General features: G+C 44.2%; 1 long non-coding RNA gene across 1 annotated transcript; it reads left to right on the top strand.

The window, feature by feature from the left end:
• The first annotated feature begins 38896 nt into the window (after positions 1–38896).
• LOC125695137 (uncharacterized) lies at positions 38897–48815 on the top strand. Its single transcript, XR_007377825.1, has 3 exons — positions 38897–38938; positions 47822–47935; positions 48662–48815. It is a non-coding gene; the product is annotated as an uncharacterized LOC125695137 (long non-coding RNA).
• The last annotated feature ends 23105 nt before the right edge of the window (positions 48816–71920 follow it).

Here is a 71920-nt window from a genome sequence, read left to right as displayed (position 1 = left end):
GTGCCCCATCCCTGGAGGTGCCCAACACAATGCGCAGCCTGATCTGCTGGAGGACAACCCTGTCCAAAGGCAGGGGATTGGAACTAGATGTTCTTTTAAGTCCCTTCCAACCTGAGGCATTCTGTGATTCTAACTGGGATGGTTTGCTGAAGGTGGCCATTACAGCTCTGATGCCCTAAGGTAGAAGGTGTGTGCTAAATACACAGGGAACATGGTGAGTGCTGTCCCAAGGCTCCCTGCGGGATGCTCCTTCTCATTGAGTGTGAGAATGGAAAAGAAAGCCCACCTCAAGCAGTGCATCAGTGTACTTGCTTGTATTTCAGATACTGCTATATGTGACATTGCTCCTTGTGAAGATGTCAGCACATCCACACTGTAAATTGGCACATTATATGCTTCATTAGGATACAGTATCAGGACAGGGAACTGTACTGACAACAATATGGTTCGAGCATCTGTACTAAAACTAGAAAACGGCTGATGGTGGGCATGCAACACTTATGTCTGCTGCTAATTCTAGTTAAGCAGTGGAAATAATGGTGTAAACTGAACTAATTTTATATTGGTAAAGGAATAACTGTTTGTGATGTGTACTGCCCATGGAAATGTGATTTCTCTATGGGCCAGTGCTGTGTGGAGGTTCCTTCCAGGTGTCAGCAAGGAGATGTTGGATGTGGAGGGGAGAGGCTAGAGTGGAGCTGGATTGGTGTCAGTCTTCTCTTCAAGCTTCAGGTTTCCATATTCAGTGCTTGTGAATTGTAAGCAGAGGTTTGCATGTTGGACATCAGAAAGTCAACTCTGCAATATCTATAAAATCTGAAGTGTTTCCTATGTTTGTGATATAGCTGGATCTGAAGCTACTATAGATGCTTGTGAGCTAGCTCTGCTGCCTGGGCAGCTCCCAGGAGCAGGGAGGATGAGCTCAGTTTCTCCTAGGGGTTTTGGGCCAAGTTTGAAGATCTCTCGGGTCTTCACAAGTGACATATTGGCAGCAGCAGGGATATCATCATGATCTCACCGAGCAGCTTTTGCTCACATGGGATCCCTGTCTCAGTGCAAATCCATGAGGGTTTTGCAAGGTTCGCTGCATGCTGGAAGAGAAAGCTGAATTTTCTATTTAAAGATGAACCATCAGCCTGCTTTCTGTCTTCCAAATATTCCCTGGGAAGAAATAAGGGAAGGGAGAAAAGCCTGTGTGGTCAGCTGGTGCAAAACTCTGCTAATGGCTTTGGCTGTCCATGCTGAGAGAATTGCTCGTGTGCTCGTTCCCTCATTTCAGGCCCTAGGCGTAAATGAAGTTGAGCTGTGCAGTTGCAGGATACTTGCAAATTTGCTTGGGGTTTTGGTAGTCTCACAGCTAATATCAAGGGGCCTGCAGCTTGGAGGGCTTAGCGCTGTCAGCAAAGGGAGAACATTGATATTTGCACCTCCTCCAGGGGAAGGAGACTGACAGTCTGTGATCTTTGGGCTGCAGGAAAGAGGAGTGAGCTCTGGAGAGCTGCAGAGACCCTCATGCAAAGATCAGAATGCCCACAAATAATTGTCACGTGTAGAAATTATTACTTCATATTGTTTTTGAATTGCAGAAAGCATTGCAAAACCCTGGGATCTTCATATGATTGATATTTTTTCTATCTGATGTTTTCCTACCATTGTTACATGTCCAAAAATGAAAAAAATCAGAGGTACAATTATTGTGATAACAGGTAACACTCAGCACCTGAAATTGATTTAGTAAAGCAAAAATAAATGAAAGGTGTAAATGAAATCTCCATAATGATGAGGGATTTGTACGACATCAAATGCTAAGATGCACTATTAGCCAATAAATAACCCTTGTCCTGGTTACCTTTGGGAGCCATATTTGCAGTTTGTTATAATTATTTCTTGTCTTGGGGCATTTACAAAGGAAAAAGCCCAGGAAGGTAACAGTAAATTTTTATAATTAACCTTCAAGATGAATCGAGGCTTTGTAGACACGAATCTTTTCATTTGTGCCAAGCTGTAACGTTTTGTTAGTACAATATCAACTAATCCATGAAAATATGGCCAATTATGGATGTTTTCAGAAAAATGAAACAAACAACGCTGACGATAATGCAGCAAGTAGCATATTTTGATACTCCAGGAATGTGACTGTGTTATTAATGAAGACAACTTCAGCTAGTTAAGAAAATGCCAGAACTATTTTTTGGGAGAGGAAATCTCATGTGAAATGGATATGAAAGCTTAGTTTATCGCTGTCCTACTCTTCTTGAAAAGCAGTGTTTGCTCTGGATCCTCTGTCTTCAGATTTTCTTAGAAGAGATCAATTGATAGCAGAAGCCCTAATCCCAATTCTGTTACTGACTTGCTGCATGATCTCCTACTGACCTATCTGTATTGATTTAACAGGTTGCCCAAGGAGGCTGTGGATGCCCCATCCCTGCAGGCATTCAAGGCCAGGCTGGATGTGGCTCTGGGCAGCCTGGGCTGCTGGTTGGTGACCTGCACACAGCAGGGGGTTGGAAGTGGATGAGCATATGATTTATCCTGTCTCTAGATTAAGTTGTGCTAAAGGTACAGTGGCAGACAGGAAGAATGTCAGGTCTCTACAGACGGTGTCGTGAGGCTGTCAGTGAGGAGGTGGGGAGAATATTTCATGCACCATCCTCCTGCATCCAAATGAGGACACATTTACCCACTGCAGGAGGTGAGGATGGATGCACTGACAGAGACCCCTGTTACTACACTCCTTGTAAGTACCACGCTCACCTTTGTAAATTGTTTAGAAATGGTTTTGTAGCCTTCATGTCAGCACAAGTTCCTGATGTAGTTGTTTCATAATCTACAATTGCTCCTAATATAGCACTGTGGGGAATATCATTGTCTTAATCAACTAGACTAGAACAAACCAGGCAAAAGCTTTGGATTTCTCCCCTACGAAGACAGGCTGAGGGAGCTGGGCTTGTTCAGCATGGAGAAAAGAAGGCTGCAGGGTGACCTCAGTGCAGCCTGCAGTACCTAAAGGGAGCCTGCAGACAGGAGGGGAGTCAGCTCTTGGAAAGGGGAGATGGCAGCAGGACAAGGGGAAATGGTTTGGAGCTGAGAGAGGGCAGATGGAGGTTGGATGTCAGGGGGAAGTTCTGTGCTGTGAGAGTGGTGAGGTGCTGGAACAGCTGCCCAGAGAGGCTGTGATGCCCCGTCCATCCCTGGAGGTGTTGAAGGCCAGGTTGGATGGGGCCCTGGGCAGCCTGGGCTGCTGTGAAATGGGGAGGTTGGTGGCCCTGCATGGCACAGGGGGGTTGGAGCTTCGTGATCCTTGAGGTCCCTTCCAACCCGGGCCATTCTGTGATTCTGAGATCAAAAGGGAGGCTTGAACGTTCATCAAAAAACATGTATTTTAATCACCTGAACTCCTTGCCTAAGCTAAGTGTAGGACTTTTCCTAGTGTACAGCCATGCTGTGATACGTTTGATTTGTTGATTCGGTTTTGATAACATTGTGGAAATCTCCTGCAGTGTTGGTTGTGTAAGTGATGGATACAATGAGTTGTTCAAAATGAAGAGTTAAGGGCTGAGATTCGTATTGATTAGGAAGATCAGAACGAAAAGATGTGTTAGGGTGTTCTTTTTTTCCTACACAAAAGGATTGCAGCAGAGTGTGATTATTTCAGCATACCCAGGCAGTTGTTATTGGTATTTTGCTGTTTTTCTCTTTTTGTTACAGTTCTCTGGCCAACGTGTTGGCATGGCAAAAGGAATCATCTTTTGAGCTGGCTCAGCAAAGGAATGTGAGTAACCTGGTGCAGCTGGGTTTGGCGCATCCCTGGTGCTTCATGTGGACCAGGAATTTATCCCAGCACATAGGAAATGGCTGACGTTGAGACTTGAGATGTTGGGATTTTTTAGCATTGCTTGCATGTGGCCTTGTGGGGACATCCTGCTTAACAATAGATTGTGACATACAGTTTTGTAAAACTCGAAGCCTATTTCTAACCTAAAGTAAAAGGCAACATAATGGAGCCAGCTGAGTCCAGGCTTATTGGAAATGACCTCCTGCTGTAGTTGTTGCTTCAAGTGTCAACATGAAGAGTGTTGTTTTGCCAAACTTTTTGTGTCATGCTGGGGAAAAAAACAAAAGGTTAGAAGGGGGGAAATGCCTGCAGGAACTCACAGGTTGTTATTTAGATTTTGGGGATCAGTCTTTGTGTAATAATTTCATTGACTGGGAAAAAGAGATTTCCCCATGTGAAGCCTTACATCAGACCATCTTGTCCATCCATCACGCCCATCCAACAGAGGTGTGTGAAGGAGCATTGACACTGTGCCCTTGTGCTGAGGAGGAAAGAGAAGCAGAGAGTGATTAAACCAAATATTCAGTGGTGGCTATGGAGCAGTTCACTTTTAGGGTGCTCAGAATGCACCAGGTTTCTCTTTTGGGATTGCTAGTTTGGATCAAGTATGTGTTTTGTGTGGCCAAAACTAAGGGTTAGCATCCTCCAAAACAAATCTCAGAATATGCTTTCTGCTGGCCTGATGCGGAGGCAGATTGATGGCCTTTGTCTCAGGCTTTCTGCACAGACTTTAACGTTAAACAGAAAGAAAAAAAAAGAAGTGGAAAAAACTTTTCAGCTCCGCTGCGTTTTCCTTTTGTGGGCAGTGTGCAGCGAGCGGCAGTTTTATAACAGATTGCCGGAGAGCTTCTGTGTCTGGAGGTAGGGAAAGAAATTGGTTGGAGAACAGAAACGCGGCGATGACAGCTGGTTAGGGCTTTTGAAAGAGGATCTCAGAATATGCCCAGTGTCCTTTGTAGGAGGCATGTGTCCATAAACACAAAGTGAGCGTCTGGCGTAGTCCCTGCAGGGATTCAGCTCAGCAAAACTCAGCCAAACAAGAGGAAAAAAAAAACAAAAAAACAAAACAAAAGGTATGGGAAGGAATTCAGAGAAAGTCCAGCAAAATCTGCAATGGAAAAAAGGTAGCGCTGCAGCAAATCCTGTGGTGAACACAACAATTAAATGTCATTTATGGCGATGGAAAAAATAGCGTTTCGTTTAGCAAAGAGCAGCTGTAGAACGCCCTGTAAAACTAAAGGCAGCTCTGCTGCTTGGGGTTGCTGTACAGTCATCTTCCTTGCTCTTCTCTGAGCTTTTTAATTAACCTTTTGTGCCCCGATCCCACACCCACCCTTCATAACTCCATGCTCGTGCAGAATTATGATACTAGCAGCACAAACGGGAAGGGAGAGATTTCTGTTTAGTTTTCGTCTCCTCAAGGTGAGCACCTCTGCTCGTTGTCCGTTGTTTGTCAAATTTTTTTTGTCAGTTATTATTATTTTTTATTTAAAGAACAAAGATAAGAGCTGATCCCTGTGAGTTTGTAAAGGGTAACTTACAGAGAGCTTTGCTAAAGTAATATGCGATCTAAGAAATAACAAATCTTTAATTTAAAAAGCAGGGTGACAGGCTGGTACAGCGAGGCTTCTTTGCTACCATCTATCTTCAGTTACTTTCTATGAGATGTGACCTCCCTGCAGTTTGTGCATTGAAACATCAGGGACTTTCTGGAGCATGCAGAGAAAGTGCAGAGCTCTGCCCAGGGATGGATGGAGGCTGGCCATTGGCCTGCAGTGTGCAGAGTTCTTACAGTGTACAAATGTGGGGTTTTTTGGTTTATTTTATTTTATTTTATTTTTTTTTGCTAATGTTTCCTCTGAGTTCAAGGTGACATCAATGTGTGACTCTCAGTAACAACAGATGAGCAAATCTTCTGGTCTTTTAACAGCTAGTTTTTGAATGATTCATCAGCTTGCCTTGTGGCTCAGGGCTTCTTTTATTTTATTTTATTTTATTTTATTTTATTTTATTTTTTCCTCATGTTTTCTCTTAATCAGATCCCTGATCCCTTAGAAATGTATCTCTTGGATGCTCATGTCTGCTGTGTTATCTGCCAGGCAGCTCTTTGCTGTGCTATCCTTGCATGACTCTTGGTCAGTGACATTCCTGCACTCACCTTGTATAGCTGCATCCTTGTTAAATTTACCTAAGGAGAGCCTTGGATTTGTAGCCACCTACCTGATTTACTCTAAGCAATGTTCAGTTTTGGTTTCAAATTGCTCTCCTATCCACCAATCAATCATGGCCTGGTTGCTGGTACTGTATATGTACATTATATGTAGGTGACTCCAAAAGAAATACCTCCTATTTATTTCCATGAAAACTACAGTGGACACAAAGAGAACAACAGCACTATTAAATAGACCGAATTCTCAACTACAAGCACTGTTTTTCAATATAATCATCACCGTTAGCAGTGTTTGCCAGTGATGAACAAGAGCTTGCATGATGCTGTCATAAAAATCTGCACCAGTGGAGGTGACCCACTGTTTCACAGCTGCTCTGATGGCATTGTTGCTAGGAAAACATTGCCCACACAGTCCACCTTTCACTGGCCCAAACAGATGGAAGTCAGAAGGTGCCAAATCTGGACTCTACATTGAGTGTGGTAGGACAGTCTGACCAAGATTGGCAAGGTGATCCATGATCTTCAAGCTGGTGTCGAGCCTGGCGTTGTTGTGTGGCAAGAGAAAAGTTGTCTTCTTCTCTGGCCTGACTCTGGACTTGGAGCTTTCAGCTTAGTCAGTGTCATGTCATGGCAGTAAGAGCTGATGGTTTGTCCAGGTTGCTGAAAATCCACATCGCTCCTTTCCTATCCCAAAAGACAATGCACGTGGCTTGCCCTGCTGAGGGCTGAATCTTGGACTTTCATTTGATGGGGAATTCATGTGCTGCCACTCCAGGGACTGTTTTGACTCCAGCTCATAGTGGTGGCACCACGTCTCATCACTGGTAGTAATGTGGTCTTTCACTTCACTCTCTTTTTGTGAAATTAAATTATAGAAGAGAGAAAAAGAGAGAGATCAAAGATCCTGTAATCACTCACAGACTTCATTTCACCTATAAGGAATTTTGAGCTTCGCTCTTGTGGATGGGATGCATGAGGCAAGGATTTATAACTTTGAGCACCCTGAATTGCAGCCAAGTTTTGCTTCTCTAAATACCTTTAGCATAAGGTGTTTGTTTCACTGTGCTAAAGCTTTTTCGTACTGCTTTGACACCTGTGCTATGAAGTGCAAGGTAAGCAGTTGATTACTTCTATTTAGACCGGCTCCTCACGCAGATTATGTTTGAGTATGTTTTGGTGCAGTGGATCAGAAAGCAGTATTTGCATTTGCTTTCATTAGTGGGAATGGTTTTTCATGCCCAGGGGGAGTGGGGCTGAGGCAGCCCCAGAGGCAGCGCGTGGATCTGGTGCCAGTGGGAGCTGGGCTGGGCAGGAGATTTGCTGGGGAAGGATTTTCTAATGCTGTTTTCAAATGCTTATTCTGTGAGAAGGCCGAAGGACATCATCAGGATTTTATACTTCAACAGCTTTACTTTAACTCTTCAGGAATGCTGGGCATTGTGTGATGTAAAAGTCAAAATGATAAAGGCAAAGTGAAAAGGAGATTGAAATGAAGCTTTTAAAACTTTGACCTACAAGAAATGTTCTGAACTCTCCAGAGGAGGAGACGTAAGGATGGTACCAAACTGCTTTCCGAGTGTTTTATTTCTTTGCAAAGCAGAGATTCTGAGTTTATATTCCAATTTAAGTGGAAATGTAAAGTTGGAATTTGAGATTTCCTCATAGCAGGAGACTGAATATCAGTAGCTTGGCATCATTTTATGAACCGGACCTACAGCCCAATTTGAGCAATCTATTCATATTGGTGTCCACCCCCTCACTTCACACCACTTCTACGAGCACAGAAACGTATTTAGAATAATCAGAGAAATAATGTCCCTGGGTGCTTTGATCACAGACAGACACAAACCTTTGCTACCCAACTCCAGCAGCCAGTCTCTGATTTCGATGTTGTAAATGAAAGGATATTGAGGTTAATTACACTGGAGGATAAAAATACATTGATGGTTGAGAACATTTCTTGCCATAGATATCAAAGCCTTGCAAACATTCAGATGCACGTTCAGAGGGGGATGGCAGTAAGAAGAGTCTGTTGCTTTTGAGCCACATTTGTGGGGGAGTTGAGATTAATTCTGCCTGCTTCTTAGAAAAGCAACGATTTTCATCCTGCTGCATGTATGGCTTTTCTTCCCTGTTTTCATGGGTTAGAAGCTGACCACGTACATTAATTAGTGAGCAGGACCAGGTGCTGAAGCAGAGGTTCACTGAAGCAAAGTGATCTTTGGAGATGATATGGAAAATGACATCGTTGTGATGAATGCTTCCCCTCTCCCCCATCCATGAGACGCATAGGGAAGGTATCCACAATCTTTGCACAGGTGATTTCACTTAACAATGTCTGCCATGGAGGTCTGCAGGTAAATCACTCGTGCTCAGGGATGCTTGGCTTTGATCAGACTTGCCTGTTGTCCAGAACAGATTCACTGCATGCCATGGGTTTGCAAAGACTGCTCTATCAGCAATGCTTGGGAGGTCTGTGGTGGCAAGCAGCAGCAGAGGCTTGCACAGGACAATGGTGGAGGCTTCTGAGTTGTGAATCTATTGATTACAGCTGCAGGAGAAGCAATTTTGGGTCAAGGCAGGGAGCAGCCTATCTTGGCTCACCCATCTTGGAAGATCCCGTACGTTCTTTTTCCCTCACTTCCCCCCAAGCCTTGCCCAATGCCATCCTTCTCATGGATATGATTTCTTTCAGTTTCCTCCTTCATTCATTCCTATTCCAGATTCTTTTCAGTGGAATTAGCGTTCTGTTTTTTTCTGCCCAGAAGCACTCCAACTTCACGTCCAGAAAATGAAAACAAGAACATCACCTTGTTAGGTACTTAAGAGGAGGAAATTGTACATTCTGACTTTCTAGTGTAAGAAGGAAAGCATCACAGTGTATCAATTTCTTCTCCTGAAGGGTGGTCAGGCACTGGGATGGGCTGCTCAGGAAGGTGGTGGAGTCACCATCCCTGGAGGTGTCCAAGAATCATTTAGATGTGGTACTGAGAGATGTGGTTTAGTGGGCAAGTATTGGTGGTAGGTGGACGGTTGGACTGGATGAGCTTGGAGATGTTTTCCAACCTTGGTGAATCGGTGATTTTGCACTGATTTTTTTTTCTGGCACTTTTCTGTTGGGCTTGTGAAGAAGGTTTTGCCTGCTTTGTGTGGGTTCTGTGCTTAATCATTTGTTTGGAACTAGAGAAAACCAAGTCCACCAGCCCAAATATTAGATGGCCAAAATTATAAGGAACACACATTTTTGTGCATAGGTTTCTCAATACCACATGGACACATTCAAGCCAAGAGAATGCTGAGAATGAAATCAGAGTTTTGGCTTGCATTTTTTCTTTTCTTTTTAAGGTGAGGTGTTGTTGGTTCAATTCTTTATGATTCACCATGAACTTATCCTCAGACATGTACACACGCTGATATAGACATAGGAAGATTTTAGTGCACGTGTGCCTCTACTTTCCTTTGTAACAAAGGGAGTTAAGAGCCAATGAAAGAAAGTAACAAATAGTAGGAAAAGGAAACTACAGAATAGGAATCTGAAATACTCTTCTTCTGTACCTAGGTCACTGACTTAATTTTCTCCTCCAACTGAATAGATTTTAATTTCTAGGAAGTCTCGCAGACGTCTTGAATCTTTGTCAAATGATCATTATGTTGATTTATTAGCTTCACAAAAAAAGAAAAAAAGAAAAAAAGATGGCTCCACCAGACACAGGAACCAATCATTTCTAATGGAAACCTTTAAACAATTCTTTTTGTTCAAAAGGGAAACTGTAATATACAGCGCTGAGCCTAATTTTCATTAATTCACGCCTGAGCAAAGAGATCTTTTTTTTTTATGGAGTAGGAGAATCAATTTATAATCTGCACAAAGATGAAATTATTCGGAGAGATGAGGAGCCGGAGCCAATGTTCTCTCACTTCAGCAGAAGTGAAATAACCTTGAACTCTCTCTTTGTTCTCTCCTACCGTTGCCTGCTCACACCACAGGGCAGTGCGTATTATTTATCTGTCACCTTTCATGGAATACATTTCTGTTGTTGTTGAGCATCTGTTCCAGCCTAATGGATGGCAGGCCTTGCTTGGAGAGTGGCGTACTGCAGTGACTTTATTTGATGTGGTGATATTGATATGAGTTCATATTGATGCATTGCCATACATTAATCATTAGGGAGCGTGCCTGCAGTGTGTTAGGTAGTGACTCCAACATGGTTAGACTGCAGAAAGGTCACTCTGCAGGCTTCTGTTTGGCAGGGCACGTGATATATATTTCCCACAAACACCCAGATTTGTTTTATAGCTATAAAATCTACCTGAAAACTTACAAAGTATATAAGATTAAGAATAACCGGTATGCGTGTTTTCCTATCCTCCCTGCTTTCCTTTCTTCCTGGAAAGATTTAAAACCCAAAGCACCTCCTGGCTATTAGTTCCTGCTGTTTCAGGTTTGAATCTTCCGTGTAAATATTTCATGTTTTGTCTTTGCAATATGTATTTTTCCAAAAAATCCTTCATTAAAATTTAAATTGCAGTCCTGAGTACAATTTACTTTGCATATTTGGCGTACGCTATACTCTATTTAGCATAGATGGTAGAGGCTATTTCTCTGCTTTTAGGATATTGGATGAGGGTGTATATGGAAAGCAATTATTCCTCATTCACCAACTGCTGCATTTTTATAAATCCTTTCCAGGCATCTGGCTTTTGACACTGCCACAGACAAGAACTTGGACATGACAGACAGAGGTTTTAATTCGTTGTCAGTTTGTTCCTCTGAAGTTAGGAAACCTCGGTGCAGGGTTAAAGCTGTTGAATTGTATGCCTCATTTTATTATTATTTTAATACAAGAAGCATTCTTTCTTTCAACAATTAACACTTTAAGCTCAGAGTGACAGTTGGTAGCATATTTTCACTTATTCTCCCAGACAGCATATAAAAAAGATAAAATCCTTTTCCAATTCTTTAACTAAAAATGCAGTCTGCTGCAAGTGACAGCTAAGGGCAGGTATTGCACAGCTCCTGGTGTCATAAAGACCTTGATACTTAGAGAGGCAGAAGGAGAAAGCGAGACAGCACTTTTCAAGCTGAAATAATCCTATTTTTGGAAAAATCCTTTTGTTTAATAGCCCATACACTTTCATTAAGTGTAATTTCATCAGTCAGTTTCTGCTGTCAATGAGATTATCCTGTACAGCTTTTGGAGTTCAATTGCTGCAGAGTGGAGAGCAAAGCATAAATGTTCCACACTGGTATTTTTGCAGAGAGGTGAATACAGCTGCATTTCCCACTGGACAGCTTTGTCTTCCCTTGAAACAACAAACCTGCTCCTGATGCAGGACCTGCAGCTGCCTGGACATCTTGCAGAAGACCTGAGGGGTCTTAAAAAGTGGCACCGAGCTTCAGGTCCTGGATTTTATTAATTGCTCTCAGCCACTTATAAGGAAAATAAAAGAAATTCAGACATGTAAGTCATAGGATGGCCTAGATTGGAAGGGACCTTAAAGCCCATCCAGTTCCAACCCCAGCTTATGGGCTGGTTGCCTCCTATCAGTTCATGCTGCCCAGGGCCCCATCCAGCCTGGCCTTGGGCACCTCCAGGAATAGGGCATAAATGCTTAAGCTTCACACTGTAATCCCCACCAACCCTCCTGTGTGCTGCATCCCTTAGGATCTGACCTAGAAACATGAAGTTGGGAGGAAGGACGTTGTCCTTGTGGCAGTGCATAGTCAGACTGGTCCATGGCTTGTTGATGTGGGATGTATGAGCCTCCTGTGTGGTTAAGAGGTAAGGATTCATCTTGGGCATCTAATGTAGATCAGCAAATGGCAGATGCGGAGGAAGCTTCAGTGAAGCAGATCTCAGAAGGGGCCATTTCCTCAGGATGAGGGGAGGTGGATCTGGAGGAGCACCACAGGTGGACCAAGGAGGTAAATCCTTAGTGGGACCTCTAGCTGTAGCTCTCTGTTCTTGGGTACATGCTGATCAAGAGAAAGCGTGAGACCCGAGTGGTGCCTTCTCTTTGCCTTTTTCACTATTTCATGTGCACTGTTGCCCCTCAGAAGCAGAGATCACAACTTGTGTGAGGAGAGAGGCAGCCTCCCTGCAGGAGGAACAAGTTGGTGTGACCAAACCGAGCATAGAGAGCAGAGGAATGGAGAGGAGGGTGATGTGAAATAATCTGATTGTGCTCTTGGTGAAGGCTGATGCTGGGCAATGAGTAGAATCTTCTGCAAGATTAGTTTTGCATAAGTGAAGACAAAAAGGCATAGACAAAGTTATGGTCCTTAAAGATGTATTCTAGAGGATATTGATTGAACATTTTGAGAAGAACTGGCCAGAAGCAGGAATACTCTGTACCTGCCCTATCTCATCCAGTCCTTCATAAATCTCTGTTTCATTACCCTGTTTTCAGGGCCAGGGCTTTGGGTTAGGTGACTCATGTCCTGGATCTGACCCAGAATGGCTGCTCTTGGCGTAGAGCATCCCGCTGGTGTGATGGTACAAACAGATGGGACTCTGTGAGCAGTGAGGTGTTTCAGAAAATGCTTATCATTTGTTACAGTGGCGACACTGAGGCATGTATGCCTGCAAGACGTTTTGGTTCAAAACCAGTTATTTTTTATTCTGGGTCCTGGGGCAGGAGGGGTTGGAGCTTGATGATCCTTGAGGTCCCTTCCAACTCAAACCATCCCGTGATTCCATGAATTTTGGACTGAGAGGCAAAGAATAGAGGAAAAAACTTACTGCAAACTTTGGTGTGAGCATAGCTCCCTTCCTACAAAGGAAGTCAACTGACATCAGGTCTCTGACCCACTGTGTGTGCCACCCCACCTTGGGGCAGGGTGCCATTGTGATTTTTTGCAGTGGTGGAGCATTGGGATCTCTGCAAGCCCTTGGGGTGTTGTTGTGTTTTGGGTTTAGATATGTGCATTGCTGCTTAATAACAACTCCTGTGGAGTCTGGACTTTTAAATCTTATAGAATCATAGAATAGCCTGAGTTGAGAGGGACTCCTAAGTGTCCTTGAGTCCAATACATTTATTGTTCTTCAGCATTGCTGCTTTGTGTGTTTTGGGTAGAGCGGAGGTGTGTGCAGTAGGAGAGTATGAATAAGGGTGTGCAATTGCCCTGTAATGAAAGGAAGCATAAAACAGGAGTGAAATCCTTTCTTGCTTATGCCTGCCTTGCTTTATCCTGATGCAGAACATCTGGAGAAGAAACAAACTTCTTGGTTTATTTTATGCAGCATCAAGCGTGTTCTTCTGCCCCAGTTCTTTGTGGTGGAAAGCATTCCTGCAATGAAAATGAAAAGTGCTGATGTTCTAAGAAAGCTAAGGGATATTTTAAACCAAACTACCCTAGAAAGAGTAGGTCTGAATTTCACAGATGCAGCAGCACCTGCCGTTCAGACTCCGTGGAGCTCTGAGAGCTCCATCTGAATGTGGGATGGTGTGGAGGAGCTCAAGGTGGGCCAGAACGCAGCTGAGGCTGCATTTCAGACACTGCCCTTGGAAAGGGGAATTTTTCTTAATGAGGAGGGAGTGATGCAGGAAGCTAAGGAGGAGAAAGCAGTTGCTGTATGTTGATGTTTCTTTGTAAATCCTTATTACTGGTGTGCAATCGCATAGGGATTTGAGTTGTGCTGTGAGTTTGGGAAGAAAACACCATTTTATTTATATTTTATTTTTTTAGCTAGAGTTTCTGTACATTTACTCACAAAAACAGATTCTGCTGTGTGGGTTCGGGTGGAAAGTATTGATTCTAGTGCAGAGCATGTAAATATGTTTTGTTCACAAATGAGCAGCAGTGCCAGAAATGACTGGTTAGTACCTGGAGGGCTGAGCCTTGGGCTCGTGGCTCTGTGAGGTCACAACATCTGGTTTTGGATCACCCAGCTTATTCCTGCTGCTTCCTTTTCTCCATAGTTGGTATCTTATGCTATATCCCTCATTGATATGTCACGACATTTTACGCTCTGCATGGCTGGGTTACTGGAAATGGATAGCAGTCATCTCACTGTTGCTTCTGAATAATTAAATGCTTTGCTCTGAGAATAACCCGGTTAAGCATTCAGATTTTTAAAGTCTGGATCGCAATAATAAGATGTAGAGAACCTTTATTTCAGCTCTTTGGACTGTCCTTCACTGCCTGTAGTTCCTGGGAGGAAAACTCAGCCTTTTCTCTTAATGGCAGGGCAGAATATGAAATTATTTTGCTTTTGAATTTTGTTCAGATTCACGTTTGTAAATCAACCCAGCACTATCAAAAACACTCCCTCGTCATTCATCTGTCTGGAGACACTGCTTGCATTTGTGGGGCTGTGCAAACAAGTCTGCAGCAGTTCTGCAGTGGGTATGAAAGCACAGCCCCAGCTCCTTGCTCTTCCCTGACTCTGCAGAAGGTGCTGCAGGAGGTTAACCTCCTCCCAGCTAATGGTTTATTAGAGATAGCACAGAAGAGAACACCATTTTCAGGCTTCACCAGTGCTGATAGCCAAGTGCTTCTTGAGCTGATAGAAGGAAGAGAAGCAGGAGGATGCTTTGGGCCTTTACTTGGGGAATTCTTCCTGTGTTGATACAGATGGGAGGCAGGTGGTAGAGGTGCACTTCAACACAGTTATTCCTTCCCCTGTGATAAGGAAAATGACAGGTGAGGAATCAGCTGGAGGTGTGACATGTTGCATAAATCACAAGATTTGTAGTAGATGTGATGCTAACAGAGGAGGAATGGCTAGAAAATAGCTTCCTACAGCCTAGGGACTGGTCCTGCTGATGCATGTCTCCCCATCTCCACTGACGCTGTGTGTTGGCCAAAGCTTCCCACAGGTGGACAGATGGATGCAGGTGTGGGATGAAGCAATCCACTGCTGTTGCTGAGCTGGCCGTGGGCATTTTTCAGCAAAGCCCAAACCTGAGCTCACCACTGGGAGCATCACACAGCTCCCCTCCAGCCTCCTGCTCATCTCGGTGGTGTGACCTTGTGAGCACGGTGACTCCATTACCGTCTTGCTCTGCTCTGGCAGGTTTCCCTCTCTCCAGCAGCTCCCATTTTAGCTCCCGCCTGTGTTTTCCTTTGAGTTCTTGTTAAGCAGCCAAAGCTTGCTGCACGCTACGCTGTTCTCCTGATCCTTCAGCCAAGAATTTGCCACTTAAACCTGCTATGTTTCTTCAGGCCTTGCGCTGCGTTGGGAACCTTTTCAACTTCACGGACCGGTTTGCCATGTGCTTGCATATCCCCTGCAAAAAAAAAGGTGCTTGATTTTCTGGGCCGTTGGAAATTGTTGCAGTTACTGCTGAAAAACAACAGAATTTAAGCTACTGTATCATTTTCTACAGGCTGATTTTCGCAAAGGAAATCTTTCATGCCAGGAGCAGAAAGGAGGGGTGACTCAAAGATGGAGTGTGACTTCTTGTGTTCCAGAGAGCGTGCTGGGTGCTGGGGCTGATGCTGGCTTCGTGTCACAGGGGTAGGCTCCATAAAGCACAACACAAACATTTGTGGAGGAAATGTTTCAGAGCGCCTTTCTGTCCTCTTGTTCTTTGTGAGCAGATATTTCATCTGCTCTCAGGAGGGAGGCAGAACCCCAGTGGAGAACCTAACAGAACGTAGCATGAATAATCCAGAGCTGTGCCCTCAGTCCTTGCTTGTTGGAGCACAGACGTGAGTTTGTGACTGCTCAGTTTATTTCACTCTGTGCTGCTGCCTCGTTCGGAGGTAGATCCAAAATGGCACCAATTAAGTAGAAATGATCCAAATGATGGAACGTCTCATGGTAATGGCTTCTTCTGGAGGTCATTCGACAGCTCTGTCACAGCTGTGGGAGGGCTGATGTGCAGCTGCCAGTTGCTCAGACATCACAGAGTCATGGAATGGCTCGGATTGCAAGGGACCTCAAGGATCACGAAGCTCCAACCCCCCTGTGCCATGCAGGGCCACCAACCTCCACATTTCATAGCAGCCCAGGCTGCCCAGGGCCCCATCCAACCTGGCCTTGAACACCTCCAGGGATGGACGGGGCATCACAGCCTCTCTGGGCAGCTGTTCCAGCACCTCACCACTCTCACAGCACACAGCTTCCCCCTGACATCCAACCTCCATCTGCCCTCCCTACCGTGGAGGACTTTAAAGGCATGCGACTTTACATGTCTTCATGTAAAAATACATGTGACTTCAATTCCTTTGATTTCAGCTCCGTGTCCTCAGGTCCTCACCCGAGATGCTGAAAACCATACTGATATTGTCATCTATATCTCAACAAACGTAACTTTTCCATGCTTACAGAGAAACAAATGGAGTTTTTTTCTCTTCATCTCCATGGTTCCAGCAATCATCACAGAGTACCTGGCCCCCAGAAGCTCTCCTTGGTGTTTGGAGCAATTAAATTCACAGAATGACCATAGCTTTGTTGCAGAGAGGAATCATTATGGTTCTCACAGCCTGGATTGCATTGGTGTGATTTTGCTAGTACTGCAACCCACTCTTTGCAGCCTAAAACACAGGGCACAGGCAACCCAACAGGAAAGGTAGGGAAACAGTGGAAGAAAAGCTTGTGCAGGAGCTTTCTGCATTTGGGATGTGTCACACGTAGTGGAGCCGTGTTAATCAAGATCTGGAGAACCTGGTTCCCCATCTGAACTGAGCATCCCTTTTGTATTAGTCCCCAAAGTTATTTTAACTCGCATTGACACAAATTAAACAGGAATCTTGCTGTCCATTGATTTTGTCAGCAATGTTTTTTTTTCCCCCTCCTGAAGTCATCACTAAAGACTTTACTTTTATTAAACTAAATGTGGCCAGTTAACTAAAGCCTTTGTTTTTATAGACTCAAGAGAACAAGATCTAACATAAATTAATCATGACTTAATTGACTGAACTAATTCAACTTCTCTCCAGTCCACTGCACAGCAATATTCCTGTCTTCCCAATGCTGTAACTGAAGGCTAAATGGTACATTGCTTTAACAGCATAAACTTTTTATATCTTTAACACAACATTTCTACTGTGGACAAAAGTTTTAATTTCCATGGAATAAAGCTCACAAAACATTTTCACAGTTAGGAACGTTGAAGTGTACACCCCTTTTGGTAACACATATTAGAGTTGACTTCAGCTTCCCATTATCCTTTTTTTTCCCCCCTCTGTGCATGGACTAAATTATTTATTTGGTATTACTATTTCAAAGGAAAACCAAGCATTAATTCAATTTACAACAGTATTCTCTCACCCCACAGAGCATAAAATGAAATGCAATGAATTGCTAATGCTGCTGATGTCAAGAAGGTGATGCATTTAGTGAAGCTGACTAAATCATTAATGCGAATAGCTCTTCCCAAAAAGGCACTGCTGTCAGGAAGCAGTGAACCCAACGCATGGGTTTTTGGCTTTGCAGCGAGTCTGGGGGCAAATCCATTAGTAGCTTCCCACGGGATGGAGGCAGGAATGAGTTTGGGGCTGCTTTGTGGGAGAGCTTGCAAAATTTGGGAATGAATTGGCAGTGATGGATGCTGCTGAGGTGGCCTTGCAAGGCCATAGGCAACCAGCTCCAAGGGTAAGAGCTGAGAACTCCTTCTCTGCTTGCTGAGATATTTGGGCAGACAAGACTTCCATTCAGGATACTCACAGCCAACACATGAAGCAGTGGATTTGGAAGAAATGTCCTTCGAATGCATTTGAATAATGAATTTGTGTGAAGAAGCTACAGGCTTCTTGTGGGCTTTCACTGCTGAACGAGGCAGAATTAATCAAATAGTCTGTTTCTCTTCAGCTCTGCGTGTTTTTTTAGCTCTGCATTTCCCAATGCTTCTTCTTTTTCCTGCAGCAGAGCTTAAAATATCCCATACAATGGTGCTGTGATTATCTCCCTTAGGAACCTCTTCCTTAATCTAATAAATCTCTGCCAGGAAGTGGGCTTTTCCCCTATCAGCCTAATGTTCTCACAGCTGTTTTGCTTAGTTTTCCCCTTAGTATGATTCACAAGAACTTCCCTTGGGGAAGCTCAGAGAGTTATCTTGTTATCCCACCCCAGCACAACTCTCAGCTGGCCAAACTGAGCAGGTTTTTCTTGGTTACGTTACTTCTTGAATTGAAAGCTGCATTTGATGTTGGTATCTGTATTTTTGCTCTCATTTCATGGCTCTTTGGCGGCTTCCCCACAGCCTGTAGTCAGCACATAATTAGTGTTTTGTAGTTTGGGAAAGGCCGGTGATAGAACCAGCTCTAGATCATAAGTCTAGGGGATCTGATGCTCAACTTTACCCATTCTTAGTGGTAATGCTTCTTAAAAAGCTGCTGTGGGACGTTTCTGTCTCTGGTGCGAGCCGATTTGGGGCAGACAAAGGAGTTGTGTGTTGGGTTTTCTGGTGGAAGAGAATGGAGAGCTGGAAACCAGAGCTCCAGCCCCAATGGGGACTGTCCTACTTGTGCCCTCCAATGGGCTGTTGGCCAGAGCTTTTCTTTAAGTAGGTATGGGGACATTTTTCCCTAGGGGAAGTTTCTGTCTAGAAAGTACCTCCTGGCTCACACCTGGAGTCTCAAGAGCCTGTATCTGCTTATCCACCATCTGAAGAAGTGTTGTCTCTCAGTGACAGTTCTGTTTTGCCGTTAGTGCCTGCTCTTCCATCTGTTTTATAGTCCTGCTTCTCTCTCTCAGTTTCTGTTCCATTAAGAGGTTTTAGCCTGAGTCAGCACTTAGGCAGGCCATAATGTTCCCCCAGCACCAGGAGGGCTGTGGTCAACCTCACAGCTTTGAAGGCGGCTCCAGACTTTGCTGCCCTTGCCCAATCACTGCCAGTGCTTCATCTTTGCTCTTAAGCATCTACCAACATCTGTCCTTGCCAAGATTAATGCAAAATAATCACATTTTAGCATTATGTCACTCTTCAACCCCTTCTTTTACCCTCCAGCCGTGGTATGAAGTAACCTGCATGCTTCTGAAAGGATGGAGGAGAGACTTCCACCTGTAACAAAAAACAGAATTACAAACTGAAGGCTTTTTTTTTTCCCTCCTATTCTGTCTTCCAAAAAGTTCCTCTGGATCTTTTCATACCCAGTTGAATTTGAAAGATTTGGCTTCAGAGTTCAGCAGAGATAGATCCACTTAGACCAGTGTCAAACTGACCCTTGGGAAGGGATTAGTCTTCTGTGTCTTCTTGGAGTAGAGTGTGGGATTAGGATAATGTAGAGGCTCTGTGGGGGAGAAACTCATCCCGCTCAACCCCACACGTGGCCACATTTGGCTCCTGTGAGCTCCTTCTTCACGTGCTTTGGTGCCAGCAGAAATGAGGTGGCATTTCCATTGGCCGCTTCCAACATTGCCCTGCCTCAGGGATGAGATGACTTTGGAAGCTGCCTTTCTTTATCCACTGACCAAGCTCTGGCTGTAGTGTATCTCTGGCACTCCACAGAGTTTTTTGAGATGATAGATAAAAGGATAAACCCTACCTTGCGTTTCACAGAGAAATGCGTGCAAGCTCCACTGATTTCAGCCAAGTGACAGCTATGTGCCTGTGCTGGGAGTGTGAAACAACAGCTTTTTACTTCTTGAAGCCCTTCTAGGCTCTGAGCTCCAGAAGGCAGTGGGGTCAAAGTGCACACATTCCATGGGCTCACAGACTCTGACATGAATGAACTTTGTTGATGCCACCCTCCCAACCAGCAAAGCAGTCCCTCCTCACCAGAAACTCTCCTCTGGGATGAGCTTCCTCTCCGCCTTCCTCACCGTGATGAAGGTTCTGCAGTGCTTCTTCCAGCTGTTCTGCAGACGCGCACACAAAGCTTTAATGGTTTAAGACCTAAAGAAATCAATGTACTGTACAGCCTCGTGTACTGTTTAAACTTAATGTGATGAAATGCCAACTACCAACAAATGCAAAAGGTCTGCAGTAAATACATGTGGTGCTCTCCGTAATGAAAGTGTCATCATAGGGTGTAATTCATTATAGGCTCATCACTTTGCTTTTGTATTTCAGGTCATTAATTGCCAATAGAGGTTACAGAGCAGAATGGATTAGGTGATAATATTACATTTCGTAGTCTGCCCTTTTAATTCCAAAATCTAAGGAATTTACATTTATAAAAGCAATACAGCATCCCGATATCTCAGGGCAGATGTAAACTATCAGCATTGTACTTCAGTGCAGCTGCATGTAATGAAAACCCGAAATTGAATTTTAACTTAATAAAGTAGATTGTTTTTTAATTGAACATTTTTTTTTTTTCGCCTTGACTGGGAACATTCCCACTCTTTAATTATGTTTCATTTAAGAGAAGAACAAATAAAATCAGTTTATTTTCTGCCAATGCAATGGGAACATGCAGTATTTCTCAGCAGTTTGGAAAGCAGCACCCCACACCTTGAGCAAACCTATTAAAATAATGTGCTTAAAGCAAGCAGTCCCTTTTAATTAAAAGAGCTGCTCTGTGTAAACAGCTTATATATCAAGGCATCATATATATTCTTGCTCTGTGCTGCTTTTTTTTTGTTATTTTGGTGAGGAAAAGGTATACAGAGCGTGCTGAGGTACAGGGAGAGAAAGCTTGTCTCTTTTGGGGATGGCTGCATCTGTGTTTATTGCTGGTGCATGGAGCAGCAGCAGGCAGCTGCCTTGGGGACGTGCTGTGACCCCCTGGCCCCTCTTCACATTCACAAAATAGGAAAAAAAAAAAAGTATTTCTTCAGTTCACCCAGGCTGACACCTTGTTTGGCTGATAATGGAAATACATTTCTTGTGAACGCCTCGTGCTTCCCAGCATGACTGCAGGAGTGGTCCTCACCTCCGCTTTGATGCTTCAGTTCTCAGGGTGGGAGCAGCTGGAGTTGTACTTAGCTGCCATTATCAGGGACCATAATGGCTTTTAGAAGGAACAAAACTTACACTGAGAGAGAAATATTTATGAGAGCATACCTATAGTACCCAAATCCTCTGAAGTTCATCAGAATTTCCTCTTTGGAGTGTGCTGAGCAAGACATTTGTAGTCGAGGCTTTCCATCTCAGTGCTGAAGTTTGGAACAGAAACATCAAAGATAGAATGTGAATGGTCTCACCTGCTTTAGGACATCTCTCTCATTTTGTTTTCCCTCTCTCTCATTTATTCTGCTCAGTTTTTTTGGCTTTAGGACAAAAGGAGGGGATTGAAAAATCTCCTGGCCCCAAAAAGGGAGAATATGAGGCGATGAGGATTGCAACACCTTTGCTTTCTCACTGTGTTCTATGATTTTTCCTTGCGTTTCCCCTACTGGAAAGCTGAAGAAAAAAAAAAAAAGAGGAGGAGACCCCTGCTTTACTGTTTTCCTCTTGCTTATAGACTTCACTGAATACAACACATTCCCCTTCCCAAATCCATGCTATGTGGGCTGTGAGCTTGGGATGGAGGTACCCTCCTATGGGGAGCTCTAGCAGTGACTTCAGACTGTGGGTATTCCCTGCAGCAGCTCAGTAGTGGAGATTGGCAGGGGTGAAAAGGATGAACAGGGCTTATTTTCCAATGGTATGTATCTGAAATCAGACTGAAAGCCCAGAGCTCTTTAATGGGAAAATTCTCTGATATATTAAAAAAAAGGGATACGTGGAGATTTGCAGAGTTGCAGTGCTGTAGCCAGGACAGAGCAAGAAGCTACCTTCCTTCCCCACTACTGCTTTTCCTTATTTTACTCCCCTGGAGCAAAAATATTGAATGAAGATTTCCAAAAACAGAAGTAGATGAAACAAAAACACCTCTTCCTAGCCTGTCTGTGCAATGCTCACATGGGCAGGATGCACTCAGCCACCCAGCCTCTGCCTTAACGAGCATATCTGTCGAAACAGAACTAAGAGCTGATGGCATGGGATTGTGTAGCTTCAGCCCAAAGGGGATTAAATGTTTCCTGATGTGTCTGAGCCAACAGGATGAAGTGGTGGGGTTTGAAGTGCTGCCCCCTCACTGCTTGCAGAGTGCTGCCTTCCACAGAGCAGGTAGGATGTGGATCAGATCAAACTGGTGTGTGCAGGGGATGTAGATAGCAAACAGTTTGCCAGGTTATTTTCATAGAATCACTGAATCCTAGAACAGCCTGGGTTGCAAAGGAGCACAGCGCTCATCCAGCTCCAACCCCCTGCTGTGTGCAGGTCACCAACCAGCAGCCCAGGCTGCCCAGAGCCACATCCAGCCTGGCCTTGAATGCCTGCAGGGATGGGGCATCCACAGCCTCCTTGGGCAACCTGTGCCAGTGCCTCACCACCCTCTGGCTGAAAAACTTCCTCCTGAAGGATGCGAAGGAGCATAATGAACTGGAAGGAGGATAATGTGCTGTTTTGAACCGGGGCCATGCACATCCCCTGCAAACTTGAGCTGCGTTTCCCCAGAGCTGTGTGGGCTGTATGCCTAAACAGAGCTGCTTTTAAAAAGCCTGTGGGCTCCCCCCGGCTGGGTTAAATGGAACACCTAATTTAGCAACGTGCTTCTTGTGTTTGGTATTTTCCTAAGGAGCTAAAACAACAAGCAGCAATCAAAGGCAATTTGTTTAAAATAAATCTGAAGAATACCAAAGCTCACATTTGTTTGAAATGAAAAACAAAACAAAACAAGCAAAAAAACAACCAAAACCAAATACCCCAAAGTTATTTCATTCAATAAATGGGAAACCAAATCATTTTCCTTTTTCCCAGATGATTGCTGTTTTTTCCTTTTGCCCTTTCCTCCCAGGCAGAAGTTTTAGAGAAGATAGTATTGTGTTTTCAAAGCATTCTGATGCATCTGAACCTGCAGTTTTAATCTGAAAAAAGCGATGGCTAAAAGAATTCTTGCTGTGTTTCCTCTGCACCACATCTTTCTCCCGCAGGGCAGCTCCAGCTCCATCCCTGGGCTCCTTGTTGCTTGTGGTGCTATGGCCCCAGGGGACAGAGCTGCTGCCCCAGCAGATCAAATCTGGGTTATTGCAAATGTTTGCAAAGAAGCAGCCATCCCTTCGTCCATCTCCTGCAGCCACCACCCAGCCCCTGCTGTTGGTTGCATGCACTGGTTGGAGAGCTGAGTGGGGTTGATGGTGCCACGATGGGGCTGGCACCCTGGAAACAGATCCATGGGAGAGGGAGATTTAGTCAAATGTGAGGAGTAAATTCTTCACCGTGAGGGCAGTGAGGCCCTGGCACTGCTTAGAGCTGTGGTGCCCCATCCCTGGAGGTGCCTGAAGCTGTGGATGGGCCTTGGGGAGCCTGAGCTGGGGGGCACCCAGCCCATGGTAGTTGTGGGGCTGTGGGGCATTGGGGTCCCTTCCAACCTAAGCCATTCTATGATCTATATTAAGAACTCTTATGGGGACCAGGATGTTTTACACTGTGGAGGCTGACAGAAGGAGAACTCAGCACTGGGATGTGGGGTGAACGAGAACTCACTGCTAGAAATGGGTATGGTGATGGAAAGAGGCAGGAAGAGACTTCAGACTGCCTGACCTGCCCTGTACATCTAACACATCTCCAGCAATGCACACTCCATAGTCCTTCTTGGCAGGCTATTTCAGTGGTCTGTTAGGACTGCCATTTACAAGTATTCTGACTAATGTATAATCTTAATTTCCCTTCCCATACTTCACTTAAAGCCCATTCACTTAACGAATCTCAGCTGAAATACGTTTCACTTAAAAAAAAAATATTTAAATAAAATGCTTCAACATGAAAAATGTTTCCTTGGCTAATTTGCAGTCAGAGCTCTCTGATGAATTTGACCCGAGTTCAGAATAGCTTCAGTTTCATCAAAACTCGACTCCACAGTCAATTTACTATTCACAGAAGAGAAACCCCAGATTTAAATTCATTGACTCCCTTCAGTCACAGGAATCTGCTGGCTTAATTCAGAATAAATTCAGGAGGAGAAAATACCATCAATACGGTGGAGCCCAAAGTAAACATAGAAGGAAAATAAGGATTATCCTGCTTTTATATAATATAATCAAGTTCAAATTTACCTAGGTGTAGAGTAATATAATTGGGGATTTGGGTGAATCCCATAGCCAATGGCACCTTTCAGAGATAACCAGTCTTTTTAGAAATGAGATTAAGTGGGAAGAAAGCCTAGTTATGTTAATTAGGGCTGAAAAAGGGAAGGCTAAGGAGTAATTGAATTTAAAAAATAGCCCTCTGCTTAGAGAACATGAACCTGAACAGCACTAAAATATGCCTGATCTTTGTCATTGTGCACCCAACATCCCTGAGTGTGGCTGCGGCTTGCACCCTGCCTTCATGGGGTGGGATGAAACCCATGGGGCTGGATGGGCAAAGGCAAAATGCTTGGTTTGCACTTGCAGACAGCGGTTTCACACCCTTATCTATCAGTAATGTCTCCCTGGAAGCCCTTGGGAAAGCTTTTAGCAGTGCACAAACCCGAAAGGAATCATGTTGTAAGGGTGATAGGTGTTGGAGGACTCTGAGCTGTGCTGAGCGTGCAGTCTCAGCAGGCTGGTGGTCCTGGAGGGCTCTATCCCTCCTCAGAACAATACACAAGCTCCTGTTTGCTCAGCCATCCCAGCCCAGCTGCCTGCTGGCTCCAGTGCCATCTGAGACCTGGAGAGGTCAGCAATGGCTCTTCTGTGATTGAGGGATTCTCTTACACTCCCAGCTTTGAAAAATTCTTTCTTTTTTTTCTCCCCTGCTGTTTTCTAGCTCATTTCTGCCTGGTGTGCCTCAAGCCCAGCAGCCCCCTACATCATTCATGTTCATTCCTTGGCTTTTGTGGCTCTTCTTTTGGTTTATCCACCACTGCTTGGACAGTGCCCTGTTTGTTTTCCCCACTTCATCTTTTTCATAGGCAGAATTCTGAGGATGATGTCTGTTTTGCTAAGTCCTACGTGGTTCCGTTTCAGAGAGAGATTTTGGCCAGAGGCTTTGTTGTTTGCAGGGCTCTGGGCAAGGAGTATTGTGGCTCAAGCCACAGCTATTCCCTTAGCCACAAGAAACAGGGACCTGACACCCAGATGGAGCAGCGTAAAGGGAGCAGCCTGCAGGATCTTATAATAGTTTAACTCAGTTGCACAAGCAGAAGAGAACTTTCTTGCTCTGTTTAAGTCCTGTTTTGCAGCTCAGCAGCTTGTAGGCAGAATTCAGTGCAGAGCACAGCCAACTTACTCTTTTTATAGCACATCTTCCCTGCTTTGAAGCTCCTCCTGGCCATGTTTGGCAGCAGGAAAGAACTGTGTGCTCAGAATCTCACCACCTGCCTGCATGATGCTGCCTCATCGTTCCCTTGCATTTCCTCACCCCACAGCCTCTTGCTCTGCAGTGCTTTCTGCATCCAAGTTGCTGCCCTTGGATCATAAACCCTAGACTGCGTAGGGCTCATCTGGTGGTGCAGCATCATGCAAAGTGGAACCAGCACCCTCAGTGCACATGAGGAGGTTTGGAACTTTTTGGGAACAGACACAAGCCTGTTCATAAACATGTGTGCATATGAGGACTAACACTTTTATTACGCTCACTTTTTTTAGCTGGTAACTGAAGCAACTCTACCCCTATGACAATTATTTTGTCTGGATTGGTGTCATTTGGGAGCAGGATGTGATCCTGTGCAAGTTGTGCATGTGTTGTAATAGAGTCATATCTCAGTTTTGGTTCTTGGAATGATGCTCAGGATTGCACAGTGGTGAGCTTACATCTGCAGTTTTATAAAATCAGGTCTCCTGGAAGGAAGGTCAAGGATGAGTGGCTTTGGGAACAGAGGAATCTTTCTGGATGGAAAAAAACCTTTGGATTGTTTGAGCAGAAGCACGAATTAACTCCCAGAGAAAATGTTTGCTGAGGCAGTGAATGTGGCTGTTCTCCCACTGGCAGCCACTTCAGCCGGAAGCACCCACAGTCCCCATGCATGCAGAGCAACCCTGGCAGTGGTAATGAGGTGCAGGATGAAGGACGTTCCTATGGGCCTAAAACTTAAAGGCAAGCGTGTGCTCATGCACTTGTGCTGTCAGTAACATTATGGACAGAGTGGCTCTCTTTGTTCCGAGCAGCCCCTGTGCGTGCTGTTTGGTTATAAGAACATTATTTCCTGGCTGCTCACCAGGGATTTCCTGCCCCGAATTTGCCTGGAATGGTCTGCTTCATTTGGAGGTGGCACACTCGGTGTCTGTGAAATTTCTTCCTGCTCTTGCATTATATCTCACACAACAGGCAGGGGTGATGCTGTTGTAATTCTATAGGTTTGTCATTCTGTAGATCATGGGAATGCAGAATCGTTCAGGTTGGAAAAGACCTCTAAAGTCCCCAAGCCCAACCCCAGCCAACCCCACCATGCCCACATCCATCAGTGCCACATCTCCACAACTCTTGGACGGTGACCCCACCACTCCTGGGCAGCTTTGCCACTGCATCACTGCTCTTTATGAGAAGAAACGTTTCTTAATATCCAACCTGACCCTTCCCTGGCACAACTTAAGGCCATCACCTCTCATCCTATCGCAGTTACCCAGGAGCAGAGGCAGACTGCCCCATTGCCCCACCTCCTGTCAGGGAGCTATAGAGAGCAGCAAGGGCTCCCCTGAGGGCTCTTCTCCACACTGACCCACCCCAGCTCCCTCAGCCACCCTCTATAAGATGTGTACTCCCTTTGCAGTGCCCTTAGATGCTATTTCAGAGCCTCTAAAATAGAGGAGCAGACACTGTTCTCTTGGTTAACCCCAAGCCAACCCTGCCCAGCTCTGGCTGTTCATTCCTTTAACTGGCTGTGGTTAGCTGTGCACAGCCCTGGGTCTCCCTTTGCTCATCTCTCATCAGCTGGCCCTGGTGTGTCGCCATGCTGCATCCCAGTCCCCACTACATCAGTGTGTTAATGATAAATATCTCCTTCTGCTTGGAGTAATTGCTTGTTACTCCTGCCTATACACAGCTGTGGTGGTACCATACAAAGATAAACAAAAGTAGAACAATTGAACCACAGATAGCTGGTCAATTAGAAGTGCTGTCTTAGCCAAACCAAGTAGGAGAAAGCTGCAGGCAGGTCAGGAGTTCAGGCCCAGCTGAGGCCCAGCTGAGGCCCTGCAAAACTTAGTGCCTGCAGCTGGCAGGAGCAGCCCTCTATTGCAGGGCTGCAAACCCACTGCCAAAGAAGACAGTGCTGAATGGGCAATGCAAATGCATCTGATTAAGAAAACTGATATGCAAAATAGATAAATTGGGAGGGGGATTAAAGAATCACCTTTTAGGGATGACTTCTGTAGATTTTCTTGCTTTTCTTCAGGGACAGAGGCTTATTTTGCTGACTCAGGTTGGAGGTGTGAGGCCAGGTAGCCAGTGTCCTTGTTAGCTTGCTGTAGACTGTAGTAGAGACTTCATACCCATTTTACTTGGTTTCCCTGAAGCCAATGTACAGATATCTCAGTGACAGGTTAAATAGATGTTGCAAAAGGATGAAAGGGTGGAGGAATGTGTTTTTGTGTGCATCTGAAGGTTCATAATAAGCAACAACCCTGAGCTGGTAATAAGTTGTGCCTAGGAAAAGCAGGATGCTTGTGGATGTAACATTGTGCAACAATTACAGAGTGAGGACTTGCTTCTCAACCTCTGCAATGGCCTCACCCCAAGGTAATTACAATTAAAAATATGCATATATATTGCTTTTTTATATTAGTATTGGGTAAGGTGTGAGAATAGCTGGTGAAAGCTCCCAAAAGTAAAGACCCAAGGAGCAGTGCCTTGGGGAAGCAAGTGATGGGTGATACTTGGGGTGGCTGTGCTGAGGGCTTTTTGCTGTCCCTGCAGCACAGAGCCCATTCTATCTGCAGGATCCAGCTGTGCCAAGTAGCTCCTCACTCCCCATCAGCCTGCTTGGCTCCTGGAGGTGCTGCTGGGTGTAAAGCTGGGGATGCCCAGGGTCCCTTGATGGAATTTATATGAGCATTGTTTTTTGGAAGTTCTCCTAATTTGCAGAGAATACTTTTCCCTAGGGGTAACACTGCACTCATCTCTCATCTAACACAGCGGGGATGAATGAGCATGGAAGAAGGGTTCCTTTGGGCCTTCTTGGCTGAAGATGTGCCATTTTGCAAAAACAATGGGAGAAAAATTCCCCTTGTTCTTACCCATGAGTCTGGATGGAGTCCCAGCAGAATTGGCTTTGAGCTCCTTCAGACCCCTTCCATCTGCAGTTCCCTGCTGCACTCCTCCTTTATTTTCTCCTCTTGTCTGGACAGCAGACAGGAGCTGTGGCACACTGTTAGATTTCTGTTGTTTGATGCATGGTACAAAGCCAAGGAAGAGCCTGGTGACAGAGCTCATTGGGCAAGGAAGATGGAAGAATGCCAGTTAGGAAAAGTATGAAGGCAGAACCAATCTCCTTTTGGGATGAGTCACTCTTTGGTAGGTAAAGGACAGGATTTGACCAATTAACAGATTCATAGAATGCCCTGTGTTGGAAGGGACCTCAAGGATCACGAAGCTCCAACCCCCCTGTGCCATGCAGGGCCACCAACCTCCCCATTTCACAGCAGCCCAGGCTGCCCAGGGCCCCATCCAACCTGGCCTTCAACACCTCCAGGGATGGACGGGGCATCACAGCCTCTCTGGGCAGCTGTTCCAGCACCTCACCACTCTCACAGCACAGAACTTCCCCCTGACATCCAACCTCCATCTGCCCTCCCTCAACTCCAAACCATTTCCCCTTGTCCTGCTGTCATCTCCCCTTTCCAAGAGCTGACTCCCCTCCTGTCTGCAGGCTCCCTTTAGGTACTGCAGGCTGCACTGATGTCACCCCACAGCCTTCCTTTCTCCATGCTGAACAAGGCCAGCTCCCTCAGCCTGTCTTTGTAGGGGAGGTGCTCCAGCCCACCCCGATCATCTGAAAGATTCTGAAAATAGTCCTCTTATATTTCCTTCTTAACACTGAGAAGGCCACTTAAGAAGTCAGTAAATCCTGAGAAAACGTTTCTTGATATTTATTCAATACACTTAACATTAAAAAAAACCAGCATGTCCCTGCAGTGCTTTGGAATCAGATGATCTATTTCATATACAACTTTCCAATGCTTTTAGAAGCAGCTTTCCCACTGGGCTCCTTTCCCAGCTCTATGAGTTCCTTTGCTTACCATCCCATGCTATGGGTTGGGTGTCCCACGCCTGATCAGAGCCTTGAAAACAGGCAGGAGGAGGCTGTGCTACAGCCCTACAATTGACTTTTTTCCAGCTCTCTGATGGGTGAAGAGCCCGTTTCTGTTCCCAGGAGGGGCTGCATTGGAGCAGAAACCTCAGTGCTGCACTTAGAGTTCAGGAAGCTGCTTCTGAAAAAATGGGACATCTGGCATCAATGAGGCTGTTAGTGCTGTTTGTGAGCTGAGCACACTGCTGCTCCCAAGGGCGGCGATGCATTGTAATTCTTTGCTGTTCATTAAACAGAATATTTTCCCAGTTTAATATCATAATAGTCGTAATTGCTCTGCTCATAAGGACCAAGGTTTACTAAATTGAAATCGCAAAACCCACTGAAGAGTATTTTATCACTCACACTGTAAAGGCTTCCCTATAGCACGTGTATTCTTATACTTTGCAAACAGCTTTAGAAGATTAACAGAAAGCATCATAAAAATACTCTTTAAATTAAAGATCGCATTGACTTCAGTGGTTCACCCTTCCCCCATACCACCATCCCACAAATAAAAACACAATGATGTTTACATGGTTTCCAAACCATAAAACACTCATTTTTCATTATTTCTCCAATCTCATAAAGCAGACTTCAGTTTCTCTGTAACCCAGTACGTCTTAAAATGAGGCCTGACATTTAGTGCTGATAGAAAATGCACAGAAAATGGTTTATATGCACATTAATGAGATTACTGTGAGAATATTAATTGGAAATAGAAGTGGGATTCATCAGAGGAATGTACTGATGGGCAGATTGCAGCTGAGGTGCATTTTTTCCATGACTTTATAAGCGTTACCTATGCAGGGCTCCACCTCCAAGATTACTCAATGTGACACCAATGTAAGAACCAGCCTTACCTTCTGCTGAGGTAATCCATTCCTCTGCCCAAATGATGGCACTGGGGAAATTTGCTTCTACCTGGAACTGACACTGATTAGTCAAGATGGATGAGAAGTTTTGTGTAATGCTGTTTTCCTGTGGTTGCAAAGTGATTCTTGGAGATCTGCACTCCATGTGGGAAGGTGCTGGGATGGAGCTGGTGCTGATGGCTTGCCTGTGAATCCTTGTATTACAGTGGGGATGACTTTCCCTGTGTTTTCCCTATTTATACCCACAGCTTCCAGTTCTTGGTGTGCATCCCACTGGAGACTCTCTTTGTGCTGCCCAAGCTGATAAAGTCTCACACTTTGGTCATGGTCAAGCAAGTGCAGCTTTGCTGTGCTTGAGTTTTGGCTCAGCTTTGTCCTGACGGACCTGTCACACTGGCACAGAACAGAGGTACAAATAATTACAACACAGAATAATTACAGCTGTGGCACACTTGACTGAACCAATGACTTCTCACATATTTCTCTCAGCGGACGACAGGAACAAGGTATAATGGATTATTTGTCACTACAGTGGAATTGTAAGATGCACACGGGAAATACTTTGCACGACGCTGTTCTCCATAGGAAGTGCTTTGTTGTTTTCTAACACAACTTTCTTCTGGTCTTCATTTGCCAAAATTAAAATAATTGATCTCTTTGGGAAGCACAAGCCCCCTAACAGTGATTGCTCCCAAATACAGCTCCCAAATACAGCATGCATTAACGTAACTGCGTTGCCACAGAGGTGACTGCGTACTGTTAGGTTGGAGGAGGGCAGGGAGTGGGATTAAGCACATCATCCAATCAACCCCGAAGGTGTAATTCAGTATAAATCATTTTTTAATCAACGGGAGGATATGTTAAAGTCATTTGCTTGTGGTGTCTGTTTATATAGAGAAAATGCAGTGATATTAAACAGAGTTTATGTCTCTGGATTTATGCTTAAATTGGTTTTTTTTATTGGCCCATAGCACAATAGGCAAATGAGATATTCTCAAATAAATGTTTGTCATCCAGGATGGCTACGTGCCTGTTGTTGATTCACCACCTCAAGTGATAGATTAAAAAGATCCCTGTGCTCAAGTCTTCATGTTTCTGTATTGGCCACGTTTTGCCTTTGTGTGATGCTGAGATTTCAGTGGAGTTTTTCAGTGCAGATGTGGGCAGGAAACTGCAGTGAGGGGCATGGGTTTAGCTGCACTGCATTGCTCTGCTGGTAAGAAATGCACCCTGGTTGGCACTGATGATGGCACTGTGGCAGCTTCCCATGTGCAGGAAAGGAAGAAGCTAATAACCTGGGATGTGACCCCACGTGAGCCAGTTCCTCTGCTCATTTCCATGCACAGATTATATAGAAAAAAGATAGCTGCAGCCTCTGGTTAAATCTTAAATCCCCTCAATATTAATAGCAGAGCAGGTAGCCGTGCCGGGGTCTGCAGCTGAATGCCCTGCCTGTGCTGCTGCTGTATTTGCTGAATTTAATGCCGTGCTTAGACCCCATTACTGTAATGGATGGCAAAGAAACAATTTAATCGTCTCGTGTGCTCTGAGGGTTAGTGGTTTTAATTGCATTTAAGCGGTTTCATGCATTAAAAGTTATGATTTTAATGTAAAGGAAGAAGTGGCAGGAAAAAGGGGAGTGTGGAATCACAGAATAGCCAGGTTTGGAAGGGACCTCAAGGATCACAAAGCTCCAACTCCCCACCACAGGGCCACCAACCTCCACATTTCATAGCAGCCCAGGCTGCCCAGGGCCCCATCCAACCTGGCCTTGAACATCTCCAGGGATGGATGGGGCTCTGGAAGGCTGGTGCGTGCTGCTAGCTGGCAGGAACAGCACTGGAGGTGGAAAGAGTAAATCTGGGCTGTCAGATTTTCACAGATTTTCACAGATTTTCCCTTACTGCCAGGACTTTGGCAGTGCTCTTTTTGGGCTCATGTCTGTGGTCTCATAGACTCAAACAGCAGTTGGGTTGGAAGGGACCCCAAGTCCCCCCAGCCCCACCCGTACTGTGGGCTGGGTGCCCCCAGCTGAGGCTGCCCAGGACCCATCCATGGCCTCGAGCACCTCCAGGGATGGGGCACCCACAGCTGTGAGCAGCTGTGAGGCCTCACAGGGCAGAACTGAGGGGCACAGTCCCCTCCCTGCCTGCTGCCATCCCTCTGTTGGTGCAGCCCAGGATGCTGTTGGTTCCAGCAGTGGTTTGTTGGACATGTGTGCTCTGCCAGTCTTGACTTCCCCATCTCCTGGTGAAACCCCCACAAATGGCACTTGGTGTCAGCAATATTTCCCTTTGACTGAGGACTGTAAGGGAGCTTGGAATCCCCTGCCTCAGCACTGTGGCTGGTGGAGCATACAGAACTGCCTCGTCAGTTAATTAGCCCTGATAACCCTTTGGCCTTTCTTACCATCCGTGTTCAAGGATCAAGAAGTGGCCTCACTCACTCTGCAGGTTTTGCACTCTCAAGTAATTTAAAGGATAAAAAGATGCCTTTGCTGTTAGAGCTGTTCCCAATCGCTCATCCTGGGAGCTGCACCTCCCAGAGACAGCTCACCTAACAAATGGATGCACCGCACTCGTACTGGACTCTTTGGAAAATTACTAAAGATTTTCAATTATACATGCTCCTTTCCCTACGTTTAAAATGATATGTGCACGCATTATGGACTTAAATTAATATTTGAGCTATTAATTGGAGATTGCACTTGGCAGCAAGTTATTTTTTGTGGTGTAGTGCTCGTGTACCCAGAGCTAATACGATGACTGCACTTTTAGTGGCTTATAAATAAATAAAACCAAATGAAATTCTTTGGGATCTGCTCCTACCGAGCTATCAAAATGAATCAGGTTGATTATGGGGCTGCTTGTTGTCTGGGGTTGCCCTTTGCCTGGCGTTTCTTTGTGCCATCCCTGGATGCAGGAGGGAAACCTGCAGTGCATTCCAGGTGTCCAACACGTGAGCAGAACTGCCCCCCTCTGCAGCATCTGCTTGATTTTTGTGCTGTGAACACATGTTTGTGAGCTGTTCTGTGAACTTCATTCCTTTCTCATGCTTGTGGATGCATTCTCTGGAGGCATTCAAGGCCAGGCTGGATGTGGCTCTGGGCAGCCTGGGCTGCTGGTTGGTGACCTGCACACAGCAGGGGGTTGGAACCCCCCTGTTCAGCTGTGAATTACCTATGGACATTTTAAGGGACGGATGGGGTTGTTGTATGTATGGTGAACTCAGCCTTTGCAAAGCTGCTGGGGAAGTCCTTGTTCAGTTACTTTCTAACTCCTAGCGTTTGCAAACATTGCCTCCCCATCAAAAGCAAATAAACACATTGTACAGAACACACAAGAAATACACTTTTCATTGCTGGAAAATCTGGCTGACATTTTCAGTAAGTGCTGTAATTTATATCCTCTTGAACGCTTTTTTATAAGCAAAATGTGGCAGCAAATTATTAACATTGATTATTTGTTATTTATTGCTTAGTAATGTATCTCTAGCTTCCATATCAGTGTCCTCTTGTGACTGGTTTCTATGCCTTGACTCACATAGTGTCTGAACTGTTGATTCATAACATTACATACATGATAAGCATTTTAATGTGCATATTCCCGTGTTAGGAAATGACCAAGGAATAGGCTGAATTAGTCAAAACCTCATCATTCCTCCCTGCTGACCCCTGGGGCTGTGAGCAACCTGCTCTAAGGGGAGGTGTTCCTGCCTATAGCAAAGGTTGGAACTGAATGATCTTAAAGGTCCCTTCCAACCCAAGCCATGCTGTGATTCAGTGGTTAAGAGGCTGAGTTCTATGTGCCCTGTCTGCCTTGTGGTCAGCCCTTGCCCTCCATATGCCTACCTGGCTGTAGGGCAGCCCCTCTGAGGCCGTGTTAGTATGTATGAGCTAACATAGGCACTTCCAGGGCTTTCAGACAATACAAATGGCTGACTTTCTCTTTATTTTTTAATAAAATGTATTGGCAACATGCAAGATACCAGTGCCCATTGCATGGGTCAGTGGCTGTCTGTGTGCTGTGCTGTCAACTAAGGGTTGTAGGAGTGGGACTTGCATGGTAGATCAGTATCTTATGGCTGCTTCTCTGCTTTCTCATAGTGAAAATCCCAGCTGAGCTGTTGAGGTTCCAAACAGCAGCAGACTGTTTGGGGCCAAGATTGCTGGGCTGTGCTTGCATCCAGATGTTTGTCCATCCCACGCAGCAGCTGTTAGAATCATTAGGGATAGTAAAGGTCACCAAGATCACCAAGTCCAATGCCAACCCATCACCACCATGCCCACTAACCACATCCTGAAGCACTGTCTCTGAACCACCCTCTGAGTTCCCTTTGGTTCCTGCAGTTTTGGTGGGTTTGAGGGCTCTTGTGCACATGAGTTTAGGTTGGATATCAGGACAAACTTCTTTACAGAAAGGCTTGTTAAGCACTGCAATGGGCTGCCCAGGGAGGTGGTTGGGTCACCATCCCTGGACGTGTTTAAAAACCATTTGGATGTGGTGCTCAGGGCCATGATTTAGTGGAGGGCTGTTAGATTTAGGGTTAGGATGGTTGGGTTGTTGTTGGACTTGATGATCTTTAAGGTCTTTTCCAACCTGAGTGATGTATGATTCTATGAGGACTGTAGTACAGGGGTTGTGGGGCAGTGAGGCTGTGCCAGGCCTTAAAAAAAGGAACAGCTTATAAATTGCTGTTTGTCATTTTTCACTTTGATCTCATATTTAAATGTTTTGAGATTTAGAGTCCACTCAGTAGTTGAGGTGTTGCCTAGTTACCATTTTTGATATCGTGGAGAAAGAATAAATAAAATGACATTTTAATATTAAATGCTGTGGCTCCAGATGTGCTCCCTGTCCAAAATCCTTTCTTGAAAAAGCTCTCATTCTTACTGGGAGACTTTGAATTTCATCCTCCTAATTTGATATTTTCAAAAATAGATGTATATATATTACAGCATTGCATGGCATTGTTCTGCAGTGGGGAATCCAAGACTGGGCATTTGGTTAGCAGGCTGTCAGCCCCAGGAAGAAATCCTTGTGCTGCTGGGAGCACAGAGGAGTCCAGCACTCTCTGCCATCCCTCAGCTGCTGCTCATCAAACTGTGGGGTCCTGCTCTGCTGTGTTTTAAGCTGCCATGGACTTGTGCTCATTGCAATGCATGGCAGAACTCCCCACCAAGCTGCCCCAGGAGAGCAGACATCCATCCCTCAATCAGCCCATAATGAGCTACCCTGAAAATGCTGGCGAGGGCTGAGAATGAGGTGTGGTGTTCCTCCTCCTACATGTTGCACGCTGCTTCCTCTGCTCACTATGCTTTGATGGGGTGCCTGACCTCCAGTCTGCTTGGCCATTCAGTCCTGACCTTTCTCTTCCATTCCCTCCTCTATAAGGAATTCACCAGTGTTGTTTTTAATGAACAGCAGGTCATTAACGATAAACAAAAGGGGCCTGGAAACGTTTGCTGCCAGTAATAATGAATATTCACATTTGGTTTGGTCTCATTCAGTGAGGGTGTTTGCTATGTGAGTTTGTGCTGGGAAAGATCTGCCTGCAGGCTTTCATGGGTGCAGCCTCGTGTTTCTTGGATGTCCTTTCCTGGATCCTCCCCATAAGAAAGCACAGCAAGGGACCCAGGAAAAGCAGATTAAATGATGGAGTTCAGTAAGCTCTTCAATGATCAAGAAACATAAACCCAGGAAAACTTCAGCTGGCACTGATATTTCAGAGGAATCCCTGAATTAATGAGAAATACATAGCTCAGGAATCTGAAGTGCCTTTCAAATCATTAACACTGAGAGATGGAGACACAGAAATCCTTTATTGCGTGGTTGTGTCATACTGTTACTGCATCACTTAAACACTGGCAGGAGCAAGCTCTGTGTTAGCTGCTCCAGATAACTCTAATTGATGCAGTGGCTTTCAACTGATTTTAATTTCTGCAGCAACATAAAGTGATGGGAAAGTTCCTTTGGAGCCAGGAGATCGGTGAATCTTTCCCTAAACATTAACAGCAGTATATAAATATGAGTATGTATGGAGAGAGAAACAGCTATAGATGGATATTTTAAAAGCTGTTTCTTTTTTTGGTTGTTTATTAATGAATCTTTATATTTATTTATTTATATGCATATATTTAATACAAGGAAATATCCAGGCTGAAGATGTGCATTCCTAATGTAAGGTTGATTTTTGCTTTAAAACAGTGCAATAGTTTTCAAAGCAAGCTATACACAGCACGAGCTGTTCACGGAAGCAGTATTTATTTAGAGTTTGGAAGGACATTAAAACAAATGTTAATTTAACAAGGTGGAAGAAAGGAGTAGTTAAGCAGTCCCCACAAACCTTTCTTTCCTGCTTCATGGTGGCATGGATCATATCTAGAGCCTGGAAGGTCTCATCCTGCTCACCCATCAGCTGGCTGTTCACATCTGATTTCAGGGAGGAGTGTTCTCTTGGTGGACAAGGTGCAACAAAGCCTGGTTGGAAGCCAGAGAACTGCCTTAGTTTTCCCACCACATGGAACTGAGCACCTGATGGAGCTGTGGGTGCCCTGTTCACTGCAGGGCAGTGGGACCAGATGGCCTTTAAGGGTCCCTTCCAACTGAAGCTATTCTGTGATTCTGTGATGGTGAAGTTCAGCCTCTCTCCTCCCAACAAGCCGTCCCCTTTGCATTCCTGTCTCAGCACTCCCTTTTTCTTCTAGTTCAGAGATAAACATTCTTTTCTGCTACCCCAGTGTTGAATCCATTAGGACAAATGTGGCCTCGTGATACTGGGCTTCTCATAGGATTGGCACTGGTAACATGGGCACAAGAGCTCTGCATCTCTGCAGGACCTTAGAATTTGATGCCCTTAGTTGTGAGCAGATAAATCAAAGTAAAGTCTGATTTCAAAATGGAAAATGTAATTTTAAGATGAAAATCTAAGGTGATTTTGCAGAAATAAATTGATAAGTTCTTTAAATGTACACATCTGATAAACAGTGAAGGCAAGAAAATTAGTAAGTTACCCAAGAAGCTACCAAGTAGAGATGTATTCTCAAACCATTTTTAACTTTTAAATTGTTTTCTAGCTTGTTGTGGAAGTACTACCCTCAAAATAGTTATATCTCATTAAAGGATGAACATTCACCATATTTCATTTCTTGAAACCACACAGCACTTTTGAGCTGTTCATTAGGGAATTTTATTGTCTTGATTGGCTTTGTTGTTGCTCAAATTATGTAAAATGGAGTAAACTCATCTTTTTCAGTTTCAAGCAACCAAACCCCAGTTGTCTCTCTGAAGATGAGACGTTCATTCTGTAGCTGTCCAAAGCACATTTTCCAGCAGCATTATAAGCTATTAAAAATAAGCTTCTACTCTGAATATTAAAACAAATTCCACTCAAGTGGCAAAAGCTGTCTTACCTACAATAAAAGCCTTTTCTGAAGATCTGGTTAATGGAAACCACATCATTCAAGCTTAGCTGGCAAACAATATCTGCCAGCATATCCAGCAGTTTGGGAAATTTATCCATGAAGCTTAATTGGCTTTAGATATTTACATTCTAAATCTTCAAAGGGAAACTCTGGTTTACCTAATGGGTCGCCCACGCTTCTCTTTGATGAGCCTTGTCCTGAATGAAGATGGCTCCAGTTGAGTTCAGGATAGAACCTGCACGACACTGGGGATCTGCAAGTCTCCAAGGAAAGCAGTCATTCTGCAACCTTCACCTCGAAGTCTCATCTCCTCAGCTGGATTCTTCGTAAGTATTTTGTGAAAGGAGTTGACAGATGATTTTTTCCCCTCCCTTCCCTCCTTGTTCTTCTCCATCCCTTAGCCAGAAGAGAAACCTTGTTCTTGTTCTGCCTCTTCACACTCTGCTTCCAAAGCACACGGCCTCAGCTCAGATCAACAGATAACCCGACTCGTTGGTTCCTGTCCAGATGCCTGTGCTGCCCAACTCTGGGAGCGATGATGTTTATCAGACAGACGGCACCTGCTGTGACACCAGCCATTCACATCTTATAAGAAGATGCTCAGTAGTTTATAAGCAGAATGTAGTGCCTGTTGCAAGCCAAGAAATCAATTTCTCAAGCCCCAGCAGACACCAAGCCACAAGTCCTTCCTAGAACCTAGCTCAGATTGAATTATTGCTTCAATTCCACCTGGCAAAGGTGATGTTAATGCAGAAGATGAGCTAGGAGAAAATAAATAGCAACTGCAGTGAAAATTCATATGGGTGAAAGAGAATGTGCTTAAATGAAATATTGTCTTCCAGATAGCATCTTGTAAAATCAGGAGGCAGCTTTTAACTCAATAGACAGAAAATTAGATGAGTGATTCCTATGTCAGAAAGTGCAGCTGCACACCTGATTCCTACCAAGTTCTGATGAAAGTTGCCCTGAGGCTGCTTCTGGAATAGGACTTTTTTTTAGCATTTCTACTGCATTTTGGTCACGATGCTGAAGCAATGCACCACTCCTCTGTTAAACAAGCAGCATACTGCTCCCTTTGCCCCTCCATTTCTCAGTGGTACCCTAGAAAAGAATTTTGCCAGTTCCCAACAGGTTGTGGGGAAAAGAAAGGAAGGTATGGGCCCATCCATATTGCCGTAGCATATAGCTACAGCAAGACATGGTGCTATAGAAAAGGTCACTGGACTGTTTACTAAAACCATCTTTCATCTTCTTTTAGGAAACAGAGCTGATAGTACAGTTACTAGAGCAAAGTCATGGTTTGGAGAGGAGAGCTCACATTTGTGTACTGCCAAACACTACAAAGAGGTGGAGATGTTCCAACAGAAACACTCTCCAGGAAAGGCCTCAGCCCTGTCTGCCACTCCTCACTTGGTACAGGTGAAATCAATAAAGGTAATGAGGATCTGCTGCTTAAATAGTTGGTGCCAAGCCAGTGCTGGTGGGTCATTGCATGTAAGTCAGGGTCAGAGTTTTGTGCTAGGAAGAGGAATGGGGACTGTGGAAGGTTGGTACCCTGTTTTATAGTGTTGTATATTGGGCTTTTTGTCTTGCTTGTTTGCTTTCTATATATTAGGCTTCTCTCTCCTATGGAATGTTCTCTCCTGTGCAGAGGAGTTTGGTGGGAAGTCGTTGAGCAGCTTTTGATTACTTTTCAGCAGCTGACCTCAGTAAATGTATTTTGAGGCAGAAGCCTTGAGCTGGCTACAGGCAGGATTCTAAAAAAAACAATTGGTATCTTACTGTGACAGTAAGACATCCCTAAAAGATGAAGGAACCTATCTACTTATGTTGCTGTAGTTCTGTCTGAGATGCCTTTTGTTCCTGGGGCTGTTAGTTCATGTGGTTACAAACACGCATCCTATTACATTATAAGCTCCTGTTCTTATATGTCACTTGTCCAGTTAACTAAATTGCAAGCTCTGAAGATCATTTTCGGAGCAAATACAATCTTGATACATCTCATTTGCTCATCAACACTGTGGTTCTTTGTTAGAGTCATCAAACATGACTTCAATAAAAACTTGTGATTTGCTACGTTATCTCTTTCTTTCAGTCCTGCCCTGTTTTGTGGCCCTGCACTGTGGCTTCTCAATGCTATGGGACAGAAATCGGTAGTCTCCAGGGCAGCTACTGGTAGCTGACTTTATTCAGCTGTTGATTTTTATTTTTTGAGATGATTCAAGCCTCCCAAACAGTGTAGACAGCTGCTGTTGTGTTGCTGTAGACCCTCTGTGTGCAAGATCTAGGTGAAATAATAGCTGAGTGGCATGCCTGGGTTTTTGCTTTAAATACGTATAATGAACGATGTAGCTCATAACTCATGTGTTTTGGTTTTCTTGGGCTAAGGCTGTGTCTCGCATCATGAACCTGGACTAAGAGCATGGAGAGCTGGGGTCCTAATGAGCTTTTAATACTGATTGGGATGAAATATATTGGGGTTTCGTGTAGAACTGAGAACTTTGGGCTGGTGGGCTCTACTGTCTGATCAGTAGTGTGCTTGATGTGCTAGGTAATGTTCAAGAGGCAAACATTTTCACAGTATAAAGGAGGGCTTCCAAAAAAATTCACCTGGATCTGGAAACAAGAGCTTCTCTCATATCTTCTAGTCTTGCTTCTTAGAAGTAGTTTCCCAGGGAAATTTGTACCCTTTGGACACAGAGTTAATGAAAAGGTAATGCGTGTGTTTAGCACTCTACTCTCTTACCCTGAAGGAAAGCAAAAAGGAAAGACAATCAGAATTGCTTCCTCCTATGTTCTTTATAATGCTTCTGTTGGATGATGAAAGTTGAGTGATGAAAGGCTGTCATCGTGCTCAAGAAATTGATCTGTATTTAGTTTGGATTTATCAGATAAAAGGAGTCAGTTTTGGTTAAAATGGGCTTACCAGCTGGTAATTGATCAGCTTGCATCCATGAAGAGATGAACAGCAGTGACAGAAACCTCTTTCGTCTTCTTCTCTTCTAGGTTGACATGCATAGATATCCATTCATGGATGATTGGAAATGACAAATTCTCAACTATTTTTATTTTTACTATTTTTTCAGTGTGCAAGGAAGATAACTTGAACTGGAGATAAAACAGAACTTAGATGACTAGTTCCTCTGAAAAGCCCTTGCTTGATCGTGTGGGCCTGGAGGTAGTGGAGAGATTGCTACAGGGACAGTGCTGTGTCCTTCATCTGCAACCCATGGCAGCCCTCATTTCTGTTTTACTGGCACAGGCTGCCCAAGGAGGAGGAGTCCTAAAGCCATGAAGATGTGGCACTGAGTTATGTGGTCATTGGGTATGGTGGGGATGGGTCTGGGTTGGGCTTGGTGATCTGGGAGGTCTTTTGGAACCTGAATGATTCTCCCCATGCCAGACACTCAGTTTTGCCCAAGCCTTCTTTTCTGCTCCTCTTCCTTTGTTATTATTTTTTTATTATTATTATTATTATTTTTAGCTCTTTACCCATGCAAATGACTTTAGGATGTAATTCCCTGCCCTGCACGCTGAATGTATAACTGGGGTGAAACGCTGGCCTGTGTTTATGGGACTTGCTTGCTATGCAGTGTCTGGGCTTGTGGTCATTATATCCCTGTTGGCAGCATGATACTGCATACAATGTGCTGGTTGTGATCCTAACGTGGTCTTAGGGAGGAACTTGGAACTTAACTTTAACTCTCACTTCTGTGCCTGTATTTTCTGCTGTCCCATCTCTGAGGTGTGTGAAAATGATTAAAATTCTCATTACTCATATGAACAATGTGGAAAAGAACAGCTCTGGAATTAAAATTCAGAGAGAAATTGAATCCCATAGCAGAGTCTGCATTTATATTCAAAATATGCTAATATGCTGTTCCATGAGGTTTTTGAATTCAATCAGGAAATTACCTAACAATAAAAGCCTAAATATATATACAGAAAGGAAAGCAAGTGACAAAGTCAGTTGATGGTATTGATAAAGTCTAAGCCCAGATTTAGATATGGTGATTGATAGCTTTTTTTTTTTAATCATTCTTTGCTCTTGCTTGGCATTGGCACAGTGAATAAACATTGTTTTTCACTCCTCCTTTGGTATTATCTAGAAGTTCTGAAGAAACGAGCTGCTCCACACAATGCACTTGGCTTCTAATTTAGTTTATTACGTAACTGAATGCAATTGCTAATAGAGAAATTATTACTGGCTAATTGGCCTAGTTAGTATGAGAGAAGACCAATTTCAGTATAACCATAGCTTTCATGTTTTGTTACATTGCTTGGCTCTTTGATGGGCATGGCAGGAGATAGTTAGCTGTTTCTTACTGCACAGGCATGCAGTGTTCAGCATGGGGACAGTAGGATGCTTTTGGAGCGCGATAGGCAGTAGGAGGTGCCTGACTGCACGGATGTCACTGGGACTTTGCTTCTCTTGCAGCAACTGGCTGAGTCCAGATGTTTGGATATCTGTTGGCACTTGGTTACAGCGCCTGTTAAAAACTTGCCTGCATTGAAGTGTCAGGGCTTTGTCATTAGAGAGGCTCCTGTTGCTGGATGAGAGTCCTTTGAGTAATTTTGCTGACAGACTTGCCCAAAGAAAGCAAGCATTAGCGGCGCAGAAAAGAAGTGTGTTGCCAGATACACAGGTTGTTAATTGGCTGGTCCTGTGGGAGATATCAGGGTTTTTGTGGAGGTAACAACTCTGGAAGCTTTTTCTAAAGCAAAGAATCTCAAGTAATTGCATCATGCAATATGCAAAGCACCTGCCTGCAAGCAGAGGCTGAGGCACCGCGGGGAGGCGGGCTGCAAGTCACTGTTTGGCAGCCAGAGGTTCAGCTACAGACCTGCCAATCTTTCTTAATCAGGGGGTTGAATAATCATGTTATTTGAATGGGTTGTTCAGCCCGGAGAAGAGAAGGTTGCGGGGTGACCTCGTTGCAGCCTTCCAGGACCTAAAAGGAGCCTACAAACAGGAGGGGAGTCAACTCTTGGAAAGGGGAGAGAACAGCAGGACAAGGGGAAATGGTTTGGAGTTGAGGGAGGGCAGATTGAGGTTGGATGTCAGGGGGAAGTTGTGTGCTGTGAGAGTGGTGAGGTGCTGGAACAGCTGCCCAGAGAGGCTGTGATGCCCCGTCCATCCCTGGAGGTGTTGAAGGCCAGGTTGGATGGGGCCCTGGGCAGCCTGGGCTGCTGTGAAATGTGGAGGTTGGTGGCCCTGCATGGCACAGGGGGGTTGGAGCTTCGTGATCCTTGGGGTCCCTTCTAAGCCAAGCCATTCTATGATGGATTTCAGCTCACGCTGCAGTGCTGCAGGGAGATCCCAGCAAAGGGCATTGTAACTTCTGCCGGGAACCTGGAACTTTTGCATTTGTCTTTAAAGGTAATTGCTGCTTACACATGGGAACAAAGAATGTTTTTGTATGCTGAGCAGGTGCTTTTGTGCTGCTCACTGGTACTCTGGTTGTGATGTAAATGGCTTCTGTGTTGCTCTGAGCAAAAGATGGTTCTGTAAGTACAGCTTGCAAACTCTGTTCTGCAATATCTGTTAATTCTTATCTGTGTCTTTCAGACGCTTCTATTTCCCTTTGACAGCTGTGTGACATAGGCTGGCTCTTTCCAGAGTCACTCAGCTATTTTCCATATGATATAATGGCACACTTCTGCAGGTCATGTTCTTACAAATCTGGAGCTAGGTGTTCATTGCATTGGCAAGGGCAACCTATATAAGATGAGACCAGTATACAAAGCTTGCACATAATTAAAACCCATCCAGGACCATTTTCAATAACTAGAGTTCATTGCATTTTTCTTCATACCAGTAAATGATCCAATATCAAGGCTTTTCCAACACTATCAATCATTTTTCAGACACCAGGAGGCTTTCTTGTCTCCAGAAACGTGCACGGCCCAATTCTGACTGGTTTTATGTTGGCTGTGCTGTGTGTGATGAAGATTAGACAAAATTTGCTTCCTAATTTAGGGCCTTCAATGGCAACTGGTAGATTCTTATATATATTGACTACTGCACCAGTGAAAGAGAGGGAAAGAAGATATGAAACATCCATCCTGATACTCCTAAAGCCTATACTCTGCATCCTATTTATAAATCGTTCTGTGCAGAAGGATGATAATCTTGCAATATCCAAAACTAACCTGTACCTTGACCTGCCTGCTTGAACTGCAGGGAGCCCTTGGCTGGGTAAAGCTGTGTTTGCACTGGAGCGCTGCGTGTGTGCGCTCAAGAGCCCCAGAGGTTGCTTTCATGAATTAAATTACAAATAAAACACATCTAATGCCTGAGATCTTAGAGCATCACAAGTGCTTGTGTCGGGCAAGAATGTGAACTGTGCCACCTCTATGAGCTCTTGAACATCTTAAGCCTCAATTTGAAGTCCCAACATTTAAACTGTATGTAAACAGTTTTTTTTATCCAGGTTTAACAATGATCTTTATTCATGTGCCAGACTGAGGTGTCTTTGTATGAATATGAGGTAAGTGGTGTATTTAGAGCCTTATGGAATTTTGCACAATCTTTTTTGTTTCCTCAGAAAGCAAAGCTTGAAGTTTGGTGCATTTATTTCCTCCTTCAGCATGGTCTAAAATGCAGGACCAGAAACACTACTGAGTGGTGGAGATGGATGACAGTAACTGGAACAGCATGATCAGTTGCTCCTGTTCTGTCTCAGTGCGACTATTCAGATCCAAATGTAATTCCATGCACGTATGAAGAATTAAGGCGTGTATTTTTTTCACTTCCATCGTGAGTTATTATCTGTTATGTCTAAATTTGGCTCTGCTATTGTTGAACTTGCTCAACAGTTGAGTACTTAAATCTCAGTCGCTTTCAGTCTTGTCTTTAGATGTGTTGCGCTTCTTCCTGGCTCTAGGATGCTGACACTTTATATTTGACAAGTTAAGATGAATGGTGTTCTGACATGTGATGTTTCTTTAACTCCTCCTACCTTTTCTTAAAGTTAGTGAAGCCTGATTGTTTATTCTATGCTGACAAGATTTCATCATGCCCAGCTGCTTTTTGCTCAAATTTGTGCCATGGCTCCTGCTTCTCCTACTGACCCAGATGTAGAATTGAATGTATGCTTGCCTGGCATATCTATGTTATGCTGGACATCCTCAGAGTAGTGTTGAAGCTGCTAGCTTGCATGGGAGCTGCAAACTTCAAGGGTCTCTACCATACTTGAACATGATTTCCATCTGGTTGTGTTGAGTGGGCATCCCTTGCTATTACAGATGCAGTTGAGGGAGTGCCATGGGTGGTGGCTTTGTGTGGTGTTTGATAATGAAAATAAGCCCAAAAGTGATTTATATTAAAAGGGCACGTGTGAAGGAGAGAGGCAGATTTGCTGCCTTGCTGGTATTGGAGGAGGCATCAGTGTCTGCTCATGAAGAGCGGCTCATCCTGGGGCCTCGATGCCAAGGCTCCCTGGGTCATTGAGGCCAAGAATCTGGAAGCAGCTTTGAGTTGCCTCTGGGTTTTCATCTGGATTCTGGGTTTAGTCACCAAGGCTTTGTGAATGAACAACCAGAAGAGGACCAGGGACTGCTTTGGGTCATTCTCTGCAGTCAAGTGGACTGGACGTAAGAAGGTGTATGTGTGTTGACACGGGTTGTGCTTTCCAGTGTTGCTCCAGGCATGGCCCTTGGCTGCTTCTTCATCACTACCTTGAAGCTTTGTCTGGAAAATCCTCCCACAAGTGTTAGGTGAGATTTGTGGGTAGACTTCATTCAAGTTCAACTTCTTTAAGCCTTCTGGCCAGTGTATTCTGTCTAGGTGAGCTAGAGCCAGCATGTTGACAGGTACATGTGAAGACCTATAAGAAATACAGGCTTTCTGAATTGCATCTGTGACTCTCAAGACATGAATGATTATGGTTTGTTTCCCTGTTATCCTCCAGTGGCCTGGATATCCTTACAGCTTTCACAACGTCCTGTTTCAAATCCATGGTTCATATTTTTGAACTGCATTCTTTTCCTTTCTGCACGAGTAAGCTGTTAGCTGTTGAAATGCTGTTTTTTTGGCTTATTTGTGAAGCAGAACAGCCATTTACGGAGGCTCTGAAGGAGGGAGGATGAGCAATTCTGAGACGGGCTAAAAGCAATCACCAAGCATGAAGCAAAGCAGGTCATGACTCCAGGCAGTATTAAGTAAGTCATCAGCAGAGGGGAGAAACAGTAGAATAGTAGAAACAATTCAGAATGTTTCTAGGGATGGCTTTTGAGGACAGCTGTGGAAGAAAGTGGGAAGAGTTTGGGTAAAATTCTCTTAAACTGATCAACTAGGAAAGGGTTTTGAACTGAGGTGACGCTATTAGCTCAAGCAACACTCGCTAAATTTTCTCTGCTTTTACGGCCTATCGAAACAAAATGTTTTATTTAACCTGGAGTAAGTTTCTCTCTGCCCCTCGGTGAGTGTCATTGGTTTGACTAACAAACCAAGGAAATCAATTATTCTCGCAGTGCTGAGCACAATGTGCTTCACTCTCTAACCAAAATCAGTAGGAGTGTTTAAACTGTGGTGGAATAGCATGGGGTTGTTTGTGCTAAAATGCAGCGCGTGGTAGACAAATCCATTGAATATTGGGCAAAAAGCATTATTGCTTATGTCTAACAGCTGTATTATCATTATATGGTTGGTTACTTTCTAAGGGATTCTAAGACTACTTCTGATGGCAGAGCACTCCAAAACAAAGAGCTCTGCTCTTGCAGCCTAGGAAGAGGAAATTCAAATGTCTAGGCAGTATTGGCAGCCTTGGAAAAGGTAATCATTGTGTGGTTGTTTCTTAGGCGTTGTCAACGTACAACTGCTGGATGTTTTGGCTTTGAGAAGTGTTTGCAAACTAGGGGTACTGCTGGGAGATTAGGTGACAGATTGAGCCGTAGGTAAAAGCACATTACCTTGAGCTTGGGGAACTGAGTCTTAGCCCGGGCAAAGCCTGCACTGAGCCAAAATACTGCCTTAGGTCTAAGCTATCTCAAGTGCCAGAGCTTAAGTATGTTGAAACTTGGTGAAAATGTCTACTTCCAGGCTAACCATCTCTTGGCTGCTGGATAGGAGAAATAATATTTAGACAACGGCCATAATGAATGGCCTTTCTTGGCACAGAGGTCTCTGGCTCAGGGATCCCATGCTCATATGAGGCAGGAACACGATGCTAGATGATAGTATTATCAAACCCTGAATAACAACTGGATTCATGAAAGCAGTGGCCTTCCAGCTAAAGACCTAAACTGAGGGTCTTTCTCTTTAGAGTAAAAGTTTGTGATTCAAGTGGGTTAGAAGCTGGGCTGGAGGCAAAACATGAACTGCGATTCTGGAGATACAGATTGCAATTGTAATAACTTCAGAAATGTTCTCACTGCATCCAGGACTGCAATGGAGCCAGTTCAAGTGTCCCTGGAATGCTTCTGTTGTAATGACCATAATACTTTCCAATTTAATGTCTTGTAGTTATTACATGTACAAACAGGGCTCTTCTTGAAAAAAAGAAATAGCTAAAAGGGCAAAATGTTGGCAGGTAGAATGGATAACTTTTAAAGATGCCATGTTAAGACATCTACAGCAAATGCATATCATGTACTTAAAAAAATAATAATCCTTAGGAGTCTGTCAACTTCGTAGGCTTTCTTTACAGTCAGTAAGAGAGAGATGCAAAGGGAGAAACTTCTGCTTCTATAAGAAATTGTCCACTGCAAGAAACGCATGCATTTGCACTTCTCAGAGACCACAAAGTATTTTCAGAAACTGTAAATGTGCCTCAAGTTGAGTCCATGCTTGTGATGCAAGGTGAATTTGTGGGGATGAGTAATGATAGATCAGGAAATGCAGCCTGATTTAGTGGGCATGGTGGTGATGTGAGCATCAGCTCCAGCTGTTGACTTAGTGGTCTTTTCCAACCTTAATGTTTCTGTGATTTTTCTGTATTGCTTTCATGTGAGGGATCTTTGAGAATTTCTTCACTGGAGCCTTTTTTCTTTGAGAGAACGCAGTTTCAAAGTCAGGTGCCAATAAAACAAGTTAGAGGGGCATTACTAAAACTGATAAACTGAACTGTTAGGTCCAGGTTGCTGTAATCTCCTCCACACAAAGAAAAACTGAAATAAGATTTAAATGACCTGGCCATTTATGTAGTAGATAATTGTTCATTTAAGCTTGCATTAGGGGGATGAACGTAAAAAGGCCTGGAGGACTTTGCAGACCACTGAATTTCAATTCCATGACTAGTAAACCAGGTGAAAGTAGAACAGTATTGATAAGTGTGATACAAGAGGAATAATACTTGCTCAGCTGTGATTCAACTTGATTAAAGGCGATCTAAGCATTCCCTGCCAGAAGGGAGTCAGTCCCTAAACTGAGATTAATTTCTTTTGAACTTAGTTTCGTTGTAGGAACGAAATGGTTTCTCATTCATAGGAAATGTGGATGACAGCATGGTGTTCCAGAATTACTGAATGTGTTTTACCTGCAGTGAAGATGCACCAACTGTTTGTTCTCTGCAACACATGATGAGGTGCTAACTGCAATCAGGTGAGAACACCAGGGAATGGATGCTTAACAAACTGCCTAATCACAAGTCCATTATGCTCTCAGAAGTAACAAGATGCTGAGTGCTTCAATTAATACTGGGCTTTTTGTATAAATCTTGTTTTTATTAATTTTACAGCAATTCCTAGCAGGTGCCTGCCAGTGGGAGCTCCAGCTAAGTGTGGGGTGCTCAGATTTTGTTCAGAGATGGGTTTAACCATATCTAGAGTCTGGATGTTAAATAAAACACCTATTATGCATTATTATCCCATGTCTGCAACAAGTTATCACTTTTTTTTTAAAAGTACATTCTTTTCTCATGTAAGACTGATCTCAAATGAGTACTTCTTGCACACAGAGGAGATACATTTGTGCACTGAGATTTTTTTATGCAGCGTGTACGCATGTAAACACCCTCCATGTGCAGGACTCGTGTGCTCAAATGCCTGTTCCCATAGCTAAATGGAGATGTTACTGCTCAGGAAAACTGCAAATGTTTTATATTTGCATTCAACAGATATATTCATTTCCACTTCTTAAAAAAGAAGCAGTCTATCTCAACGAGTGTAAACAAATCTGCTGCATGGATATATTGAAAGAAATAATCGAGACATTTTTGGGAAGTCTTATGTTACATTTGGTGCTGAAACTCTGAAACGTGTCCATTTCAAAGATGTATTTTTGTTTTCTTGTTTTTGGTGTCTTTTTTTTTTAATGTTTGTTTTGCAGTTTTAACTTTCACGTTGCAATCTGGCATATGTGGATATCGACACATCTGTTTTGAGCATGTATTTTGGAGAACAAAGTATGATATGTCTGTGCTGGTTGCCAGCCTCAAGACCTGGCACTCGGGTTTACAGAGGGCTTTGGGTGCATCAGGCTTCCATTGGGTGCATCAGGCTTCCATTGGGTGCATCAGGCTTCCATTGGGTGCATCAGGCTTCCATTGGGTGCATCAGGCTTCCATTGGGTGCATCAGGCTTCCATTGGGTGCATCAGGCTTCCATTGGGTGCATCAGGCTTCCATTGGGTGCATCAGGCTTCCATTGGGTGCATCAGGCTTCCATTGGGTGCATCAGGCTTCCATTGGGTGCATCAGGCTTCCATTGGGTGCATCAGGCTTCCATTGGGTGCATCAGGCTTCCATTGGGTGCATCAGGCTTCCATTGGGTGCATCAGGCTTCCATTGGGTGCATCAGGCTTCCATTGGGTGCATCAGGCTTCCATTGGGTGCATCAGGCTTCCATTGGGTGCATCAGGCTTCCATTGGGTGCATCAGGCTTCCATTGGGTGCATCAGGCTTCCATTGGGTGCATCAGGCTTCCATTGGGTGCATCAGGCTTCCATTGGGTGCATCAGGCTTCCATTGGGTGCATCAGGCTTCCATTGGGTGCATCAGGCTTCCATTGGGTGCATCAGGCTTCCATTGGGTGCATCAGGCTTCCATTGGGTGCATCAGGCTTCCATTACAGCAGTTTGGCCTCTGTCCAAATGGATCTTCATGCAGTCTTCCAAGACTGGATGCTTTGCTAGATAAGGACAATGTGCAAACCAGTATTTCTTAGTAGGACAAAAACAAACCTGAGAAAGTCTGCTGAAGCCAACTGCATGCAGTCTGAATTTGAAGAAACTCTGTAGCCTTTGATGAATGTAGTCTGAGGCTCATACGTTTAAGCCAGGAAGACTTGTTATTTGATTGACTGAGGAAAATTTCCCCCTTTTTCTCTAATCTGCTTTTACTGTAGTCTTCTGTCTCTGAAAAGAAAACCGAGCTGCCTGTACCTAATTTTGATGATTTATATGCCTAAATTCAGGGAATTTCTGCTCTGAATCTTTATTTGGTAGAGATGTCTAAACGTAGTCTAGCATTAGTCATCTCAGACCAAGTGAGAAACAGTTTCTTCCATTCTTTTCTCTCTTTCTTGGTTTACAGAAGCTCCTCCTTGCTGAAGATGTGTTTGAGAGCTCTGCGCCTGGTGGTTGGGCACCCAGCCCTCCCCAGTTTAACGTAAAGGGAGTCTGAACATTTAACTTGGCTGGGAACCACCTGCTTTTATTTTCAGTGGTTTTCTGCAGCCTTCAAGGTGAGGCTGGATCAGGCCCTGGGCAACTTGATGGAGCAGTGGAGTCCCTGCTTGTTGTAGGCAGCTGGACTAGATGGCATTCAGAGGTCCCCTCCAGGTCTAAGGATTCTATGGTTCTGTGATAAAGCTATCCTAGGACTAACCTCTTATTTTCCTCCCCTTTAATCCTTCCAAACTACATACTTACCCTCTCTTCAGCACTGTAGAAGGAAGTATAAAGAGTGGCAAAGCCTTGGTTACAAGCAGACTTGATGAATATATATCATGATATCAGGTTTTCAGATGATTTTAAAAAGACGTTGTCCTGTCTTAAATGTTGTCCTGGCAGGATTAGGCCCAGAAGAAAAGCACATGTTATCACTATTAACAGAATGATCCTTGGATATGAAAATAAATCCTAACAAAATACTGGCTGTAACCTTATCTACAATTGTAATCCATGTGGTCAATCAAAAAATGGGGTTAATGTGACTTGATCTGTGTAAGTGACTTCAAGGTAAGGATCTGTTGGCTCCTGAAGGTGTCTTAATAAAGTATAAAGGTAGGGAGAGAATCAATTACTGAATTGAAACAATAAAAATTCAAGAACTAATTTGCTGGGGTTTTTTAATATATGGTTGTGCTTAACCCCTGTTGTGAGTGATAGCTTCTACTGGTGTGTTTCTAGTGCTAGTGAAAGCATCTCTGAAGTGTACTTGATCCAAAACCTAGCTATTCTTCAGGCATGTATAATCTATTAAATAATAGTAGCTGGATAAAAGACAGGAGCTTTCAGAGGACTCAGTGGTCAGATGTGATAGAAAAAGTATGCTCTGTGTGAAAGGAATTGCCCTGGGTTAGGCCTAAGATCTAAATTGCTTTCTATTGGACAAGCTGAGAGATGCACAGAAGACAGCAGAAACAGGGAAATAAAGAGATTTGTACCAGAGTGCTGAAGGGTGAATTTGAATGGGCCTATTGGAGCAGTGCTGGGTGGCAGAAGTAGGAATTCCAGCTGTAGTTTTATCTACTGGGTGAGATTCTGGAAACAGTTTTGGTCCACAGTATTGAAATACAGTGTCTGGTAAGTTCTTCCTTTCTCTGCTGTGGTCTTGGGGAAAAAAAGACCTGCTTTCAATGAAGGCTTGCAATTCTGTTGAACTTCCTTTCTAGGAGACAAAGACATAATGCATATGAGTGTTTTGCTTTTTACCAGCATGTTGCAGCTTTTTGTCTTGTAGCTTTCAGGCCGTATAAAGGGACTGACTGCCTGTGCACTTTTGTATTTCGTTGAATGCGTTCCCAGCACACAGCAAAAAACTTGATGAGATTTTATTAAGAATCTGTGTTCTTTCTTATGATCATTTTCCTGGAAAATGTTGTTTTCCCAGAATCAAAGCTTTTTGAGAATGTTTCCAACTCCAGCTGGGTGAAGAACACTCTCCTGTGGTGTGAGGTGAAGCTAGGGATGATGCCCAGCCAGTGGGAACATGCTTGCTTTGCCACTGACAGAGCCATTGACAGCAATGGAGTTGCACTGAAAAAGAAAGTAATTCTTATGATTATCTCTCATTATATTCACTCTGGGTTCTTAAAATACAGATTAGGCTCTAATAGTCTGAATTCTGTAGGCGACAAGTTTAATGACTTCTCTTATCAACTGCAACAAAACCAATCCTATCCTGAGCACAGCTCACATCGTTAAGCTTGTTCTTGTTAATGAGCTGTTGGCTTCTCTTTGCAAATCTTCCAAATTTTCACAAGCCAGCTGGGCATGTGGCAAACTCCTCAAGGTCCCCATGGAATTCTTGCTGTTGCTTCTGAGCATCAACTCTGTGTCAGCTGCCTGTTGGCTGTGCCATGTTTCTCATTGCTTTGAAACCTTCTGAGAGCCAACATAAGCCTGTCCAGAGAGCTCCTGCATCATCGAGGTCTGTGTCCAGCAAAAGTCCCTCTGGAGCACTTAGGAAGGGATCTTAATTGTCTTCCTACCCTTTGAGGATGCATGGGTGGATGCTGCTCTCCACCTGTAGCAAAGAAATTTGCAGAGCTTTGTGGAAAAAAATGTGTATCAATATGACTGCAGGAATAATGTAATTCTAGGGTTTGAGGTTAGAGCCTGGACTGTTGGGGGATAAGTAATACTTGAAGGCTCATTACCCTGCCATTTTAGGAAGGAAATCTTGGATGTTTGATGCAGTGAGGAATATTATCCCCAGACCCCTACTTTGTTCCCTTTATTCATACTATTTTCTCTCAAGTCCTGGTGTGCTGTTTCAGTGCTTTTGTGTCTTTTTAACTGAAATCTAGATGCCAGCTGTTTTGCCTGTATCACACTTTGTTTTGCACTGCTAGAAAATACAAGGGAGATTTGTCTGTGTGTTTATCAGGTGCAAGCAAACAGTTACATAAAGGATCTGGAGTTTATGTCCCTTGAGCTGCTCCATTAACCTGCTCACCAACAATGAGCATCTCCATGTCACGTAGTTAGTCAGATGGAAACTAATGTAGAAATTCAAGTGCCTTTGGGAGGGCAGCTCCATGGAGAGCAGCTCACTACAACAGAAGGCGTTAAAATGCCAGATTATGCCAGATGAAGATATGTGCTGTTAACTATGGCCTCTGCTTAGCATAGGCACTGTTACACGATGATCTTTGTGTTTATTTTTGAGTGGCATACATCGCTTTTGGGGGAATGACACCATGGAGACAAATACGTTAAAGCTGAGCGTGAGAAGATTTGGGGTGAAGAAATTTGTGACAGACGAGGGGGAAAATGACATTTGCAGATTTCACTGAAATGAAACAATCTGTGCAACCCATTTTTTTTCTTTTTTTTTCCTCCTAGCTCTTTTCCAACCTGGCTTAACTCGCAGTTCTCATAAAACTGGAGATGGACCATTTGGTTTATTGGTGATTCAAATACTAGCAGCATAGGACTGTGTTTGCCAGTCCACAAACTTCAGACATTAGGCTGTTCCTGGCCATACCAGTCTGTTGTATTACTTCTAATGGAGAGTCGCTTTGTGAAAAAAGCAGCAGCTGCTCACTGAAAATAAGTCTTCTCTCAATACTGTCAGCAAAATGCAGCCTTTTAATCATTAAACGTTTCATACTGTTAACAAAGGAAAATGTGTTGTTGACAATAGTGCTATGTCATCACCATCACTCTATTGCCTCCACTGTGGAAGACTTCCTTCTACCTTGTGTTGGTTTTGCAGACGTGAATTCTTTGACTTCAGTAATGATATCTTTAAGGTAATTAAAATGGAATTAGAGCCTATGTACTTTATCCTAGCAATACCTTCTTGTGGAGCATGTCCTCTTTTGCACTCCTATTGTTGGCAAAAATGTCTGAGCAGTGAGATTAATTTACTGTTTAAGAAGGAACACGCAAACTGTACGTGTTCTCCTTAAAGGGGCTTATTAACATCAATAAGAAAAACTTCGTATTGAAACCTAAGGAAAATAAGCTGCATACATCTGACTGTCAGTACCTTGCTAAGGGACTGTGAACCCTAGTAGGGACCTTGCATGCAGCTGAGGGTCTCCTGGGATGCTGTAAAAACACAAAAGAATGTGCCTAGCACTGTGCAGATGCAGCTTGTTGGCTTGCTTTAGGCTGTGGGATGTGGTAGCACGCTCCCTGAAATGGCTGTGGGCTGCACAATGTGCCTGGGGTTGAGGATGAGGCTGAAGGCAAGTTTGGTTGTGTTGATGTCACTAAAAAGCCTGTAACTGTGAGTACAGCTGTGCCACATGGGCTTGATCTCACTTTTTACTCCAGTGCTTCAGTCAATTTGTGGAGGTGTGTCCTGCTTTCCTGCTGTGCATTTTTGAGTGAAATTCAAACCAAGGCAGCATGAGCACCAAGCTCCTATTCTACCCCCTTGTCTGCAGGTGCTACCCCTGAATGCTTGGGGTATAGTAGGTCTCCCCATATATCCAACATAGACTGGATGTTGTGTTGAGGGACATGGGTTAGTGGGGGCTATTGGGAATAGGTGAACTATTCACCTATTCCTATAGGTGGACTGGATGATCTTTTAGGTCTTTTCCAACCTTGGTGATTCTATGATTCTATAAAGCCTTGTCCCATGCTTTTAAAACCCCATTGTAGTGGCCCTACATTCCAGCTGCTTCTTTAACAACAGGTGTTAAAATAAAAGAACTCCAAAAGCCTCATCATTATTTGTGCCATGAGGGTGCTACAAGAAGTCCAGGTAAGGGCGGTGTTGCAGAGATGGTCCTCTTTGATGTACATCTTTACAACACTTAATGTAGTACTAGGGATTGCTTTAGAGGGCAGATGCCTTCAGTGATTTAGACACAGCAGTTATGAGATTGTCCTGGATTATAAACCTTTATTTTTAGTGCTACGACTGGAACATCTGTGCTGCATCGTGTTAGGTTATATCATCTTCTCTGCAAAAGGCAATTATCAATGCAGCCTCTTGTCGTTGCTTCTGAAAGAACTAGGCTTTGTAATTTTGGGGGGCAAATAAAAAGAATGGCCTTTTCAAAAGAAAGTCTGAAGAAATGTGTGCTCAGTTTGGCACTAACTGAGTAGCCTAAAGCTTTTCGTATTGATTTAGCAGTTAATATATTCACTCATTTTAACAGCTGTGTCAAACTTCCTGATCAAATGGATTTGTGAGGAAATGATGATTTGTTGAGAATGGATCATTTTTGGAGGGGGAAAAATGTTAATGGAAAACATTTCCCTGCTGAGGGATAGAACACTGAGCAGACCTCAGTGAGGCAATTAGGTAAGGAGAGGTTCAAGCCTGGTATTGCTAGATCCTACAGCCGGAGTTTGTGTTGCTCTCTGCCATGAGCAAGCTGAAAGTCCTGCTGTGCTCTCTGGCTAAATGCATACTCAATTAGCTTCATTGCTTTACGTATTCATGGAAATCTAGTTTATTTGTTGGCTCTTGCTATGACTTCTGTTATTTTTCCTAGGGGTTCACAATCACAGAATGGCTGAGGCTGGCAGAGACCTCTGGGTCTATCTGTTCCTGCTCCTGCCCCAGTAGAGATGCTCAGTAATGTGCCCAGGATGGTGTCCTGATGGGTTTGAATATCTCCAAGGAAGAGACTCCACAAACCCTATGGTCCCTTTACCGGAGTTCTGTCACTTGTGCAGAACAAGAGTGATTCCTGATGTTCAGAGGGAAGCTCCTGGGCTTCGGTTTCATAGAATCATGATAGAATGGCCTGGATTTGTGCCTGTTGTCTCTTGTTCTGGCACTAGGCACTGAACTGAGCCTGTTTCTGTCCTCTTTGCACCTTCCTTTTGGGTATTTGTATATATTGATCAGGTCCCTTCAGAGCCTTCTCTGGACTTGAGTGCTATCAACTCTCTTCTCCATTACTCTTAGGAGAGCTGCTCCAGTACTTTCATATTGTTGGCTCTCTCCAGTATGGCTGTATCTGTTGTACCAGAGAGCCCCAAACTGGATTTTGACAGCATTTTAGCCAGTGACTTGCTAGTCTCTCATGCTGCTTCATGTAGATGTGGTGTAAGCACTCTTCCAGCCCTCTGGAACTGTAATGATGTATCAAGGTATGTTAGAAATGCATATGTTTGCATTTTGCAAAACTAATGTTTTGTAGATGGCTTGTAATTTTGCCAGGTGACCGAACCATCAAGAAGGTTTCACTGGGAGCAAGTATGGGTTGCTTATACTCCTTAGCATTGAGTAAAACATGATGCTAACAGTTTGGTTTACTACCTGTGGATCTTATCTTGCTCTAAGATTTGTCATGATCAAGATCTGCCCTTGAGTAGGGACACCTCTTGAGGTTACACCTGTGCAGAGATCCCTTAAACTTTACTGAGAGTCTCCTTGCTAATGCAGATCTTTGGTAAGTGTCTGTTAACTTTGTGAGACTCGCTAAGATGCAATTGTTGGTTGTACATCTGACCCTTTGGATGGAAACCACTGACCAGGTTTGTGACTGGGAATGGATTCAGCCTCATGTAGGTTTCTTCTCTCCACAGTTCAAGGAGTTTTGGAAGCAAGGGGTCCACTCAACCTCATGATGTAACAGGAGGATCTCCTGGATGAATGTATTTAACTCTACCCTCTATGCAGTAAATATTCAAGCATACTTGGCCATTTCAAATCTTGTTAAGTTGCTGGCTTTTTATGATAAAGCTTTTTTAAATTACTGTATTATATCAATAAGTATGTTGCTACTTCTCTCTTATGAATGAACTGTGTCATTCCACCTGTGATAGACCAAGAACAGTGACCCACGAGGGGCTGGTGCTGTATCAGCATCACTTGGTCAGTTCATGTTTTTAGAAAGTCTGTGAGAGGAAAACATAAAGCAGCTCTAAAACACTCTTCTTACTAATATGCTTACTAATGTAGTGAATATTGGCTTCATTTTGATATGCTCTTCTGCTGTGACATTGGCCACTTCACCATCAAGGGAGAGCAAAACAATTGGTGAGGATGTAAGTAGGGTCTGCACAAGGGTTTGAATTCCAAGTTGTATTTAAATTGCAGCCAGAGAGGAGGGAAGCTCTTCATTTGCCCACCCTTGGTCATTGAGCGCTTAGCAGCCTGGTTAAGGCATAGTGCTGCAGGGATGTGGTACCCACGCTAACAGTTGGTGCTCTTAGATTGATAATCTAAGTGTGCCAAAATGACATGTCTTTATTTGAGGCTGGCTCTGCAGTTTCTCCCAGTGAAGTAATCACAGCACTTCTAATGTAGTCATTTGATGCTGCAGTGTCATTTCTACGAGTGCAGGAAGACAATACTTTAAGAAAAAATATGAGTGTGGTTCCCTCATGTTCAGTCTATGTGAAGGTGTATCTGCTACTTAATTTATTGAGTACTCAAGGGCACTTGGCAGGATAGATGTTCCAGTCCCAGCCCATCTGAAATAACAATCCAGGAGAAGTCTCTGCTACTGATACCAAGTGTCAGGAATGAAAAAAAAGCCTATAGGAAAGAAAGCATTACTGAATGTAGGCAATATGCCAGCTTTTAACCCTATGGAGAAACTTAATTTGGTTTTTAATCAACCGTTCTTGCAGAAAGTTAGGAAGGAGGATATCAGATTGAACCCTGGTGCTTGCGATGAGCTGAAGGACAGGGCTGCAATAAAACAATCTGTGCAAATGCCTTGGGAGTGAAAGCACGATATACTAGTAGCACCTTTCTCTTTAGCACAGAAAGGCCAAGAAATTAAAGGAGGAGGATATTTAGCACAGCTCTGGAGCTCAAAGCTCAGATGCAACAAATAATCCATACAAGGAAAGAATTTGGGCTGGTGGCTTATTGGTGCTGGCAGAAAGCCTGGTAGGCGTGACTTCTAAATTGGAGTGAGCTCTGAGATGAGCTCCTCAGCAGGAGCAGAGCAGAAAGGAATGTCAGACAAATGGAGCCATGGGGCCAACAGGCTGCAGCTCTTGCAGGAGCACGTCTCTTTGTAGGTGCTGAAATACCAAGACACGGAGGAAGCTCTGACTGCAATGGAAGGTGAAATTATGGCTTGCAGATGGTGGGGAAAGAAGTGCAGTACCCAGAGTCTGACCTGCCTGCTGCACAGGAGATGAGCATTTATAAGCAGTGCAGTAAAATAGGATGGAGAAAGAGCATTCTCAAGCAGTTGGCTACCTCTAAACCTGTTATCAGCTATATATTAAAGCCAAGGGGCAGTAGCAAATGGCAGGTAAGCTGCTTGCTCTGTGATGGATTATAGGGGCTGATTTCAAGACACTTCAGGAGGCAGAGCAGTGTTATGACTAATGAGACTACAGACCTGGAGTGCTCTGAGTAGTGAAACCAGCAGAAACCAAAGTAGAATCATGGAACCATTAAGGTTGGAAAAGACCTCTAATCTCATCTAGTCCTGCAAGACCATAGCATCATAGAATGGCCTGGGTTGCAAAGGAGCACAATGCTCATCCAGTTCCAGCCCCCTGTTGTGTGCAGGATCGCCAACCAGCAGCCCAGGCTGCCCAGAGCCACATCCAGCCTGGTCTTTCTAGCTCATTTCCACCTGGAAGATGATTCTGGGGTGGACAATTCGTACATTTGCCTACCCTGGCGCATGAGGAACTGAGGCTCCTTGTAGTAGGCAGCAAATAGGTGACAGCCCAACCTGATGGGACCAATTGGAAGACCATCTGTAAGGATGAAGCAACTTGACTTCCCAATTGGGGCTGCAAAGGGGCACCAAATGCAGGGCAAGAATGAGATCCTGCTACAAGGCAGGGTCATACAGGCCTTGCTGTGGCCCCAGGCAGCAATAGGGCAGAAGTGACCAGCAGCATGGGAGATTCTTCCTTCCTTGCATAAGAAGGGAAGTAGGGGATGTGGATAATAGGAGGAAAAGTGAATCAATCTGACTGCAGCAGAGCTGTGGAATAATTAAGGAATAATGTGCAGTGACCTGCTTAGTGGATTGTTTACTGCATGAATGCATGGATTTAACTTAATTGGGAGCTCTAGGGAGAAAACCCTGAAGAACCAGGAAGAGAAAATAATGGCTGAGAAAATCCTTGTCTTTGTTAAAACTTGAAGCTTGTTGACAGGAGGAGGCCAAGACTGAGGTGCAGTTAATGTGGCAAGAAAGGAAGATGTTGCATAGAAAGAAGGGAAGTGGTAAGCCCTGGCATCCCTTGCACTGTGGGTCCTCCCGATGGGACACAAGTCACTCTGCTCAAGGAGGGACTCTGCAGGGTGTTTGCAGGGTAACTTGTGCTGATCTACAAGCTTCTCATTGATTTTTTTGAGGCTTCCCAAGGCTACTGCTCTGATATGGCTGGAATTGCAAAATGGCAAGAATGGGCAAATCTGGAACACATGGAAGCATTAGGAGAAATTGCAGCTCAGAAGTGATAAAGACTTGGTGCCTGAACCCCCCTGGGAGGATGTTCAAAGAGATGGGAGGGGATTAGAGATGGAGTTGAGTCTATGAAGAAGTTTTCCTTCACTTTTTCTCTTTTTGTCTGAGAGAGGAAGCATAAGAAAAATAAAGAACAAAAGAGTGATTTGATCATGAAAATTCAGTGCTTTTCTGAAAGATACTGTTGGGAGTAGATTACGCAGGAGGAAGCTATGGGGACATAATTATCTTGAATATTTAATTAATGAGGTGGGTGGGTCTGTGCGGCCTGCAGCTGTCTTGGTAGAGCAAGGAAATGCTTGGAGGTAGGAAGAGTGAAACTTTGCTCCTTGGAGGGAAGGGGGGATTTCTGTGCAGTCATATTGCTTGAGTATAGGTAAGGTCTGGGGATGTTTTAAATTTTGGGTATGAATCTGCAGACCTGGGAAAGTGATTTAAAGAAGATTTTTCTTCCTGTAAATCCCACGTGTTACTATGAGAGGGTTGGTAGGCTCGAGGCAAGGCTGATGGCTGGGTGTGCTGAGATGGGCATGAAAGGATGGGAGGACGGGGTGCAGTAAGCATTTCTGTCTCCTTGCCTTTCCTTCTCTCGCTTTTTTTAAATTTTATTTGATACTTTAATGAATTCTGCAGCATGAAGATGTGCTGCAACATGGGCTATGCAAGCAAACCTGTACTTTTTTGGGCTGTCTAATAGAGAAGTGCTTTTCAGAGCAAAGCTGGAGTCTCCATTTGTATTAGATTACGCGTAATCATAAAGGCTTTTTCCTTAAGTACCTTTCTGGTGGTCCTTTGTGGTTGAAGTGAAAATCATTAACTGGGGCTTTGTGAGGCTTTTCTGAGGTTTCAGCAACTCTTACTGCTCTGGAGACAGAAGAAGAAAGCAAATGCTCCAGCTTCTCTTTCCTGCTGTGCTAACAAGCATCTGCAAACAGGAATGTGTAGAACAGGCAGCACACGGCTTTTGCAGCCCTCTGTACGAGCAGACAGACATGCTATTAAACTGCAGTTGAACAAGTTGTCATACATCAGCAGAGCCTCACTTGCTGCCTACGTGTAAATGTGCTCAGTTTGCAATGGGGAATGGCAGTGCCACCCGTGCAAGCTGCAAGAAGTGGGAATTGCATGGAGTGAAGTTCCCTGGCTTTGTGACCTGCAGCAATGCATGTGGGTGGCTTTATAATCATTGAGGTTGGAAAAGACCTCCAACATCATCATCCCCAACACCACGTCCCTCAGTGCCACTTCTCTGTGGTTCTTCAGGGGCCTTGGTGGTCATGGTGGGTGGCAGCTCACTGAGCTGCAGTGATCTGCTTGTGCCTCATCTTCAACCTCTGCGCAGGGGGAGCTTCGAGTCGGCTGATTTCTGTGGCATGGGTAGGTTATCATGTATAAAAAGCAGCTTGAGCTTGCAGGGCTGTGAAACAAAATAGTGTGTTTTATTTTGTTGAATGCAACGTGGCTTCAAGGCCATTATGAACTTCCTGGTTATGGGACCTGGGCCCAGGCTGCAGTGCCATGCAGCATGCTGACTGTGGTTGGGGTGAATCCAGGTCCTGCAAGCACCGTGCTGCTCCTTGTGCCTAAATTCAACCGCTTGGAAATGAAGCGTGAAGGATGCTGTGTCCCCCTGTGGAAGGAGGTGGCATCTCTCTTGATGGTAAGATGCATATGGGCACCCTTCCCATTCTATTGTCCCCAGCCTGGCTGGACCCTCTGCCTGTTCTCTCTCACAAGCAGAGAAATGATATGGTAATTGTCCCTGTGTTTGAAAGACTAAAGAGCAGATGTTGTTGTTGCTATGAAATCAGTTTGTTGATGGAAAAAGAAGTGTGTGGCTGCATGTTGTGACTGGGCCTGGTAATAGGGTGTGATTACTTCTTGCAGCATCAACAGAAGTGCTTAATGAAAGAGCCTGCAAAATGACTGCTAAAACATTTGCTGCTGCTGCCTCCTTGCACTGCTGAGAATGTAGCAATGTCAGAAGGGATTTGCTGGTGAGGCATAGATTGCATTGCGAAGAAGAGGGTTGCAATGGCAGTAAGGGTGTTGCTATCCTGGAAGTGAAGGGAGATCCACTTCTCCAAGGTTGTGCAACAGGAATGCTGCTACGTTTCCACCTGTTTTGTCAACAGATCAGGAATTTGAAAGTAAAAACTTGATCCATGGATTTACTTCCTGTTTCCTGTCATGAATGATTTGTGTCTATTTTAGATCATGTTCACTGCTTAAACTTAATCAGCAGTGAAAAGATTGTGAAGATTTTTTTTAATTTGTCACCATGACAAGCTGGAGAAGAGCAAGCTTGGCTGCAGCAGGGGAAGGTAAGAAGGGATGGGTAATTCCTTGCTGCTGTTGTGATTATTCAGTGCTTGGTTTAAAGCAGTCTTCAGCCAGCCCAGCATGGGAAGCTCCTCACTGGTGGCTGCAAATGAAGATGCTGGTGGAAAGACCTCTGCTTTTTCATTGGCTTTGCTGGGAGCACCATTAATGCTCTGCTGCTGGCCCCACTCCAATGGTTGCACCAACTGCAACAGCTCTGCTCTCATCACAGCTCCATTTTCCACATATTCTGAGCGATGACAACCTGGTTTCATGCTTGCAACTCTACCAAAAAGCCAGTGTGAGGCTGTTGTGCATCTCTGTGCACCAGCCCATGCTGTTGTGTCAATATCCACAAGCTATTCCTGGCCCTGTGGATGTCATTCGTCCTGGCTGACATCAGCGATGGGTGGCAAGTTCTCAGTCTCCTCTAAGGCAATCCCTGGAGGTACATCCAGTGACTCATGCTCTCCCAAAATAAGTCCTCGCCAGGTGCCTGCAGGCAGTGATTCATTTCACCTCTCCTTCATCATCTGCTTTCAGGAGAGCTGACGTGACAGGCTCAGCCCAGGCGTCAAACTTCCCATGGCTGGGGAGAGAGGAGATGAGTTTTGCTCTCCCTACTGCTAAGGATGCAGTGGTTGTTTGCTGTGTACTCACTAGTGAAAGCAAGGCAAATGCTTTCTAATTTGCCAGCTTCTTTTCTCCTTTTTTTTTCTTTTTTGTTTTTAAATCCTTAGGCAAAATGCTGGGTTTCTAAGGCGAGCTCGGTGAAGATATCTGAGCCGTGCATTGCACTGAAAGGAGGTTGTCTCCACTAGAACGACCTTGTTTTTTCCCAAAGCAATTCTGTCTTTCCTATATGCTTCTGCACTGTCCCAAGTGGACTTGGCTTTGTTAGCTTGATCCAGCTTCTTTGTGCAGTGTAGAATGATTAGAGCCAATACACTTCTAGCCTAGAGAAGAGAAGGCTGCAGGATGACCTCACTGCAGCCTTTCAGTAACTAAAGGAAGCCTACAAGCAGGAGGGGAATCAACTATTGGAAAGGGGAGATAACAGCAGGACAAGGGGAAATGGCTGGAAGTTGAGAGAGGGGAGATTGAGGTTGGATGTCAGGGGGAAGTTGTGTGCTGTGAGAGTGGTGAGGTGCTGGAACAGCTGCCCAGAGAGGCTGTGATGCCCCGTCCATCCCTGGAGGTGTTCAAGGCCAGGTTGGATGGGGCCCTGGGCAGCCTGGGCTGCTGTGAAATGTGGAGGTTGGTGGCCCTGCATGGCACAGGGGGGTTGGAGCTTCGTGATCTTTGAGGTCCCTACCAACCAGGCCATTCTGTGTGTGAGATTCTGGATGCTGTCCATCAAACCCAAGTCAAGCTGCTGGCAGGGAAAAAAACAGAATTTGCTCGCATTGTGTTTTATCTGTAATCGGCACTGCCATGTTTTCAATGGACTAATCTTTAAGGAAAAAAATCAATCACTTAATTTCACACAAGGATGATGATTTCCTGTAAGAGATGACAGAATGCAGAAGAACTTGTTTGGTCTCTCAACTCCAACTCCTTAAAATCCAAACTGCTTTATCTTACCCATGCTGTATTACCGTAGTTGGGCAGCAAGTTGAACTGCTATTGAATTTTTTCCCATGGAAGCACCGGGGGAAAGCTTTCCTTTGTTGATCTGTTGCCTTGCCTTTTAGTTTTGCTCAGATAGGCAGTGAGAGTTGAGCCTTTCATTTGGTTTAGATAGGTTTGGGACTTTGGTATTGAGTTGACATTGCCTGGTGGTTACAGTGCATGTAAACCAGGAGTTAATTCCTGTTGACTTTGACTAGCACCAGTTGAACAACTAACTACATACAGGAAACATCTTTGTCTGCAGAAACATTTTAAGACACCTTTGAAAAGCTGCAGAAAAGTAACCTCTTTTCTTAATAATGCAGTAGTTTTAAATAAGACATCAAGCTCTGCGTTTCTCCAAGTGGCAGATTTACACTCCTACATCCCTGCGTGCAAAAAAGCAATTGTGTGCCCAAACCAGATAATAAAATACTTAAATTGCCTGGCTGCCTTGCCAGTGCTTTTTTTTTTTTTTAAGGCCATATTTAGATTAGTAGGAAATCTACCAGTGAATATATATATATATATATGTATATATTTCTCTTATGAAACCTGTATGTAAATATGGTACTAGAGCCCTGCACTTTTAGCAGCCAGTGGGAGAATACAGACCCAACTCCATTTCAGTCACAAGTGGCTCTGTGTAAAGTTACAGGTGCTTTCTTCTTCCCTTTCAAGCAGGCTTACTGTTTTCTGGCACTGGTGTGTGATGGATGCTCCCCGTGTTGAGCTGTGTAGGAAACCCAGAGAAGCAGTGCATTTTATTCCTGTCCTGTGTGCCTCTTCCCTTTCTGCTGCTGTTTGTTGTTTCATTTTTTACGTAGATCTGTATTGTTTGGTGGGGTTTTTAATTCATCAAGGAGGCAGAAAGATGATGATAAAAGAACTCCTCACTGCTCTTAGGCAAAAGTTGAACCCCTCTGATCACAGAACCCCTTGAGATGGGATCTTGACCTGTGTACGTGCAGTGTGAGGGAAAGGAAGAGCCGTGGGCCTGCTGAGATGGTTTGCATTTTCAGTGTGCATTTATCTGTGATAAATAAGCAGAGCTGTAAGGGCCAGCCCTATGGGTGGGCAATAGGTGAGAGCCTGTCCATTGACACTGAGAGGCTGTGCTTGCTGTGAGCAGTGAGAAGATGGTTTTGCTGTACGTTCCACAGCACCTTTGTATTCACACATTAGCTGTTGCACGTGGTGTTTTACATCGTAGAAGAGGGCTGTTGAATCAAGTAAGAGCCATATTGGCCATGTTAACAGCTATGAAGCAGAACTCATTATGAATTTCTATGAAAAATTTATTGCTCCTTTTCATTTTTCAAAACGCCTTGGTCTTTCACCAGTAATCAAAGAACACTAAAGCTTTCATTGCACAGAATTTGGAAAAGCACAGTTGCATTTCTATTAAACAGGTGCATCTGCTGACAGTGTTGGGGGTGGAGTGGAAGTGTTCACATATGTCTGCATAAATGCACAGTAAATAGGAAGATTACAGTTATCTTAGATGTTGATTTGTGATATAATCCTTTGATAGGATGTGAAAAACTCTGTAAAAAGACTTTGCAAGTTGAAATAGCAGTATAATGTGTCATTTAGTGCTCCAGCAACATTTGGTAATTTATCTCATACTCTTTTTCTCTAGATTCACTATGGCTTGTGATAAAACAGGAATGAAACCCTTAAAGGTCCCATTTTCTTCATCATTGTTCAGTAAACTGCTGGATATTACTTGCACTCTTTGCATATTTCCATGAACAATTTTCAGCTTGTAAGAACAATTTGGCAGACGTTGGGTGCTGAAGGACTGGCTGCGGTTTCCAACCTGTTGCCCAGGACCATCCCTGCTCTTGCAGTGAAATACACCTGTGGCAGTTCTTTGGCACTGATTCTGACTGTGTCAAGTTGGCTGTGTCACTGAACTGCTTTAACTCCCCAAAACAAGCTGGATGCATATAGGTGGCTTTTTGGAAATAGCCTTGGGGATTGTTGGAAAGGCTGGTAAATGGTGTTGTGAGACTGTGCAAGTCATGATGGGATGATATTGCCTCTGCTCCTCTTTGACTTCCCTCCTAAAAGAGCTCTCAGGTGCTGTCCTTGCCCACATGCACGTGTGTCTTGGTGCAGGATCAGCATCATTCCCCTTCACGTGTTTTTGTTCTGTTTTCCCTTTCCTGAACAGGAGTGGAGTCAGTCCTTGTGCAGGTGTATGGGGACAAAGCTGTCCCTTCTGCTCCTGGTAATGGGCTCAGGTGGTTCCCCAGTGCTGGGGGGATGATGGGAGAACAAGTCAGCTGTGACTGTGAAATGCTTGTATCATTATAACTCAGTAATTAACCAGGTGGAAGCTGTAGAGCTAAGACTTGGATCACCTTTTTCTCCTCTTTCCTGCTCGCTTCCCAGGTTTCAGCTTTTCCATGGGCCATCTGGCTTTGGATCCTAGGATGCAGACCTAAAAGAACACTGACTTCCAGCATTCTTGTGAGGTTGCTGTTTATAACATCTCACTTACAAACAGAGGTTCATGTAGTTTGGCACATCGTTCCTCAAAACTTGATTCCTCAAAAAAGTACATGGTGAAACTGGGAGGGAAACTGCTGCCACCTCTGGCATTCTTTGTTTAAACAGTGTAGGAACCTCCCAGCTCCCCCCTAGAGATGCACTGAGCAGCATGTATGAGATGAACACTGGTGAACGCCCCTGGGAGCCAAATCTCACAGCATCCCCTGGCATTGAGGAGTGCTGACAGAGCAGCAAAGACACAGCAGTGACAGAAAGCCCTGTGTGTGGTGTTGCAGCCTGATGGATCACTACTTCTGACGCTCCATATAGCACTTCTCAAACTTCATCCCTCTCAGACTTTCAGTAATTCTATTCTGCTTGCTTTTCACTGTGTTTCTGCTTTGGAGGAGGTGGCTGGAGAGCTCTGGCTCACCTCTATTCCCTCTTTCTGATAGTGTGTTTTACTGGTGTCACGAACCTGTGACCAGGTTGAGGAGCCAGCAGCAAAGCTCCATCCCCTCCAGAGCAGAAAACCTTTTCTCTGTTGTCCTCAGTGCTGGACCTGTATCTCCCTTGAAGGGCTCTGCTTGGATACAGCAGAATCTGGCCTAGGGGCTGCCTTGGTAGTGTTCTTTGAGAACAGATTCGAATACCCAAACAGTGGGCCGAGAGCCAGGAGCCCTCAAAGATATGGCAACAGCTGCCTGGGCTTTGAATTAGACAGCAAAAGTATTTTTCAGTATCTGTAGGTTATGCTGAGGCACTCTTCTACAGCCTGAACACATTATGTGTAACTGCTCTGCGTATTCCTTGCTCCAGATGCTCTGTAACCACATGGGTATCTGCTTGTGAAAGTAGTTCACATGCCTACAAAATATATATGGTTTCAGCAATTGAAGCTTAGGAGAAAAAAAACATCCAGCAAAACCTATGAAAATATGTTTATGAGGAAGGTAGAGTCCACAGCATCCCTTCAATGCTAACAAACTGTATTGTAGCTCTGTGTACTTATTGGTGTGCAGGGTTACTGCGACCATAAGGCCATGTTTCCCTAAGTGTGATGCTGAAAATTATGACAGTGTCAGATCTGGAGAGAATGTTTTCCTTGTTGAAGGAACAGATTTATTTGTTTATTTATGTTTTAGAAGGAAAATTGGACGTTGCTGGTTAGCTTTGCATTCATCTGCTGTTAATGGCTGTGATTTAGTTGGCTGTAAGGGAAACAGAGAAGCCCTGCTCTGTCCAGAGGTGTCATGGTGGATCTGGTCTGTGCTTGCAGTTCCTCCTTCCTTCCCCACTCACTGGCTCCTGTCATTAGCCTTTTTTCATTGCTCCTGTTGCAAGCATTCCTAGTTAGGCTGTTGAAGAACAGATGAAATGCCCCCGTGGCATTTCAAGCAGAGATTAAAATCCTCCCTTGACGATTCCACCCAGTGCTGCCCTGCCAGATGCTGAAATGCCCTTTTCTGGGCTGCTTGAAGCACTCTGGATGTGATTTTTCAGGGTCTGTTCTTGCTTTTTCCAGCATAATCCCTCAGATTGTGGACAGGAAGATGAATGGTGCTTTCCAGGTCTGTGAAGGCTCAGCTGTTGTTTCCTCTTGCAGTGTAAGAGCTAAAGGCTCTGCTTGGGGTGATGGGTAAAAGCAGATGTAAGGTTCCCTTGGGCTCTGCTGGACCGAAGGCAGTGATGGTCCAGGCAAAGTTAAAAGGCTGCTCTGTGCTCCTGCCCAGGGCTGCATGCTGTACCCATGTGGATGGGCTCTGAGTTTGCTGTCCCTGGAACCTGCAGCATCTTTCATTGCTTTAGAGATGACAGACCTCAAAGAAAATTGCTAGAAGCCAGGTTTTCTGTTGGAAGAACCCCTGCAAAGTGTCCAGGCTTTCTCCTTATTTGTCTGCACTGCTTTTAGTGTCTCACCTAGTTCAAAAACTTCCCATTCCCTAACTTTACCACAGAATAAAAGGAAACATTTTGTAAAGTGATTTCTGAATTTCCAAACCTTTTATCTTGCATTCAAGTGAGATGTTAAACTTTCAGATGAGGGGAAACTGAAAGCAGGCATTACGCATGCCAATAAAAAATAGGACACACTTCAAAGAGGAAGGGAATTTACCTTCAGACACTGGAGGAATTCCTCTGGAAATTGGAATATTGTTAGATATTTCAAGTTTCCTTCACCAGGAGGTGTCTGCCCACATGCAGAGCAAACTGAGTGATGCAGTATTGCATTTGGTGATCACATCTCAGAGAAGTCCTCCAGGGATGATCGGCTTCATCTTCAGACCCCTCTGCAGTGCCAAGGATGGTTGTCTTGGCAGCAGCACCCACATTTGCCTTGTCCTCAGCCTTGTTTTCGAGGTGCCACCAGATGAGAGCTGCTACCTTGGGCTGATTTGTCCATCAGCATCTGATGGAAGTGGAACTCCTTCCTCATAGAACAAAAGGAGAGTGAGATCTGTCCCAAACTCCTTCCTCTGTGCCCCCAGATTTCCAAATCAGCAGTCAGGACTGTACTAACCTCCAGCAAAGGAAAACACTTAGAGCAGACTTCAGTTCTTGAGCCAACTACTGCATTTGAAATCTTAGTGTTTGTGTATTTTTATTTTTATTTTTTTAAAGAAAAGATCCCTTTCCCTAACTTTTATTTTGGTTTCTGATGACTCCTCATATCAGGAGGACTCACATCTCACAGACTGAGTAAGCTGCTGAGTCAGAGGGAGGAACTGCTGAGTTACCAGGTCGCTACCAGTCCATCTTATTTACTGAGCTTTTGTTCTATTGGCTGTCTGGGACCAAACGTGAGGTGTGTGCATCATTCCTTGGGACTTGTAACCATTACTCATAAAGTCACTGACAAGTATTTTTTTTAATAGCAATCATGTTCACATGTGCTTTTGGCCATTGTAACTCCGTATCATTAATTTACAGAAAACATACTGAAGCAAGGGAGGATTTGAGTTGTGGAAGAACGTGCTACATGTGATCTTTGCCTGCTGAAAGCTTTATGCCATCGGGAGGTGAAAGAGAGCAACAGCCAGCTGCAAACAGCAGTGATCTGGAGCTCATTCAGAGCTGTGAGCTGCTGTTGCAGTCACTCATGTTGCTTGGGGATGAAAATCCAACTCAAAGACTGTGAGCTCTCTGTTCTTAGTAAGGAAAGAAAAGAGTGTTTGTAGCAATGCGTAGGAATTAAGCAGTGTTTGCTCATTCTGCAGCTCCTTCTCTAAGACTCTTTAAGTACAACTTTAAGAGAGATTGTGCTTTTAAGTGGAGTTCTGTCTTTGGGGCATCTTTTCCCCTAAGTTCTCGGTGAATCCTGTCTTAGTGAAACATTGCTGAAGATAAAACCAATTTACAGAGGAGAAAAGATTTCCATTTAAGAGCTGGAGAATCCTGTTTGGTGGCAGGTAATCTTCTCCTAAGCTTCCTGAAACCAATGGGAACACTTAAGCCAGTTACTTACCAGAGAACACGCAAGTTGTCTCGAAGCAGACAAATTGATGGCTATCAAGAATGCTGAAGCTGCAAGAAATCCCACTGTTGCCCTCTGTTTCCCAAAGCTGGCTCCCTTGCTTCCTCCAGCAGGGCATTCTGTAGCACTGAAACACTGTGATGTTATCTGGAAGCTCCACTGGGAGGTATTTGGGAGCTGTGATCTACCCCAAGCTGCTGGCAGGGCTTGGGTGGCCAGAGTGCTTCCAGGAGCAACTATGGCTGCTGCTTGCCACCAAGAGCAGAGCCAGCAAGCGTGTTGTTTCTAGTGCTCTCATAGAATCACAGGATAGATTAGTTGGAAGGGATTTCAAAGCCCCCCAGCGCAACCCTTGCCACAGGCTGGGTGCTTCCCACCAACTCTGACTGCCCAGGGCCCATCTGTGGCCTTGGGAACCTGTTGGTGTCCCATCCCCAGAGCTCTGGCAGAAATGCCGAGACCTCACTGCCCTCTAAGTAAAGAACTTCCCCCTAAGATCTGAACTAAATCTCTCTTCTTTTAGTTTAAAACTGTTCCCTCCTGTCCTATCGCTATCAGACCATGTAAAAAGTCAATTTCCATCTCGCAATGTTTGAGCTTCTTTTGAATCCTTTGATAGTTTTCTAGGGGATCATGAAGTGGTTTCTGAAATAACTTGCCCAGGAAATCATCTCCAGCAGTTGGAAATGTTGCCTGCTTGGACTTCAGCAGCCCATTAAAATGATCCTAGGGACATATACAAGTCTATTTGGGTGAGATTTGACAGCTTCATCGTGCTGCTGCTGTAAGGATGGAGGAACTTGAAGAGTTTTATCCCCTTGATGCTGTGTTGCTGTTTGCTTGCTGCTGGCCTAATTGTTGCTTGCTTGTGTAAGCGATGTGGGTGAATTGTGATAAAAGCTGAAACTTGAGAACGGGGGGAAGTGTGTTTGCTCAGATCAGGTGCATTATATCGTCTGTTCTCTCCCTCACTTCCTGAAAGGAAGAAAATCACCAGGCTGCCATGCTTGGATACGCTTGAAATTAGCTGCTGTCATCCTTTTCTCCTGCTCAACATCTCTGTGAATTTATTTTGCCAGCCTCTCAGCTCCCTGAGCAGAAAGTCCTTTTAATCCATACGCAGCACATTTCTAATTGCCCCTATTTCTGTATTTCTTTCTTTATTTTTTTTTTGGCAGGGATTTCTTGGAACATCCTTGAAGTTAGCATTCAGGCTATTTATTTCATTTTCTGGGATGCTGAGTTAATTTCATCAGCATTTCTTAGGTGTCAAAATCCTGTTTTTAAATAAATCCAAAGAACCCTCCCACTTTTATGTCTTGCAGCACTCTTTTGAAATGTAATTAAATCTTAAAGAGTTCGTAACTTAAGAGCCAATAAAGAAGTCATCGTCCTTTCTTTTTAATGACTGCTGGAGAAGTGTCTCTTGTCTTTCCAAGGCTGGTGAGGAGGTAGCTGCAGTATTGCCAGATAACTGATTTCCCAGTTTAGTATTAATTTTTCACTTAAATCGCTTAAATGACTTCTCCCATTAATAATGAGTGCTGCCATCAAATGACCTTGCTGTGCTGTGCTAAGCCATCTTTTCTATCTGGATGATGTATCAGATAGCTGCTGCCTGTGTCTCCTGTGGGTTGCCTCCTAAAGCTCAAGTTTACGCTGCTGTAAGAAAACAAGAGCTGGAAGGAGTAAGCCTTCCTTGGGGGATGTGTCCCTGCCCTCACTATTCCAAAAATTGTGCAGATGTAGAATGTTCATGCAGTGGCTTTCTTGTTTGTTTTTCAAGATGCTCAGCTCCTTTAGGAGGTTTCAGATTTCCCATTTGGAATGGGATGGAGAAGGCTTGCTTCATGGTTCTCCCAGTAACCCTTCCTTGTGTTTCTGCTGACCCCCTGTAGTGACTGAAGTGTTGGCTTTTGATCGTGTTTAGTTTAAACTGTTGTCTTGTAGAAGACACTGATGCCAGAAGTATGCTGATCTTTGTGGGCTGATTCTTGGCTAAATTGTCTTATTTTTCCAGATTACATTTACTATTTGGCGTGGAAGAATGTTATTAAGATTATAAAAAGCAGTCATTTGAAGATCTAGTCATAGTGCGTACACACTTTCTAATATATATAAAATAAAAAGAACAATTAAAGAGCTCAGATTACAAAAGCTGCTTCAGAAACTGTATAAATATATTTAGTTTTCTTTTATGGACAGCGATGTCACCTACTTGGGCACTTGAAGCATTACTTAAGGTAAGAGCAGCAAATTCCAGAAAGCTTTCAATAGTTTGACTTCAATGTAACAAAGAACTGTAAATGAAGGGAAATGTCTCCTCCTAAATCCCATGCATGGGTGGAAGCGTTGTGGGTATAAAATTCTCTAAGATGCAGTTTCTTCTGCATGAGTTCACTTTTCTGCCTTCTTTAACACTTCTGTCTACACAGAGTGTGTGCAAGTCTTTTTGTGCACAGTTACCTTTCGTGTGGAAAACAGAACTTACTTGAAAGAAGATTTGTAGATGACTTTTTGGGTCCTGTGCATTTTTAAGATGCTTAGCTGGGTGTCAGCAATGTGAAAACCGCTGGATGGATCTCTTATTCTCTGAATGAATATTCCACTGTATTTATAACAAGAAGGAAATACATTTATACTGTTCATACCTGGTGGAACAGCACAAGGAATATTTTCTTCTGATCTGTCTTCTGTGTTTTATTTGCAGTTTTCCTCCAGCTTCTAACTTGCAGTAGAAGGCAGACACAAGGTCCTGTGATCCTGTCAGTATACGAAACCAAAAGCTTGAATTAATCCCTACATTTGATCTGAAGGTTGTGATGATTACAACTATTTTTTCTGTGGGCTTTTAACCTGGAAAAGAAGACCACTTAGGGCAGACTTCTACCCAGAATTCTTTTCCATACTCGGATGGCGCGTTGTGTCTGTTCTTAATGAGAATGAAGTATACTTTCTTGGTAACTCTTAGCAAGATGGACAGTGTGAGACTGGTGCTGAGGTGTCACTGAAATCTACATCCAATGCAGTACAAGCCCTTGGGTGGTCCTGCTTCCTTACAGAAGCAGCTGAGTGCCAGCTTATCATAGGTAGAAAGCTACACAGATGGCAGTGCAGCAGCAAATGCCAAACAACATCTGATGTTTG

The sequence above is a fragment of the Lagopus muta genome, chromosome 6 (genome assembly GCF_023343835.1).
Source record: "Lagopus muta isolate bLagMut1 chromosome 6, bLagMut1 primary, whole genome shotgun sequence".
Classification (NCBI taxonomy): Eukaryota; Metazoa; Chordata; class Aves; order Galliformes; family Phasianidae; genus Lagopus; species Lagopus muta.
The sequence above is the reverse complement of the archived record's forward strand: the minus strand, read 5'-3'. Positions and strand labels throughout refer to the sequence as shown.